The 65,781-nt window shown below is 46.0% G+C and overlaps 2 protein-coding genes and 1 long non-coding RNA gene across 14 annotated transcripts; 1 reads left to right on the top strand and 2 right to left on the bottom strand.

Moving 5' to 3' along the window:
* Positions 1-17,983: 17,983 nt before the first annotated feature.
* On the top strand, positions 17,984-57,338 carry PABIR2 (PABIR family member 2). 12 transcript variants are annotated; one of them, XR_014521745.1, is made up of 12 exons: positions 17,992-18,526; positions 28,272-28,350; positions 31,911-31,967; positions 37,039-37,082; positions 37,166-37,220; positions 37,545-37,646; positions 40,442-40,530; positions 46,534-46,598; positions 47,462-47,558; positions 49,570-50,146; positions 54,176-54,334; positions 57,032-57,338. XR_014521745.1 is itself a non-coding variant. In XM_083486565.1 (10 exons), exons 1-10 carry the CDS (start codon positions 18,420-18,422, stop codon positions 49,727-49,729), a joined length of 855 nt encoding a protein of 284 aa, XP_083342691.1. In that variant the 5' UTR covers positions 17,984-18,419; the 3' UTR covers positions 49,730-50,729. The 12 variants fall into 12 exon arrangements, 6 of the variants coding, with proteins under 6 accessions (XP_083342691.1, XP_083342690.1, XP_083342694.1 ...); XR_014521743.1 differs by lacking the exon at positions 49,570-50,146 and having other exon boundaries at positions 54,176-54,227; positions 57,075-57,338; XR_014521744.1 differs by lacking the exon at positions 54,176-54,334.
* Positions 50,751-64,391, bottom strand: LOC310698930. The gene is made up of 2 exons (XR_014521833.1): positions 63,745-64,391; positions 50,751-51,955 (listed from the first exon to the last, which is right to left on the bottom strand). It is a non-coding gene; the product is annotated as an uncharacterized lncRNA (long non-coding RNA).
* MOSPD1 (motile sperm domain containing 1) lies at positions 53,398-64,589 on the bottom strand. The gene is made up of 6 exons (XM_083486625.1): positions 64,399-64,589; positions 61,649-61,919; positions 61,232-61,307; positions 58,875-59,092; positions 54,721-54,882; positions 53,398-53,891 (listed from the first exon to the last, which is right to left on the bottom strand). The coding sequence occupies exons 2-6, from the start codon at positions 61,800-61,802 to the stop codon at positions 53,860-53,862; spliced, it is 642 nt and encodes a 213-aa protein (XP_083342751.1). The 5' UTR covers positions 61,803-61,919; positions 64,399-64,589; the 3' UTR covers positions 53,398-53,859.
* Positions 64,590-65,781: the final 1,192 nt, after the last annotated feature.

The raw sequence follows: 65,781 nt of genomic DNA, 5'->3' as shown, positions 1-65,781 counted from the left end.
GCTGACCAACTACCACCTCATAGGCCCTTTGATTGCCAGATCAATTTACTCCCTGGAGCACAGCTTCCCGTGGGCAAGTTGTATGCCATGTCAGACAGAGAAATGCAGGAGTTGCGAGGGTTTATTGACAAGAACCTGAAGAGAGGCTTCATCAGAGAGTCCAAAGCAGCAGGGGGTAGCCCAGTGTTTTTTGTGGACAAAAAAAACGCGGACAAGCCGAGACTTGTATGTGATTTTAGGAGGTTAAATGCAGTGACTGAACCGGTGGCTTTCCCTATGCCCAGGATTGATGATATTTTGACCAGGGTGAGGAAGGGAAAGATTTTTACAAAGCTGGATCTAAGGGGGGCGTACAACCTGATACGCATAAGGAAAGGGGATGAATGGAAAACCACCATGTTTACCCCTTTGGGGGCATTTGAATACCTCGTTATGCCATTTGGATTACAAGCAGGCTCAGCGTGTTTTCAATCTTTTATGAACCACGTACTGGGCCCTTTGCTCTACAAGAATTGCGTTGCTTTCCTAGATGATGTGTTGGTGTATTCGGAGAATGAGGAGCAACATGTGAGAGACGTCAGAGAAGTGTTGAGCAGACTGCAAGCCAACAGGCTGTGGGTGAAACTGGAGAAGTGTCGGTTCCATACCAAGGAGGTGGAATTCCTGGGGTACCGCCTGTCAGACAAGGGATTGGCCATGGATCCCGGCAAGGTACAGGCAGTGCTGGAATGGAAAACACCCAAAACCAAGAAGGATGTGCAGAGGTTCCTAGGGTTTGGAAACTTTTATCGTAAGTTCATCCGCAACTTCGCCCATCTGACGGCGCCCATCACTGACTGTCTCAGCAGTAAAAAGAAGTTTGTATGGACGGCGGAGGCGGAGCGAGCGTTTGAGGAGCTGAAAAGGGCCTTCGCCTCTGAAGAACAACTTCTGCATGTGGATTTACGAAAGAAGCTAAGGGTTGAAACAGACGCATCTGACAGAGCCATAGGGGCGGTGCTTCTTCTGCAGCCGGGGAAGGAGGAGTCAGAGTGGCGACCGTGTGCCTTCTTTTCGCGAAAGCTGAACAAATCCGAGAGGAACTACACGGTGTACGACCGAGAACTTCTTGCTATTCATGAGGCGTTCCGGAGATGGAGGCATCTGCTAGTTGGTGCACAACATAAGGTGCAAGTGTGCACGGACCATAAAAATCTAGAGTACTGGAGAACTGCGCGAGTGCTCAACCAAAGGCAGTTGAGATGGGCCCAGGAGTTCTCCAAATTTAACTTTGAGATTTGTTACGTGCCAGGCCCAGAGAATGTTAGGGCGGACGCTCTCTCACGCAAACCTGAATATTTGGAGGGGGAGGGAGCACCCGAAGAAACCCATATCATTCCAGAGGACCGCTGGGTGTGTGGGGCGACTTTGGTGGGGCAAAGGGAATTGGTAGAGGGTACGGTGCATGATGCATACGCCCAGGACAAACTCAGGGGTCTCAGGAGGGAGGAAGACAAATCCGGTGGTTTTGAGGAGAGAAACGGGGCATTGTATTATAAGGGAGCGTTATATATACCTGAAGGGGAATTGAGGGAGAAGGTACTCAAGCAGCTGCACGATAGCCCCACAGCAGGGCATTTTGGGCAACACAAGACCATGTGGCTGGTTACCAGGGAATTTTGGTGGCCCAAGGTCAGGGAAGATGTGCGGGAGTATGTGAGAGGGTGTGAACAATGCCAAAGAGCCAAGGGGGAGAGGCGGGCGCCGGCTGGTTTATTAGAACCACTGCCCACACCTGAAAGACCGTGGGAAGCAGTGGCAATAGATTTCATGACTGATCTGCCAAGGTCTAGAGGGAAAACAGCCATCATGGTTGTAGTAGACCTGTTAACTAAAATGGCCCACTTTATAGCCTGCTCACATGCGGTCACAGCCGAAGAAACAGCCAAATTGTTTGTAGAGAATGTGTTTCGGTTGCATGGCGCCCCCTTGAGGGTGGTTTCAGACCGAGGGAAACAATTTACTTCCAGGTTCTGGAGGAAGCTCATGAGCTTACTGCATGTAGAGGTCAATTTTTCAACGGCCCGTCATCCAGAAACCAACGGGCAGGCGGAAAGAGCAAATGGGGTTCTCCAACAATATTTGCGGTGTTATGTTAATGACAGAGAGAATGATTGGGTGGAGAAGCTGGCGTTGGCAGAATTTGCCTACAACAATGCAGAGAACGTGTCCACGGGGATGAGCCCCTTTTTGGCTAATCACGGGTGCCATCCCAGAGCCTTCCCAGGGGGGGAGGGGGAGAACTGGAGCGTTCCAGCTGCTGAACAGTTCGTTGAAGAAATGGAAGCGATCCATCGCCAGCTCCAACTCAACTTAAACAGGGCTAAGGAGGAATATAAGAGGCAGGCAGACAAAAACAGAAGGGAAGGTGAAAGCATCAGGGTGGGGGACCAGGTGTGGCTGTCAACCCAAGGGTTGCCGTTCAAAGGAGGTTGTAAGAAATTAAGACCCAAAAGGCTGGGTCCGTTTGAAGTCATGCAGCAGGTCAATCCAGTGGCTTTCAGGCTCCGGTTACCGAACCACATGAAGCTGCACCCAGTTTTTCACAGGTCGTTGCTGTCACCGTATAGAGGAGACAGTGAAGGGAGGGTCACTAGGGGACCAGCAATGGAGGAGAAGGAACACAGCTACCATGTAGCGGAGATCCTCGATTCCAGGTGGAAGGGAGATCAAGTAGAGTATTTGGTAATGTGGGAAGGGGAACCGGAGTCGGAAAACACCTGGGTTAGGGCAGAGGATGTCAATGACGAAGTTTTAATAGAGACTTTTCATCAGAGGTTCCCACGTAAACCTCAGCCTGTAGCGAGGTTCCGAAGGGAATACTTTGCCACCACCGACGAGGAAGAGGAGTTGGAGGGGTTCCCAGATTCTGAAGAGGAAGAGGATTCAGCGAGCCAGGACGACGATCGATGGAGGGAATTGTTCGAGACGTCGGAAGATGAGGAAGATTCTTTTCGGGGTTTTAGCCCTTCACCTCCCAGGGGAGAGGAAATGGGAGGGGGTGAGGGGGGCCCTGGAGGGGAGGTGGATGTCAGGGAACTGCCATCGGAGCATCAGGTGGTGGAGGGGCTCAGGGAGGAAGAAAGAGACTCAACAGCTGAAGCAGGGACCAGCAGGGGGAGGAGTGGATCTCTGAGGGAATGCGAGCAGGAGGGAGGGCTCAGGGACGCTTCCAGCGAGAACAGTGGGGAGGTATCTGAGTCTCCCATAGGGAGACCCACACCTCGCCGGAAACTGTCACGCCGTGAGTCCAGGAGACGCGTTTCCGTTAAGGAGCTCCTTTGCTGGAAACGCTTCCGCAGACAGCCACTGTCGGACTCTACTAGTGACTAGAGCAGACATGTCTGAGGAGCTCCGTCACACACGGAGGTTTGTGGGGTCGCACAAACTCTGAGGGAGCACGTTTTTACGCACAAGCAGCTAATCAATCCCTAACAGCTCCTATTGATGCAGCCCAGAATTGCATTGGCTTTTTTAGCTGCCGCGTCACACTGTTGGCTCATGTCAAGTTTGTGGTCAACCAAGACTCCTAGATCCTTTTCACATGTACTGCTCTCAAGCCAGGTGTCACCCATCTTGTATTTGTGCCTCTCATTTTTTTTGCCCAAGTGCAATACTTTACATTTCTCCCTGTTAAAATTCATCTTCTTTGCTTTTGCCCAGTTCTCTAATCTGTCAAGGTCATTTTGAAGTGTGATCCTGTCCTCTGGGGTGTTAGCCACCCCTCCCAGTTTGGTGTCATCTGCAAATTTGATCAGGATGCCCTTGAGTCCATCATTCAAGTCGTTGATAAAGATGTTGAATAAGACCGGGCCCAAGACAGAACCCTGTGGCACCCCACTAGTCACGCTTCTCCAGGATGAAGAGGAACCATTGATGAGCACCCATTGGGTTCGGTCAGTCAGCCAGTTACAAATCCACTGAGTGGTAGCATAGTCAAGACCGCATTTTACCAGCTTCTTTACAAGAATATCATGGGGCACCTTGTCAAATGCCTTGCTGAAATCAAGGTAGGCTACATCCACTGCGTTCCCTTCATCTACCAGGCTTGTAATTCTGTCAAAAAACGAGATCAGGTTAGTCTGACATGACTTATTTTTCAGAAATCCATGCTGACTGTTGGTGATCACAGCATTCCTTTCTAGGTGCTCACAGACTGTTTACTTAATGATCTGCTCCAGAATCTCCCCTGGTATTGATGTCAGACTGACTGGGCGGTAATTATTTGGGTCCTCTCTTTTCCCCTTTTTGAAAATAGGGACAACATTAGCCCTCCTCCAGTCTGCCGGGACTTCGCCTGTTCTCCAGGAATTCTCAAAGATGACTGCCAGTGGTTCTGAGATCAAATCTGCCAGTTCTTTTAATACTCTTGGATGCAGTTCATCTGGCCCTGGAGACTTGAATACATCTAAACTAGCCAAGTATTCTTGTACTATCTCCTTAGTTATTCTGGGCTGTGTTTCCTTTGCTGAATCATTTGCTCCAAATTCTTCAGGTCGGGCATTGTTTTCTTTATCGGAGAAGACTGAGGCAAAGAAGGCATTGAGGAGTTCAGCCCTTTCTGTGTCCCCTGTTTGCATTTCACCATCTTCTCCTCTGAGTGACCCCACTGTTTCTTTGTTCTTCCTTTTGCTACGAACATACCCCTAAAAGCCTTTTTTGTTGCTTTTAACCTCTCTAGCAAGCCTGAGTTCATTCTGTGCTTTAGCTTTTCTGACTTTGTGTCTACACGTGCTGGCTATTTGTTTGAATTCCTCTTTGGTGGTTTCCCCCCTTTTCCAGTTTTTGTACACATCCTTTTTTAATCTTAACTCAGTTAAAAGTTCTTTAGATAGCCACCCTGGCTTCTTTAAGCACCTTCCATGTTTCCGTCTCATTGGTATTGCCTGACGTTGTGCTTTTACTATCTCCCTCTTAACAAACTCCCAGGTATCATGAACTCCCTTTCCTTTTAGTATTACTGTCCATGGGATCTCACCCAGCACTTCCCTAAGTTTTATGAAGTCGGCTTTCTTAAAGTCAAGAAATTGAGTCCTAGTATGCTTGGCTGCTCCTTTCCGCTGTATAGTAAACTTCAGAAGAGCATGATCACTCGCGCCTAATGATCCTTCCACTTCTACCCCACTAACCAGGTCATCAACATTGGTTAGGACCAGATCTAAAATGGCTATTCCTCTTGTTGCTTCTCCCACTTTCTGGATAATGAAGTTGTCTGCAAGGCCAGTGAGGAATCTGTTTGACCTTATGCTCTTGGCTGAGTTTGACATCCAACAAATATCTGGGTAATTGAAGTCCCCCATTACTACTATCTCCCTTCCTTTTGCATGCTTGGCCATCTGTTCCAGGAAGGCATCATCTATGTCCTCCGTTTGGCTTGGGGATCTATAGTAAACTCCCACAATGAGGTCTCTGTTATTCTTCTCTCCCTTAATTTTGACCCAAATGCTCTCACATTGGCTTTGAGGTTCTAAATCTTGGATTTCTTCACAGGTATACACATCCCCTGACATATAACGTCTGTTTCTCCGAAATAGATTGTATGCCCCCATTATTACATTCCAATCGTGGGACTTATCCCACCAGGTTTCAGTGATGCCTATTATGTCATATTTAGTTTGCTGTACCAAGAGCTCAAGCTCATCTTGTTTATTTCTCCCAACCGTTGTGAGGTGCAGCCCATCGCTTGCCAGAAGTCCATCTTCAAGAAACTGCAGTCCATGATCTAAGAATCCAAACCGTTCCTGTTTACACCATTTGCGAAGCCAGCTGTTCACTTCCACTATTTTTCCCTCTCTCCCTGGGCCACGTCGTTCAACTGGGAGGACAGATGAGATGACAATTTGTGCATTTAGTTGCTTCAATTTCCTGCCCAGAGCCTCGTAGTCTCTTTTTATCTTCTGGAGGTTATTGCTTGCAGTGGTATTCGTCAGTGGGTTTTATGATTCCTTGCAGTCGTTCAGTTACATCTTGGATCTTAGCCCCGGGGAGACAGCACACTTCCCGAGACATCTTGTCAGGCCCACAGATCACTGCTTCTGTTCCCCTCAGTAGGGAATCCCCTATAACCACTACACGCCTCCTCTTAGGTTTGGTCGGGGTTCTGCCGTGAGCTGTCCGTTCCAAGATCGCCTGCACATTCCCTGACAACTGACTTTGCTGCTCGTCTTCATATACCTGATCGACTGTAATGAGGGAGAGATCCTCAAATGGAGTCTGCTCTTCGTCTTCCATGTTAGGGGAGAGGACCTCAAAGCGATTGTGTATTTCTAAACAATCAGAGCGAACCCTGGGCCTCCTACTTCTTTGAGTCACGTTTCTCCATATATCTGGCTCCTGTGTTGGTGAACTAGCCTCCTTCTCAGGGGAGTCCCCTGTCTCCTTCTTGGTGGAGACGGTGTGCTCTGTTGCTTCCAAGAAGAGCTCCAGCTCTCTAATTCTTTGGAGCGTAGCTACACGTTCCTCCAGTTGCTGGACTTTGTCTTTTAAGAGGGCAATCAACATGCAATTGCTGCAGGTAAAGCTGCCTGCAACCTTTGGCAAGATGGCAAACATTGCGCAGGAACCGCAGGCGACTGCAGCTGTTCCCTCCCCCTCCATCTTGAGATCGTGTCGTTGGGGGTGGCTACAGCGGTCCTCCATCATAAAAAGCGTGAAGACAGGACAAATAACTCCCCCCACAAGACACCTAGGTCTCCCCCAACAAATGTTTGAGACTAGCTCCCCTAAATCTAAATCTAAAAGATGGATCAAACTGCGCGCGCCGCTGCCCTGCTAGGTCTGATAAGCTCCTCCCACAGCTAATCAGCCACAAAGAAACACACAAGAAAACCCTTTTTGCTCCTTCTTCAACTGCTGCCCTGCAAGCTCTGATAAGCTCCTCCCACAGCTAATCATCTTCCTCAACAGAAACCCTGCCCCCTCTGACCTTTGCACAGGGAGAACAGCTAATCAGCCACAAAGAAACACACACACACACAAGAAAACCCTTTTTGCTCCTTCTTCAACTGCTGCCCTGCTAGGTCTGATGGTCAGGAATGATGGGAACTGTAGTCTCAAAATATCTGGAGGGACAAGGTTGAGGAAGCCTGCTCTTGGGCTTGCTGATCGGAAGGCCGGCGGTTCAAATCCCCGTGACGGGGTGAGCTCCTGTTGCTCGGTCCCAGCTCCTGCCAACCTCGCAGTTCAAAAGCACGTCAAAGTGCAAGTAGATAAATAGGTGCCGCTCCGGCAGGAAGGAAAACGGTGTTTTCATGCGCTGCTCTGGTTTCCATCACAGTGTCCTGTTGTGCCTGACACAGTTTAGTCCTGCTGGCCACATGACGCAGAAAACCGTCTGTGGACAAATGCTGGCTCCCTTGGGCAAGGCTGGATTTCGAGGAAGAGCAGTCCGTGGCCCCTCCACTTGGGAGGCCCCTCCCAGCTCCCCACCCTCACAAGCAAAATTGAGTGATGCCAAGGGTGACAGTGATGGGTCTTTAAAATTCTGCAACTCTCAATTTCTCCTCTAAAGGACAGATGGTGTCATTGTTAAAAACTATGGTGATTTTTTAAAAAGCATAAAAATAATACAGAGAAAGTTTTGCGGTAACTGAACTTTGTAAACCTTTTGCAGAATCAGCATTCATGTTAATGTTGTACAGTGGTACCTCTGGTTACGTACTTAATTCGTTCTGGAGGTCTGTTCTTAACCTGAAATTGTTCTTAACCTGAAGTACCACTTTAGCTAATGGGGCCTCCTGCTGCTGCTGCGCCGCCAGAGCCCGATTTCTGTTCTCATCCTGAAGCAAAGTTCTCAACCTGAAGCACTATTTCTAGGTTAGCGGAGTCTGTAACTTGAAGCGTATGTAACCCAAGGTACCACTGTAATGTTATTCTTTAAAAAAACAACCTTGAGTTTACAAATTATATTGTGGCCCTTAATTCATTCTTTTGAGTCTTAAAAAACTCCTCTCTCCTGAGCAGTTAGTAACCACAAGGCTAAAAAATAGCTGCAATATTGCTTCCACATTAGAAAGGGCTATCTGATTTTTTCCCTTGTATATAATTTGATAAATGTCTGAATGAAACAGAGAGGGCTCTGCTGTAAGCCTATGGCTTTGTCTCACATACAGGTGAAAGTGCCAAAGTTTCAGGTCAATATCTTCTGGGTATGCTTCCATCAACCGTTCAACACCTTGCTGAATTTCTTGCTTAGATGCTGTCAAATTAGCAAGAATGGCAAACAATTGTGCAACGTCACACAGTACTTCTTCTTTTTAAATTGTCTTCAAGTGCATCTAAGACGGTATAGGAATAAAGCATGGGTAGGCAAACTAAGGCCCGGAAGCCAGATCCGGCCCCATTGCCTTCTCAATCTGGCCGGCGGATGGTCTGGGAATCAGTGTGTTTTTACATGAGTAGAATGTGTGCTTTTATTTAAAGTGGATCTCTGGGTTATTTGTGGGACATGGGAATTTGTTCTTTCTTTCTTTTTCTTTTCAAAATATAGTCCAGCCCCACACAAGGTCTGAGGGACAGTGGATCAATTTTTAAAGAAATGTTTTTTATTAACTTTATTTTCTCAAAATAAATATCAAATATCATTACTAAACCTACCTTTTCCATTCCCCCTCCCTCTCTATTGACTTCCCTCAACTACCATTTCTGATTTATTACATCCAACGATACATTCTGCTGTTTGAATGCAATGTACTTCTTGTTCTCTGTAACTAAAGTTGTAAATGCTCATTTAAATCCTGCCAGTGAGACCATTTCTTTTTGTTGTTTCTGCAATATATCGTGAAAGGTTCCCATTATTTTTCAAAGTCACTATTATCCCTTTCACGCAATTTTTCGTTAACTTTGCTAACTCTGCATAATTCACCAACTTTCTTGCCATTGTGCTTTTGATGGGACTTCTCCGGTCTTCCAGTTTTGAGCTATTAACATTCTTGCAGCCGTTGTAACGTACATGAATAATGTCCTTTGTTTCTGTTATGTACTGGAGTTCTCACCCTGGGCCAGCAGGGGGATACTGTAGATCGTTATGCAAATAAGGGATCGAAAGTGACGTTCAGTGATTGGATAGTTTTAGAAAAGTTGTTACAATTATGTGTACTGGAGCTCTATATAAGCAGGCTGACTGAACCCTTCAGCTCAGTTCTTTTCTGGCCTGTGAATAAACAAGGGCTGTTTGAAGAATCACTGTGTTGTCTGATATGTTCACCCACAACTAAACACTGGCGACGAAGGTGGGATCGATGGACATCAGAGCACAGCCAGATGCGGCCACCCTCTGAGCTGAGCTGAATCACTGAGCTGAATCACTGAGCAAAAACAGAACCAATTCAGAGCTGACTGTTCTGGCTAGAGCACTGTGTTCCATCCATCGCCCTCCATGCTGGCGTTGGAATCATGGCTTCACTTGTGCCTCTACCACTGTTGGTGCCAGCCTCTGAATCATGGGACTCCTACCTCACTCGGTTCGACTGCTACCTCCAAGCCAATGAACTGACAGAAGTATCACAGGAGCGGAAGCGGGGCCTATTCCTCAGCCTCTGTGGGCCTGAGGTGTTTGAGACGGCCCAAACATTGCTTGCACCTGAAGCAGTCCAGGCAGCACTGTGGGACACGATTCAAGAGAAGCTCTGCAACCACTACGCACCAAAGCCGTCCAAGATTGCTGCCCGCCATGCGTTCTACCACCGGAACCAGGCAGAGGGGAGTCAATCAACAACTACACCACCACCCTGCGACAGGCTGCAATGCACTGCGAGTTCCGAGACTTAGACGATGCCCTGATGGATTGAATCATCTGTGGGGTCCGGGACATCCGTCTGCAACGGCGTCTCCTCGCCAGATAAGACCTCACGCTGCAGAAAGCCACTGAGGAGGCCGTGGCCTCGGAAGCTGCCCAGGAGATCTGCAAGTCCAGCAGCCTGCGTCTTACTAGGAAGCCAGTTCCAGTGCATCACAAAGAGGCCAGCAGTGATGAGGCATCCTCCAGTGAAGACGGTGACGTGTACCAGACAAAGCGGGAGCACAGGAAGTTCCAACAAAAGTCCAAGGGCCAAACGGAATGTGCCGGCTACGGAGGCAACCATTCCCGTGCCAAGTGTCGATTCAGAGACGCCATCTGTCGGAAGTGTTCCAGAAGGAGCCACATCGCTAAGGTCTGCCGATCAGCTCCATCCGGCACCCCTCCTTCACCGACTTGCAAGTCCAAGTGTTCACTCCAGTCTGCCAAGGAAAGCTGTTTCGCTCACACCAACTGCTGCTGCCCGTCTGGAACCACGATTGGCCAAACCGACTCGCCTACGCGACGCAAGCTGAACGTCACAGTGCTCATTGAAGGAGCTCCATGTGACATGGAGATCGACACCAGGTCTGCCCTGTCCATCGTGTCTTGGAGCACCATCAAAAGACTGGTACCCAGAGTGTCCAAAAGGCAACTCGACTCTCACCGCGTACACCTGAGAGACTACCAGGGAAACGACATTCCCATGGTAGGCGTTGGCCGGTTCCGGATTGCCTTCAAGGATTTTTCAGGCCTGCTCCAACTGGTGGTGGTCGAAGGTCAGCGGCCAAGCCTCCTAGCGCTAGACTGGTTTGATGCCCTCGGCCTGGAAATCACCGGCATCAACTGCATCTCTAACGCAGAGATGGCGGGTTTGGTCAAAGAATTTGCTGAGGTTTTTGACGGCACTTTGGGGTAATATACAGGTACGCCCATCTCCTTTAGCCTTGATCCACAAGTCGCCCCCATCAAGCTAAAGCCACGCCGGGTTCCCTTTGCTTTCAAGGCTAAGGTGGACAAACAACTGGACAAGCTCATCACCCAAGGTGTTTTGGAGCAGGTTGACCATGCCAAGTGGGAAACCCCATTGTCACGCCTGTCAAGCCGGACTGGTTGGTGAGAATCTGTGCCAACTACAAGTGCACGATCAACAAAGCACTTCAGCAGCACACTTACCGGGTTCCTGTTGTTCAACACCTGCAGCATTCCCTGGGTGAGGGTAAGGTCTTCGCTAAGCTGGACCTTGCCCAAGCCTATCAACAACTGCCCGTTGATGATGCCACCGCTGAAGCCCAGATGATCGTCACCCACTGAGGGGCATTCCGTTGCTGCCGTTGCAGTTCGGAGTGAGTGTGGCTAATGGCATCTTCCAAAGCCTTATGAAGCGTCTCCTGCAAGGGCTTCCGGGCATGGTACTGTATTTTGACGACGTCTTGGTATCCGCAGACTCACACCAGCAGCTGTTTGAGCGCCTCCGCATCGTGCTGACCAGGTACCAGGAGGCCGGACTCAAGGTAAAGAGGGAGAAGTGCCAGATCACCATTCCACAGGTGGAGTTCCTGGGCTATCTTATCGACGCCTCCGGCCTTCACCCAACCACATCCGAGATCCGCGCTATCCAGCAGGCCCCCATCCCAAAGAACAAGACGGAGTTGCAGGTGTTCCTGGGACTGCTGAACTTTTATAACATGTTCCTGCCCCACAAAGCCACGGTGGCTGAGCCTCTTCACCGACTCCTCAGCACAAAGACGCCTTGGTCCTGGGGTCATCGGGAGATGTGGCCTTCAACGCGGTCAAGGCTCTTCTTTCATCGGACAGTGTGCTGGTACAGTACAGCGAAGCCAGGCTGCTGGTCCTTGCCTGCGACGCCTCACCTTTTGGCATCGGCGCTGTCCTTAGTCACCGTTTTCCAGACGGAAGATAAGCACCGCTCGCCTACTTTTCCAGGACACTATCTCTGACTGAATGGAATTACAGCCAGCTCGACAAGGAGGCACTGGCACTTGTGGCTGGAGTGAAGAGGTTCCATGAATACCTCTACGGCAGGACTTTTGACCTCATCACTGACCACAAGCCGCTCCTGGGCCTCCTTGCCGATGATCGTCCAACTCTACCGGTCCTCTCGCCGCTCATGCTGCGATGGACTGTTTTCCTGGCTGCCTACCACTACTGGCTCGTCCATCGCCCGGGGAAATCGATGGGCCATGCCGACACCCTCAGCTGTTGCCCTCTTCCAGCGTTTGTGGAAGACCCGGCTCCTGCTTCATCGCTCCTCCTGATTGAGGATCTTCCGGCAGTGCCTGTATCGGCTGCCACTGTGGCCTCCGCATCTGCCCAGGATTGCACCATCAGCCGTGTGCTCAACTGGGTGTGGAGGGGGTGGCCGCAAGGGCCTTTCGCATCGGAGTTCCAGCCCTTCATAACCAGACAACACAAACTCTCGGCTCATCGTGGCTGTCTGCTGTGGGGAGACCGCGTTGTGATTCCCCAAAGACTCCGTCAACGCATCCTTGAGGCTCTGCATGTTGGCCACCCGGGAATCGTCAAAATGAAGGCGTTGGCTCGGTGTTACGTCTGGTGGCCTAACATGGACGATGCCATCACTTACTGGGTTTCCGCCTGTCAAGCGTGCCAAGAATTGAGGCCTGCGCCACCAGCAGCTAAGGGACACACCTGGGAGACACCAAAGACACCCTGGTCGAGGGTGCACATTGATCTGGCCAGCCCCTTTCGCGGCCGGCCCTTTATGGTAGTGGTGGACGCCTATTCCAAATGGCTGGAGGTGGCTTTGATGCCCTCCACCACTACCAAGGTGGTCATCCGGTGGTGTGAGGCCTCTTTGCAACGCATGGGTGTCCTGATGTCCTCGTCTCAGGCACTTTTGAGCAATACAGTGGTGCCCCGCAAGACGAATGCCTCGCAAGACGGAAAACTCGCTAGATGAAAGAGTTTTCCGTTTTGGAGGTGCTTCGCAAAACGAATTTCCTATAGGCTTGCTTCGCAAGACGACAATGCCTTGCGAGTTCCTGCGGGTTTTTTCCCCCTTCCCCCCCTTTTTCTAAGCAGCTAAGCCACTTATCAGCTGATCCGATCAGCAGATAAGCCGCTAAAAGCCGCTAATAGCACTAATCCGCTAATCCGTCAATGGGCTTGCTTCGCAAGATGAAAAAACCGCTAGACGAAGAGAATCACAGAACGGATTCTTTTCGTCTTGCGAGGCACCACTGTACCTTTTGGGACTGGGCATCCGCCATGCCCTAACAGCACCGTTTCATCCATCCAGCAATGGGCAAGCGGAGAGAATGGTGCGCTCGGCAAAAGAGGCACCGGCGCACCTGGACCAGGGAGACTGGCACGAGCGGGTTGCTGAATACTTGTTCGTGCAACACATCACCCCTCATGCGGCCACAGGGTGGAGTCCTGCCGAACTGCTTATGGGCCGCCGCCTCAGGTCTCCGCTCGACCGGCTGCACCCGGACTTTGCCATGGCCAAACCCCCAGGCTGTGCCAATGCGCCATGGTCATTTGTTCCAGGAAACCAGGTCTTTGCCCAGAACTTTGTGGGGGACATTCCTTGGGTGCCAGCCAAAGTAGTGGGAGTCACTGGACCTTGCTCATACCAGGTGGCACTCAAAGATGGACGCTTGTGGTGCAGGCACATAGAATAGACCAGCTTAGACGCAGGGTTGGGGATTTGGACACTACTGCACTGCCCCCAACTGCGCTCATGGATCCAGAACAGACACTTACAGATGGCGAGGCTCCACCTACACCTCTCTCACAAACTGCAGATGTGGAGCCGAACCAAGCCACTTCAGAGGGTTAGCCGGACTTCCCACAGACTCAGACCACTGCCGTGCCTGACATTCCGCCAACTCCACTTGCGGATGTTCCACCCAGAGCAGTGGATCCAGGGGACTTGGGTTCAACGCCACCTAGGGTCGCGCCACAGCCTCAGCAAGAATTGGGCAGCCCACCGGACCTGGGTACCGCTCCCCGGCAGTCTGGCAGAGTTTCTAAGCGCCCAACTTATTTAAAGGACTATGTTGTTGGACTTGTAATACTGTTGGTCTAATGGAAGCATGTGAAATGTAACCGATATGCTTTTGTGCCTAATTGAACCATTACGTGTAGTGCTGTATATAAGGAAACCATTACGATTGTAACTAATGCCTTATCTCGGTGGGGAGGGGTGTTATGTACTGAAGTTCTCACCCTGGGCCAGCAGGGGGATACTGTAGATAGTTATGCAAATAAGGGATCGAAAGTGACGTTCAGTGACTGGATAGTTTTAGAAAAGTTGTTACAATTATGTGTACTGGAGCTCTATATAAACAGGCTGACTGAACCCTTCAGCTCAGTTCTGTTCTGGCCTCTGAATAAACAAGAGCTGTTTGAAGAATCGCTGTGTCGTCTGATATGTTTACCCACAACTTAACAGTTTCTTTCGGCAGATCTTAAAAGCAACAAAAAAGGTTTTTATGGGTATGTTCGTAGCAAAAGGAAGAACAAAGAAACAGTGGGGTCACTCAGAGGAGAAGATGGTGAAATGCAAACAGGGGACACAGAAAGGGCTGAACTCAATGCCTTCTTTGCCTCAGTCTTCTCCGATAAAGAAAACAATGCCCGACCTGAAGAATTTGGAGCAAATGATTCAGCAGAGGAAACACAGCCCAGAATAACTAAGGAGATAGTACAAGAATACTTGGCTAGTCTAGATGTATTCAAGTCTCCAGGGCCAGATGAACTGCATCCAAGAGTATTAAAAGAACTGGCAGATGTGATCTCAGAACCACTGGCAGTCATCTTTGAGAATTCCTGGAGAACAGGCGAAGTCCCGGCAGACTGGAGGAGGGCAAATGTTGTCCCTATTTTCAAAAGGGGGGAAAGAGAGGACTCAAATAATTACCACCCAGTCAGTCTGACATCAATACCAGGGAAGATTCTGGAGTGATCACCAATAGTCAGCATGGATTTCTGAAAAATAAGTCATGTCAGACTAACCTGATCTCGTTTTTTGACAGAATTACAAGCCTGGTAGATGAAGGGAACGCAGTGGATGTAGCCTACATTGATTTCAGCAAGGCATTTGACAAGGTGCCCCATGATAGTCTTGTAAAGAAGCTGGTAAAATGCGGTCTTGACTATGCTACCACTCAGTGAATTTGTAACTGGCTGACTGACCGAACCCAAAGGGTGGTCATCAATGGTTCCTCTTCATCCTGGAGAAGCGTGACTAGTGGGGTGCCACAGGGCCCGGTCTTATTCAACATCTTTATCAACGACTTTGATGATGGACTCAAGGGCATCCTGATCAAATTTGCTGATGACACCAAACTGGGAGGGGTGGCTAACACCCCAGAGGACAGGATCACACTTCAAAACGACCTTGACAGATTAGAGAACTGGGCAAAAACAAACAAGATGAATTTTAACAGGGAGAAATGTAAAGTATTGCACTTGGGCAAAAAAAATGAGAGGCACAAATACAAGATGGGTGACACCTGGCTTGAGAGCAGTACATGTGAAAAGGATCTAGGTTGACCACAAACTTGACATGATCCAACAGTGTGACGCGGCAGCTAAAAAAGCCAATGCAATTCTGGGCTGCATCAATAGGAGTATAGCATCTAGATCAAGGGAAGTAATAGTGCCACTGTATTCTGCTCTGGTCAGACCTCACCTGGAGTACTGTGTCCAGTTCTGGGCACCACAGTTCAAGAAGGACACTGACAAACTGGAATGTGTCCAGAGGAGGGCAACCAAAATGCTCAAAGGCCTGGAAACGCTGCCTTATGAGGAACGGCTAAGGGAGCTGGGCATGTTTAGCCTGGAGAAGAGGAGGTTAAGGGGTGATATGATAGCCATGTTCAAATATATAAAAGGATGTCACATAGAGGAGAGAGAAAGGTTGTTTTCTGCTGCTCCAGAGAAGCGGACATGGAGCAATGGATCCAAACTACAAGAAAGAAGATTCCACCTAAACATTAGGAAGAACTTCCTGACAGTAAGAGCTGTTCAACAGTGGAATTTGCTGCCAAGGAGTGTGGTGGAGTCTCCTTCTTTGGAGATCTTTAAGCAGAGGCTTGACAACCATATGTCAGGAGTGCTCTGATGGTGTTTCCTGCTTGGCAGGGGCAGTGGCGTAGCGTGGGTTGTCAGCACGCGGGGCAAGGCAAGTAATTTGCGCCCCCTAACCCGTGGATTTTAGCACTCGAGCCAGGTAGGGGCAGAGAGCTGCGAGTGCGAGCGCCCCCCCAGATGTTGCGCCCGGTGCGGCCGGCCCCCCCTGCACCCCCACGCTACGCCACTGGGCAGGGGGTTGGACTCGATGGCCCTTGTGGTCTCTTCCAATTCTATGATTCTATGATCTTGTCCTAAAATACCAAACAAGAAAGCTTCTGCTGCAAATTCATACGTTCTGACTGTAGATCTTCGTTCCTCCCCCCCCTTTCCCATGCTTTATTGTCCATGATTGCATTGGTATATCAAAGAATGTGGGAAAATGATTGCTTGTACATAAGAGCATGAGCAAAGTTCTTATTGTTGCAGGGTGATTTCATAGCTAAAAGCATCCTTGGAGCATGAACAGCGTGTGAATAGCTCGTGCTGTCCTAAATGATTGGCCTACGTAACATAGCCTGATCGTCTGCGTGGTCTAGTGCGATGGCATGGCACTGTCCTTATCTGCTGGCTGAGAACAAGTTGCATTCCTTGTATTTTGTATCCTTTGGACTTCACACAATAAAGGCTGTGCTGCAGCAGCTCTAAGGCAGCCAGATTTCTTCAGCCCATCTCGGCGTGAGACTGATTATTTCGGATGTCGAGCAGGCTCTCGACAAAAGACGTAGCTTGATTATTGCCCATCAATCAAACTCGTCGAAAATCAGAATCCAGCAAAAGAATGTTTCCACATTGGAAAAGTGACCATGTTCATTCTAGGACAGGATGGATTCCAAAACCAGTTGAATATGCAGAGTTGTTGGACAATTTGTCGGGAAAAAAACAAAACGCGTGTTAAAATATATATGAAAAATAATTGTTGCCGTCTAAACGCTGTTGTAGCATTTGAATAATATCTGTAATAGTTATTACAGATAAAAATAATACTATAATAATATAAATATTATAATAACTATGATAATGATAGCAACCTCTGCTTCAGAGTATCTGACAAATGATCCCCAGCGACAAAGTGAGTATTGCACATGAAAGCTCATACCTTGAAAGCTTATATTTTATTGATCTTTAAGGTGCCACCGGAATTATTACAAAATATTTCTTCATCTTTCATCTTGTGATTTATTATCTGTAATAGGTGGTGGTAAGAATCAAGAACACAGATAATTAAATATTTATGTATACTTTTGGCTTTGATAACAACCTGACAAGTTTTGGCAATCAGATAATAATGAATATGTGAAATATGTAGTGGATGGGAAGTGATATGTAAAGTAAGAAGATATTCTTTATTTTATTATATTAGATTTTTCCCCCTTTTAGTTGATTTGCTTTATAATTTTGTATTAATGGATGATAAGGAAGCTTTCTTTTATTTATTTCAATTGAGCATATAAAATTAAAAAAAGAAAAAAGAATATAAATCTTAGAAATATTTTTACCTCCCAAAGCATTTTATTTTAAAAATCCGATTTAAATTTTAAAAATTCGATTAAAAAAAATCTGATTTATATGAAAATAAATAAATAAATCCGATTTTTAAAAAAATCAAAAGAAAGCATTGATTTTTATCCACCCTGATAATACATTTTTATTTGCTGCAAGTCACTTAGAGACCTTCAGGTGACAAGCGACTAATAATAATAATACCCGAAAAATAAAAGTCACGGGCAAAAGAGCGAACGGGGACTCGAACTCGTACTCCTGAAAAGGAATCATGACGCTTCCTCCACCGGCCCCTCCCTTCCACCGCAAAAGCCACTTTCTGGATTGGCCCGTTGTCATGGGGGACGTCAAAGTAAAGCAGCCAATCTGCGTTACCGCGCTTGCCCCGCCCTCAGTGGGCGGAGCGGCAAGGGACAGCCGCCGCGACGAAATCAAAAGGCTCGCCTTCCCTCGCCCGGGTTTTTTCTCTCCCCCCCCCCCGCCTTCTACTCCTCCTCCTTGGGAGATGCTCCGGCCAGACGTACGCACGCGCAGAGGCCGACATGCGGCAGGAGCAGCGGGGTGCATGCATGAAGGGCCGGCCCACCGTTTCACTCCTCTCCCAGCAGCCAGCGCGCGCCCACACCCGCATGCGCACCGCCTCCCGGCTGGCCCGCCTCCGCCTGAGGAGGCCCATCGACGCTGTGCTCCGGCGAGAAGGACGCACGCATGCGCAGGAGCAGCCCTTCGCCCATCAGCCGGGCGATCCAGTACGCGCGCGCACGCATGCGCAACGCCTACCGGCTGGCCGGCCTCCGCCTGAAGAGGCGCTCCGACGCCGCTCCGGAGGCGAAGCTGAGGCGACGACGGGCAGGAGGAGCCGCCTCCCCCGGGCAAGCCCTCCACGGGCGCTGCCATGCTCCTTCCGCCGCAGCTGGGAGGCCGGGCCTGAGGAGCCGCAGCCGAGCCGCCCTCTGTGAGCAGGCCCGCCGCCGCCTCCATGGCCCAGGCCGAGAAGATGGAGCTGGACCTGGAGCTGCCGCCGGCCGGGAGCGAGGGGGGCGGCCTGAGGCGCTCCAACAGCGCCCCGCTCATCCACGGGCTCAGGTGAGGCGCGGGCCCTCCGTCGCGCGCGGGACCGGTGGTCGGGGATGGAGGGATGGGCCATGGCTGGGTGAGGGGAGGGCAGGGGCACCTCCTCCTCTTGGGCCTGGCCCTTGGCCACAGGAGGAATAATAATAATAATAATAATAATAATAATTTTTATTTGTATCTCGTCCTCCCTGGCGGAGGCCAGGCTCGGGGCGGCTAACATGGTAAAAACAACACAGTATGCATAAAAACAGACATCAGTTAATTAAAATTGATCTTAAAATTAATTCAGACAAGTTATAGCCTGGGCAGGTGGCAATTATCAGGTTGGAATTAAGAGAGGTTAACACTTGCTAGGACCAACTGTTTCCACTGTTTAAAATAATGTTTATTATTTTAAAAAGGACATTGGGGTCAGGAAGGGCAGAAAGGGGGCATCACCCCCGGAGGTAGCACCGCCCCTTGGCCCTCCAGCTGCTTTGGGACTACAATGTCCATCATCCCTAGGGATAATGGGAGTTGTAGTGCCCAAGCAGCTGTAGGGCCAAGTTGGGCCATGCCTGATCTAGAGTAGTGGTGGCCCAACTTGGCCCGCCAGCTGCTTTGGAACTACAGTTCCCATCATCCCTGACCACTGGTCCTGTTAGCTAGGGGTGATGGGAGTTGTAGTCCCAAAACAGCTAGAGGGCCAGGTTGTGCCATGCCTGCTTGAAATGAATGGGCGTACAGAGACTCAAAGAGACCAAGATCCATCATGCGCAACGAAGCCAAACTTAGGGTCGACGTGGGAATTATGAGACGTATAGGATGCCGAACTACCACGCTTACAGTCCCAGAACAGTCCCATGTGAATATTGTTTATAGGCACCTTGCCTGTATATATATGTGCAATGGAAGGCTTAAAAGCAGTTCTTGTGCCAGGTGATCTGGGGGTTCCCCTGGAGGAAAAGCAGCATGGATTTGATTTAAATCACTAGTCAGTAAGGTTTGATTTAAATCCATTTTTTACAGAAAGGTTTAACCTTGCTGGCATCCTCTTAGTATTGACTACCAGAAGAAGATTGCATTTTTGGAAGAATAAATTTTCAGAGTTGTTTTCACAGTGACATCAGAAATGACCGATTTGGTTATATTATTAGAAATACATAAACAGATAATGATGAAAATACACTGTACTTGATGGGAAGGAGAAAAATCATTTCCTTCATAACCATTTAAACCATGTATTCCACTATAACAATAACATGATAGCATATGGATCCATGTTTGTGAACCGACGTGGTTAAACAATTTTTTTTAGTCAGAGTTTTAGCACACATGAGAAACTGTAAACAAATCCTTATTTCCTGATGAATAGCCTTTGGACTAGAATATCACATAAATAGAAAACTATCTTTAGAAAGATTTTCCCTCCAGAAGCATTTTATTTTAAAAATCCGATTATTTAAAAAAAAGTGATTTAAATAAAAAAAATCTAATTTTTAATTTTTATTCTTTACATCAGTGATGACCCAACTTGGCCCTTCAGCTTTTTTGGGCTACAACTCCCATCATCCCTAGCTAACAGGACCAGTGGTCAGGGATGATGGAAATTGTAGTCCCAAAACAGTTGGAGGGTCAGGTTTGGCCATCACTGCTTTAAATCATTGATTTTAATCTACCCTGATACAGTGGTGCCTCACAAGACGAAATTAATTCGTTCCGCAAGTTTTGTCGTCTAGCGAATTTTTCATCTTGCGAATCACGAAATCCCATAGGAATGCATTGAAAATCAATTAATGCGTTCCTATGGTCAAAAAAAGTCCAAACAAAGCCAAATTTGGTACAACAACAGTTTATTAACTGCTCTTTAAAGTCACACATACTGTAAAGAGCATTTCAAAAATTGAAGGGAAAATAAATTAACTTTATAAACATGACAGAAAAAGATTTAAAAATCAACAAAGTGCACAGTACAGTACATACATTTTCTAAGACTCTGGGGGACCACTCGAAGAAGGCTCCTCTTCCACTGTTTGCTTCTTGCTGAAGAATCTGTCCATAGTCTGCTGCTTCATCCGCCTTTTCAGCAGCTCCCTGAAAGGCGACATGACCCTCGTATCATAAAAGTTCCCAGCGTCATGTGCCACGTGCTTCTCAGGGTGGTGTAGATCTGCAAAAGTCTGCACCTCCTTCCACTTCAGGCAAATGTCCCTCAGTTTTTCGGAGGACAGCCGTTCCTCAGCTGCTTCCTCCTCTTCCAGTGAGGCCTGCTCCTGCGCAGCCTCTGCCTGCAGTTCGACCAGCTCCACGGTGGTCAGCTCGTCGTCGTGCTCCTCCACCAGCTCGCAGACGTCCTTCTCTGTGACCTCCAGGCCCATGGTCCTCCCCAAGGCAACAATGTCCTGCACCACTGTTGACTCTGGTGCATCAGAGTCACTTGGTGCCACACAGTCCGGCCACAGGCTGCGCCAAGCGCAATTCAAATTTCTCTGGCTGATCCCGTTCCAGGCCGTGGTGATCATCTTCAAACAGGTGACGATGTCGAAGTGGTCCTTCCAGAATTCCTGCAGGGTGATGGTGGTGCAGTCAGTCACCTCGAAGCATCGCCTGAAAAGCTCCTTGGTGTAGAGTTTTTTGAAATTGGCGATGACCTGCTGATCCATCGGCTGGAGCAGTGGCGTGGTGTTAGGCGGCAGGAACATGATGTTGATGAAGCTGAACTCCTCCAACAAGTCCACCTCAAGGCCTTTAGGATGGGCAGGAGCATTGTCCATCAGAAGCAAAGCCTTCAGCGGCAGGTCGTTGTCCAGCAGGTACTGCTTGACAGCAGGGCCAAAAGCAAGATTGACCCAGTCCACAAACAGCACACGTGTGACCCAAGCCTTGCTGTTGGATCGCCACATGACACTCAGCCGCTCCTTGTTGATCTTGTGTCTCTTGAAGGCCCGTGGGTTCTCCGAGTGGTACACCAGCAGGGGCTTGATCTTCAGGTCGCCGCTTGCGTTGGCACAGAAGAGCAGGGTCAGACGGTCCTTCATGGGCTTGTGGCCAGGCAACTTGGACTCCTCCTGAGTGATGAAAGTCCTTTTGGGCATCCTCTTCCAAAACAGCCCGGTCTCGTCGCAGTTGAAGACCTGCTGTGGAACGTAGCCCTCCGTCTTCACAACCTCCAGGAACTCCGCTGCAAAGTCTTCAGCCGCAGGAACATCAGAACTGGCAGCCTCTCCATGCCTGACCACGCTGTGGATGCCAGATCTTGTCTTGAACCGTTCAAACCAACCTCTGCTTGCCTTGAAGTCTTCTGGCTCGGCTGAGGTTCCTGGCTGCTCCCGGACGAGGTCAGCGTGCAAGGCCTTGGCCTTCTCACAAATGACGGCCTCAGACACTGTGTCCCCTGCACGCTGCTTCTCTTCTATCCAGATGAGCAGCAACTTCTCGACCTCCTCCAGAACAGCTGGGCAGTTCTTCACGATCCTGGTGACTCCCTTGGCTGCATCAGTCGCCAGGATCTTCTCCCTCATCTTCAGGATGGTCCCGATGGTTGATGGATTCCTCCCGTACTCCCTGGCGATGTCCGTCACACGCATTCCGCCGTCGTGCTTCCGGATGATCTCCTTCTTCATTTCCAGCGTCACCTTCTCCTTCTTCCTCTCGCCGGCCACCGCAGCAGCAGTCTTCTTAGGTCCCATGGCAGCACAGCTCTTACCTTCGTAAACTCAGAAAAAGAAAAAAAAAATCAGTGATGTGCTTCAAATCCAAAAAATACAAAAGCACCCAGCCACCCACCACACAGAAATTAAAACCCAGAACCAAGGCCTTGAATCCCAAGCACCCCAACCCAAAATCCAAAAACCCCCCAAAAAGTTTTAAAAGTTTAGCTTACCAAATGGATGAAAGAGAAGTTCTGGAAAAGCTTCAACAACCAATCACCGAAGTCCTCAGAAACCTCAAATGGCTGCAAAATAAGTTTTGGAAAAGCTTCAAAAATCACCAATGTCTTCAAAAACCTCAACTGCTCCCACAGACACCCACCCACCCACAACACAGAAATTGCAAACCCCTCCCCAACTGCTCCCCCAGCCCCTCCCCAACTGCTGCAAACCCCTCCCCAACTGTTCCCCCACCCAGACAAAAAAAAATTTCAAAAAATAACAACATGGCCAGCACTCAGAAATTCAAACTCAGAAAAATTTTCAAAAATAAACAACCATGCCTAGTGGTCACAGAAAATCATAAAAATTCCCAAAAAAACCCAAATGGTCCCAGATTCCTGCAGAAACCTCCCCAACTGCTCCCCCAGCCAGCCAGCACTCAGAAATTCAAACTCAGAAAATTTTTTTTGAAAAAAAACAACCTTGCCCAGTGGTCACAGAAAATCATAAAAATTCCAAAAAAACCCACAAGCCCCCAGATTCCTGCAGAAACCTCCCCAACTGTTCCTCCAGCCAGCCAGCACTCAGAAATTCAAACTCAGAAATTTTTTTTTGAAAAAAAACAACCTTGCCCAGTGGTCACAGAAAATCATAAAAATTCAAAAAAAAACCCCAAATGGTCCCAGATTCCTGCAGAAACCTCCCCAACTGTTCCTCCAGCCAGTCAGCACTCAGAAATTCAAACTCAGAAAAAAAAATTGAAAAAAAAACAACCTTGCCCAGTGGTCACAGAAAATCATAAAAATTCCAAAAAAAACCCCAAATGGTCCCAGATTCCTGCAGAAACCTCTCCAACTGTTCCCCCAGCCAGCCAGCACTCAGAAATTCAAACTCAGAAAAATTTTCAAAAAAACACCCTTGCCCAATGGTCACAGAAAATCATAAAAATTCCCAAAAAAGGCCCACAAGCCCACAGATTATCGCAACCCCCCCACAACACCAAGTCCTTGAATCCCAAACACCCCAACCCAAAATCCAAAACCCCCCAAAAAAGTTTTAAAAGTTTAACTTACCAAATGGATGAAAGAGAAGTTCTGGAAAAGTTTTGGAAAAGCTTCAAAAGTGAGCAAAGTCTGAGAAAAGGCTACCAAACCACGTGCTAACAGTTGCTCCTCGAAGTCAAGTCGCAACTGCAGCTCTTCAAGCTAAGCACCCTTGGTTTTAACGGTTTTTAGACAAAGGAAACAAAGTCGCGAGACGTTTTCGTCTTGCGAAGCAAGCCCATAGGGGAATTCGTCTTGCGAGGCAAATCAAAAACGAAAAAACCTTTCGTCTAGCGAGTTTTTTTGTCTTGCGAGGCATTCGTCTTGCGAGGTACCACTGTATATATATTATATATATATATATATATATATATGCTTTCGTAGATTTTCACGGGTACAGGAATGCAGGTTTTGGTGTCTTCGGGTGTCTTCCCGTGTAAGAGTTGGGGTGTCTAGGCGACGTTTCGACGAGGTCTCACTCGTCATCTTCAGGCTGGTGCTTTCGGCTTCTTGTTACTGGAACAGAGCAGGATCTCAGTGTTTGAGTTCCTATAAATACTGTTGAGGGGGTGTGGTGTATAGCCTCCAACGTTCTGGGCAGAGAGGAAGTTCCCAGGTTAGTGTGCCTTTTCTTCTTTTGTTCCTTAATATCCCTCAAGATATCCCTCAAGTAATTAAGGAACAAAAGAAGAAAAGGCACACTAACCTGGGAACTTCCTCTCTGCCCAGAACGTTGGAGGCTATACACCACACCCCCTCAACAGTATTTATAGGAACTCAAACACTGAGATCCTGCTCTGTTCCAGTAACAAGAAGCCGAAAGCACCAGCCTGAAGATGACGAGTGAGACCTCGTCGAAACGTCGCCTAGACACCCCAACTCTTACACGGGAAGACACCCGAAGACACCAAAACCTGCATATATATATATATATATATATATATATATATATATATATCGATCGTATTTTTCATTCCATAAGACACGCCTAGTTTTTAGAAGAGGAAAACAAGAAAAAATATATTCTGAATCAAATGTTGTGCTAAACTACAGTGGTACCTCTGGTTAAGAACTTAATTTGTTCCAGAGGTCCGTTCTTAACCTAAAACTGTTCTTAACCTGAGGTACCACTTTAGCTAATGAGGCCTCCCGCTGCTGCTGCGCCACCGGAGCACAATTTCTCTTCTCATCCTGAAGCAAAGTTCTTAACCTGAGGTACTATTTCTGGGTTCGTGGAGTATGTAATCTGAAGCGTCTGTAACCTGAAGCATCTGTAACCCAAGGTACCACTGTATATGAGCTTTCCACATTGAGTCCCTTAGATCTAAGGACTGTATGGTTTGGCCCTACACAATTATTTTAATAAAGCCAAAAGAAGTGGGACTTCTTGTTCATTGCAGAGAGCTCTGGGGGCTTTCATATGAGGGAGGAATCTGATTCAATTCCCATTTAAAGTCACACCTTTGTACACAACGCAAGGACCAAACCACAGCTGCCCTTCAAATTTCACACTTCTGCAAAGGAAGGCACTATTGTCCCAGCAAGACCAGTGGCAGAGGGAGGGTCTTGTGTGGCGGCACGTCGCCTGCGGGGACATGGGATGTCGCTCATGCGATCGTCATCCCAAGGGGGTGGCATGTGTGCACGCGTGCCCATCCCAATGGGGCGGCCAAGCACAGGGGCAGACGTATTAACACGGCTCCCGCTGTGTTTGCTTTGCACCCGTGTAAGTGGCTCCTTTCCTGCTTTGCAGCTTAAAAGCGAGCTGCGGAGGAGGGACGGACAGGAGCCATGCCTCCTATCTGTTCCGCCTCCGCGCAGCATTCGCTTCATAAGACGCACGGACACTTCCCCTTTTTAGGGGGAAAGAGGGCGTCTTATGGAGCGAAAAATACAGCATGTGCAATGGAATGCTTAAAAGCGGATTTATGTGCCAGGTCTACTGAGGGTTCCCCTGGAGAAAAGCGAGTTTTTAAGCCGTTAACCTGACTCGCTAGGGAAGGTCTGCTCAGCACACAGGCTCTGGTGGTACGAGGGTCCTCTCTCACCTTCTAGCCATGGGGTATGCAAGTTTCGCACAAAGAAATTTGGAAAAAAACACCCCTGTGTATGTCAAAAGAGAGAGAGGTTTGAGGAATGTAAATTTGCTTGACAATGTTTTTATCCTCCGGACTACTTGCATCAGTGTTTAAAGCAGGGGTCAGGAAACTTTTTCAGCAGGAGACCGGTCCACTGTCCCTCAGACCTGACCCTCCTATGCCCCACAGATTGCCCAGAGATGCATTTTAAATAAAAGGGCACATTCTACTAATGTAAAAACACGCTGATTCCTGGACCATCTGCGGGCTGGATTGAGAAGGCGATTGGGCCGGATCCAGCCCCTGGGCCTTAGTTTGCCTACCCATGGTTTAAAGCAGGCATGGCCAAACTTGGCCCTTCCAGCAGTTTTGAGACTACAATTCCCATCATCCATGACCTCTTGTCCTGTTAGTTAGGGATGATGGGATTTGTAGTCCCAAAACAGATTTAGGGCCAAGTTTGGCCATGCCTGCTTTAAAGCATACAGTTAAAGCACAAATACAGTGGTACCTCTGTTTACAATTCGTTCCAGAGGTTTGTTCTTAACCTGAAACCGTTTTTAACCTGAGGTACCACTTTAGCTAATGGGGACACCTGCTGCCGCCGCATGATTTCTGTTCTCATCCTGAAGCAAAGTTCTTAACCCGAGGTACTATTTCTGGGTTAGCAGAGTCTGTAACCTGCAGCGTCTGTAACCAGAAGCATCTGTAACCCAAGGTACCACTGTAAAGGATCTGGAGAGGACATTGGAATGTTGTTCTACTTTACGCTACCTAAGGTCACAGGGAACTGGTATCCTATAGACCAGTGATGGACAGGCTTGGCCCTCCAGCTGTTTTGGGACTACAACTCCCATCATCCCTAGCTAACATGACCAGTGGTCAGGGATGATGGGCATTGTAGTCCCAATACAGCTGGAGTGCCGAGTTTGGCTACCACAGCTATAGACGTCTGTTACAAAGGGCAATTAACCTGTATATCAGTGGGGCTTCTGTTGTTTTGTTGGCATCCATCTGTCTTGGAAGAGAATGGAGGATTGCACCTGTGGAATGGCCTTCATAGTAGTTTCAGACGGACGGCTTCTTGTCTCACAGCTCATACTCTTAGCCAACGTACTGCTATTCCATTAGTAATTAATAATACTAACAATTTATTATTTATACACCCCATGCCCCCCAATCTGGCTGGGTTCCCCCAGCCTCTCTGGGTGGCTTCCAACCGAATATTAAAAACACAAGACAGCATCAAACATTAAGAAACTTCCCTAAACAGGGCTGCCTTCAGATATCTTTTAAAAGTCAGATTGTTGCTTATTGCCTTGATATCAGCTGGGAGGGCATTCCACAAGGCAGACCCCACCACTCAGAAGGCTGTTTGCCTGGTTCCCTGTAACCTCACTTCTCGCGGGGAGGGAACCGCCAGAAGGCCCTTGGCGCTGGACCTCAGTGTCCGGGCCGAATGGTGGGGGTGGAGACGCTCCTTCAGGTGTACAGGATGGGGCTGTTTATGGCTTTCAAGGTAGGCACCAACCCTTTGAATTGTCCTCGGAAATGTACTGGGAGCCAATGCAGGTCTCTCAGGACCAGTGTTATGTGATCTTGGTGGCCACTCCCAGTCCCCAGTCTGGCTGCTGCATTCTGGATTAATTGCAGTTTCCGAGTCACCTTCAAAGGCAGCCCCACGTAGAGCGCATGGCAGTAGTTCATTTCCTAAGTTCATTTCCTAAGATGGGTTCCACACAAAGTTTCTTCAGTCCCTATTACAGGTCCCAAACTGTGTCCCAAATTCAATTCTTGGAAACAGGTGAATGCCCACTCTCCACTAAAGTATGGTGGGTTGCCCTGAGATACAGGTGCAAGATCTCAGTACTTGGCCTGGGGGAGGGATTACTTCTACATTTAACCAACAAGGAGTTTATCAGCCCATGGCTGAAAACTATGGCCAGAAAATCCAGAAAAGCTATGATACCGCCCTTGAATCCGTGAGGCAAAGATTTTGGGACATTTCACATAGCGACCTGCAATCCCGATCTTATGTAATTTGTAGCCCGGTCGCAGCTGGAATCCAATACAGGTATGAATTTCAGATATCCTCATATCTTAGGAACCTGTCCGTACCAACATATTAGTGTTTATTTACCAAGCCAGACTAAATGTATTTCCATCGGAAGTGCTGAATGGTAGACTGAGAGGCATCCCTTATCAGAACTGGCTTTGTTTATGTTCTCAGGACATCGATTGCATGAAGCATATTTTACTGCGATGTGGGCAGTACAAGCAAGCAAGGGACAAACTGATCAAACCCCTTCTGGCAAATCTGCCGGGAAAATCTGAAGTGTCCCATATTAAACATCTTTTGGAGGACAGGTCCAATGATATTGCACTGGCTGTGGCAAAGTTTTTTTCGGAAGTTAAAAGAAACAAAGATCTTCATGCTTGAGACATAACAAAACGACCGCTTCGGTTTCTCTTTCTTTTGTGGCTGGCTGTCATAACTGTATTTTGTCCTGAAATTGTTCAATGGGTCTTTGGACCGCAATAAAGGTTGATGATGATGATGCAGGGCAGCAGTGTGGCCAGGATTCAGAGTGCCACAGGTGATATTGTGCTAGCTGTGCATGGGAGCTACATATTTATATAGAGCCAGCAATATACGTGGCACATTTCTGAACAAACCAAGCAGCCTCTTCCAAAGTTGATAGTCTACATTCAGATGGGAGAGAAAAGTGTGGGAAGGGAAGGATAGTCACCTGCATAACGTAATAGATGCTTTCGCTTCTTTCAGTGATAATTCCCAGGTCTTCCAGCCTCACGTCTTGCGCACCCGCCGGAACAGCACAACGGTCGTGAACCGGCACAGCATGGTAAGCACTGGGGAGATCCAAAGAGCTTTCGAACTCCAGCGGTTTGTGGAAGATGGAGGCTGTGCGGCAGACTGACTGACAGGCGGCGGAGGCCCTGTTGCATTTTGATCAAAGCTGAATTGGTTGCTGGAGGGCCGAGTTTGCCTATGCCTGCTTTAATGCTACTGTTAATTCCAGATAATAAAGGTAAAGGTACCCCTGCCCATATGGGCCAGTCGTGACCGACTCTGGGGTTGCGCGCCCATCTCGCTTAAGAGGCCGGGGACCAGCGCTGTCCGAGGACACTTCTGGGTCACGTGGCCAGCATGACGAAGCTGCTCTGGTGAGCCTGCACCAGCGCAGCACACGGAAACGCCGTTTACCTTCCCGCTTTAAAGCGGTACCTATTTATCTACTTGCACTTAAGGGTGCTTTCGAACTGCTAGGTGGGCAGGAGCTGGGACTGAACGATGGGAGCTCACCCCGCCGCGGGGATTCGAACCGCCGACCATACGATCAGCAAGTCCTAGGTGCTGAGATTTTACCCACAGTGCCACCCGCGTCCCAACTCCAGATAACAAACCAGAATAAACCAGATTTCCATGTCACAGTTGATGTGTGTGCTGTACTATCCAATCCAAACCATTTAAACTTGGCCCTCCAGATGTTTTGGGACTACAACGCCCATCAGCCCTAGCTAACAGGACCAGTGGTCAGGGATGATGGGAATTGTAGTCCCCAAACAGTTGGAGGGCCGAGTTTGGGGATGCTTGCTCTAATATGACTCTCCTACCAAGGAGTTAACACTCTCGTGTCCAGATTGTGCTCTGGAGCATGCATACACACACACACACACACACGCACACGTGTGTGTGTGTGCGTGTGCGCGCAAGTTCTCTCTGGTGTCTCTTAATGAGCTGTATATGTCTACATAATACAGTGTTGTGGGGCATGCTTCCTGACTATATTACGTGGAAATTAATTAAATTCCTCTGGGTTGACTCTCCTCTTTACTTCTTGGGTACGCAGGCCTCTTTTCTGATCCAGACATCGTTTTTTTACAATCGCTGCCGTTTGCACATCTCAGTTTCCCACCAGGGCAGAACTCCAACTCGAGGCCAGGCTTCCCATCGCACCCGACGTAATCACACAAATAGAAACTGCAAATAGAAATATGCCCTGCCAGCCCACTGGGAAACTCCGCTCTGGAGCGTAGCTATTCATGACATATCTCAGGAGTGAAGTTGTTGAGATTTTTTTACGGTTTTGCCCCAAAGCTGTTGAGCTTCTTTTAGGATTTTAAGGATTTTATCCCAAAGTTGTAGAGCTTTTTTAAGGCTTGATGCTGCTGAGTGCTGAGCTTTTCTTACGTTTTTGCCCCAAAGCTGTTGAGCTTCTTTTAGGATTCAAGTTGTTGAGCTTTTTTTAGGGTTGGAATTGTTGAGCATGCAGTAAACTTTATTTCCTCTTTCTATAACTTTTTGCAAGATGAGAAACTTGCAATTTTCTGTCTTGCAAAGAGGCAAGCTGATAACATTTTCAATGGCAGGGATTAATTCAGCTAATTTTGCCCCGAGATTGAATTAGCTTTAGTATCAGTCTCTGCATGCTAGGCTAAAGTGTCAATCATCTCCACCAGATGAACAGCAAAGATGAGAAAAATAAGTTTTGTACCTGAAATTTCACATATAAATAATGCTTCAACTCTTCTTAGCCACCAATGAAGGTGTTTTCAGGTTCTATTGTTGTTAAAATATTCAGAGTAATATTACCTTCCTTTGCAACAGATTTCTATGATGGAGTTTGACTGCATCTGCATGAGAGAAACTGTCATTCCTCTTTCCTTTTAAGAAGAATGAATATTCTTTCAATGCTATAAAAATAAGGAGTTTTCAGGGCCACCTGCCTTGGAGTAGAGGCTGAGTGGTAGTATATTTCTCCTACATTAAAATGGGTGGAATGCATATCTACCATAATCCATAGTCCTTGGGAGGTTACAGCTGTGGAAATATTAGTGTTCTTCAGGGTGGATTTGATTTAAATCACAATTTAAACAACTAGTAAGTAAGACTTGATTGAAATCATTTTTTTACAGAAAGGTTTAATCTTGCTGGCATCCTCTTCATATCAAGAACCAGAGGAAGGTTTCCTTTTGGGAATCTTAAATTTTCAGTCATTTTTACAGTCACACCAGAAATGACTGATTGGTTCTACTATAAGAAATAAACAGATCATTGTTTCTGTTTGGACAACTTTTCTGCTGTACTTGATTGGAAGGAGAAAAATAATCATTTTCTTCATAACAATTTAAACCATTTATTTTACTAAAACAATAACATAGTACATGGATCCATGTTTGTTAACTGATGTGGTTAAACTATTAGAAATACATTGAAAGATAATTATGAATTTATGTTGAGGTTTAATAAGTTAACTGTTTATATTTGGACAACATTTCTGCTGTACTTGATTAGAAGGAGAAAAATAATCATTTCCTTCATATTTCACTAAAATAAGAACATGATAGCATATGGACCCATGCTTGTAAACCATGCTTGTGGTTAAATTAATTTTTTTAATATTAAAAAAACTTCGAGTTTTAGCACACATGAAAAACTTTAAACCAGGGGTCAGTAAACTTTTTCAGGAAGGGGCCAGCCCCCAGACCTTGTTGGGGGCCAGACCCACCGCCTCCCAAAAGCACCCCCCTCCGGAATGCCCCCCCCCCGCTTATGCCACTCATGCCACAGCCACTGGCGCTGCCCCATCTTCGGCAGCGTCGGCGTCCCCTGTCTTGGCGGAGTACAGAGGCCATGCCGCTGGCTTGGTGGCGGAGGCAGCCTCCACGCCGCTGCCGCTTCCCTCCCACTCGGCCGCTTCCTCCAGCTCAAGGGGCGTCGCAGAAGTCAGTTTCCGCGTGGTGAGGCCTCTGCACCGCGCCTGTTTAGCGCGGGGACTGACCAAGTGGGCGGTAGGGTCCTGCAAGGTTTGTGGGCCGGATTAATGAGCCCAGTGGGCCATATCCAGCCCGTGGGCCTTAGTTTGACAACCTCTGCTTTAAATGAATCCTTCTTTCCTGATGAACAGCCTTTGGACTAGAATGTCACTTAAATAGAAAACTATCTTTAGAAAGACTTTTCCTCCAAAAGTGTTTTATTTTCAAAATCCGATTTGCTGAAATTTTCTGTGTATAAGATGCCCCCATGTATAAGACGCCCCCCCCCATGGGGGACTCCAAATTAAGTAAACACCCCTCAGCATTACCGATGTATAAGATGAGCCCCAATTTTAAACCTATTTTTGGGGTAAACCCCCCCCAAAAGACACGAAAAAATACAGTAAATTAAAAAAAAATCCAATTTAAAATTTAAAAATCTGGTTTTTGTTTTTTTAAAAAATAGTTGATTTTTATCCACCTTGGTGTTATTACTATACAAGTTCCATGGGCAGTTTTTATTAACGGCTCATCTTTCCGTCTTTACAAAGTGGCGTGCCAGGTTCTTGATTGAGTGTCGGTTTTCAGCCCAACCAAAGAAAGGTAACATCTGAAAGGTCTGTGCCTTCTTCCTTCTCTCCTGCAGCTGATCTCTTCCTCTACAATTCGTATCCCCAGCAGCCGACTCCATCAGATCAGAAGGGTAAGCAACATTTCACTTTTATGGGCACTGTCATTAAAGTACAAACATACCGTATTTTTTGCACCATAACACTCACTTTTTTCCTCCTAGAAAGTAGGGGGAAATGACCGTGCGTGTTATGGAGCGAATGCCTGCGGGTAGCGGAGGGGATCTGCTGCAGTCGTGAGCAGAGGATCCATGGTTCCCCTTCCTTCCCTCCTCCGTGGTTACAAAGCATGGATCCACATGGATCCTTAGGATTTTTGCATTGGGCTACTCCAAACTCACCATCAGATTACATGTCTGTGGCCACAGCATGAACCACAAAAATCATATATCCACTATTTCGTTTAGAATATTTTTTTTCTTGTTTTCCTCCTCTAAAAACTATGTGCGTGTTATGGTCTGGTGCGTGTTATAGAGCGAAAAATACGGTATATAAAAGTTCTTTGGAATTGGTCTCTCAATAATATCTCGGTTCTTTGAAGAAAACAGTTGTCTTGTGTGCTCCACTCCCAAAACCAAGCTCTATTTTTTTGCCTTCCTAAAAGGAAAAAACTCTGGGTTTCTTAGCTAAATTTTTCTAGCTTCCACATATCGTTGTTAGAATTGGGGTCTCCATGACCCTATTCCACCTCTCCCTAATTTTCAGAAGCGCAGATTTTTCCGTGTATAAGACTAGGGTTTCCCGTGAAAAGATAATGTTCAGAGTTTGGCTGTGCCTGATTTAACCTTTGGCTATTGCTAATTGGAATCCTCCTACTTGCATTCTAGAAGCTGAGCTATATCATCATCATCATCATCATCATCATCATACTCTTGTTTAGAACCCAGTATAATGGTCTCTATATAATCTTGGACTGGAGCTTTTGTTGGGGGTGTTGTTGCTGTTAATATTTTGTACTGTATCTTTATTTGGAATCTTACATTTTACATGGAAATTGTTCTATTTGGTTATGTACTATTGGATGTTTTCTTTATTGTATGTGACTACTTTTCTGTGTAGTTACGTATTTTTTATAGTATGTTGTAAGCCTTGAGCATGACTTTAACTTTGGAAACTCAATAAGCACATGAGATGTAACCGGCTGTGTTCTTAGATAAATAAGGTATACTATTCATAGAATCAAATTGTAAATTTCAACAGAAGTAACTCATAAAATTCAACAAACGAACAAAACAGAAGACCCAGTGGATCAGATCATTCTATAGTCAGTTCATGCATAAGGTCCATTCGTATAATGATATTCTATTTATTTGCATTACTTAGAGCTTTAACTAATGATGAAGCCCAGGACGGCGAAACAAGGCCAATATTCCGGAAATCCTTGTCTTAGACTCTGTGAAAGGATTTTATGGAACTGTAACAACCTTTCATGTGGATCATAGAATCATAGAATCATAGAGTTGGAAGAGACCACAAGGGCCATCGAGTCCAACCCCCTGCCAAGCAGGAAACACCATCAGAACACTCCTGACATATGGTTGTCAAGCCTCTGCTTAAAGACCTCCAAAGAAGGAGACTCCACCACACTCCTTGGCAGCAAATTCCACTGTTGAACAGCTCTTACTGTCAGGAAGTTCTTCCTAATGTTTAGGTGGAATCTTCTTTCTTGTAGTTTGGATCCATTGCTCCGTGTCCGCTTCTCTGGAGCAGCAGAAAACAACCTTTCTCCCTCCTCTATGTGACATCCTTTTATATATTTGAACATGGCTATCATATCACCCCTTAACCTCCTCTTCTCCAGGCTAAACGTGCCCAGCTCCCTTAGCCGTTCCTCATAAGGCATCGTTTCCAGGCCTTTGACCATTTTGGTTGCCCTCCTCTGGACACATTCCAGTTTGTCAGTGTTCTTCTTGAACTGTGGTGCCCAGAACTGGACACAGTACTCCAGGGGAGGTCTGACCAGAGCAGAATACAGTGGCACTATTACTTCCCTTGATCTAGATGCTATGCTCTTATTGATGCAGCCCAGAATTGCATTGGCTTTTTTAGCTGCCGCATCACACTGTTGGCTTATGTCAAGTTTGTGGTCAACCAAGACTCCTAGATCCTTTTCACATGTACTGCTCTCAAGCCAGGTGTCCCCCATCATGTATTTGTGCCTCTCTTTTTTTTGCCCAAGTGCAATACTTTACATTTCTCCCTGTTAAAATTCATCTTGTTTGTTTTGGCCCAGTTCTCTAATCTGTCAAGGTCGTTTTGAAGTGTGATCCTGTCCTCTGGGGTGTTAGCCACCCCTCCCAGTTTGGTGTCATCTGCAAATTTGATCAGGATGCCCTTGAGTCCATCATCAAAGTCGTTGATAAAGATGTTGACTAAGACTGGGCCCAAGACAGAACCCTGTGGCACCCCACTAGTCACGCTTCTCCAGGATGAAGAGGAACCATTGATGAGCACCCTTTGGGTTCGGTCAGTCAGCCAGTTACAAATTCACTGAGTGGTAGCATAGTCAAGACCGCATTTTACCAGCTTCTTTACAAGAATATCATGGGGCACCTTGTCAAATGCCTTGCTGAAATCAAGGTAGGCTACATCCACTGCGTTCCCTTCGTCTACCAGGCTTGTAATCCTGTCAAAAAACGAGATCAGGTTATTCTGACATGACTTATTTTTCAGAAATCCATGCTGACTATTGGTGATTGCAGCATTCCTTTCTAGGTGCTCACAGACTGTTTGCTTAATGATCTGCTCCAGAATCTTCCCTGGTATTGATGTCAGACTGACTGGGCGGTAATTATTTGGGTCCTCTATTTCCCCCCTTTTGAAAATAGGGACATTTGCCCTCCTCCAGTCTGCCGGGACTTCACCTGTTCTCCAGGAATTCTCAAAGATGACTGCCAGTGGTTCTGAGATCACATCTGCCAGTTCTTTTAATACTCTTGGATGCAGTTCATCTGGCCCTGGAGACTTGAATACATCTAGACTAGCCAAGTATTCTTGTACTATCTCCTTAGTTATTCTGGGCTGTGTTTCCTTTGCTGAATCATTTGCTCCAAATTCTTCAGGTCGGGCATTGTTTTCTTTATCGGAGAAGACTGAGGCAAAGAAGGCATTGAGGAGTTCAGCCCTTTCTGTGTCCCCTGTTTGCATTTCACCATCTTCTCCTCTGAGTGACCCCACTGTTTCTTTGTTCTTCCTTTTGCTACGAACATACCCACAAAAGCCTTTTTTGTTGCTTTTAACCTCTCTAGCAAGCCTGAGTTCATTCTGTGCTTTAGCTTTTCTGACTTTGTGTCTACATGTGCTGGCTATTTGTTTGAATTCCTCTTTGGTGGTTTCCCCCCTTTTCCAGTTTTTGTACACATCCTTTTTTAATCTTAACTCAGTTAAAAATTCTTTAGATAGCCACCCTGGCTTCTTTAGGCACCTTCCATGTTTCCGTCTCATTGGTATTGCCTGAAGTTGTGCTTTTACTATCTCCCTCTTAACAAATTCCCAGCCATCATGAACTCCCTTTCCTTTTAGTATTACTGTCCATGGGATCTCACCCAGCACTTCCCTAACTTTTATGAAGTCGGCTTTCTTAAAGTCAAGAAATTGAGTCCTAGTATGCTTGGCTGCTCCTTTCCGCTGTATAGTAAACTTCAGAAGAGCATGATCACTCGTGCCTATTGATCCTTCCACTTCTACCCCACTAACCAGGTCATCAACATTGGTTAGGACCAGATCTAAAATGGCTGTTCCTCTTGTTGCTTCTCCCACTTTCTGGACAATGAAGTTGTCTGCAAGGCCAGTGAGGAATCTGTTTGACCTTATGCTCTTGGCTGAGTTTGACGTCCAACAAATATCCGGGTAATTGAAGTCCCCCATTACTACTATCTCCCTTCCTTTTGCATGCTTGGCCATCTGTTCCAGGAAGGCATCATGTCCTCCGTTTGGCTTGGGGATCTATAGTAAACTCCCACAATGAGGTCTCTGTTATTCTTCTCTCCCTTAATTTTGACCCAAATGCTCTCACTTTGGCTTTGAGGTTCTAAATCTTGGATCTCTTCACAGGTATACACATCCCTGACATATAACGCCACTCCTCCTCCTTTCTTGTCTGGTCTGTTTCTCTGAAATAGATTGTATCCCTCCATTATTACATTCCAATCGTGGGACTTATCCCACCAGGTTTCAGTGATGCCTATTATGTCATATTTAGTTTGCTGTACCAAGAGCTCAAGCTCATCTTGTTTATTTCCCATGCTTTGCGCATTAGTGTACAGACATTGAAGTCCATTAGTCATTCCCCCGTGTCTCTTATTTAAGGATTTTTTCCTCCCACCACTAGGTCTGCGTGCTGTTTGCTCCATTTGGTCTATGACCTTTGGATGATCATCTTCATCAGTTGATAGACTCCTAACTTCAGGAACACTGTCTCCCTCCCCCACATTAGTCAGTTTAAAGCCCTCCTGATGAGGTTTCTGAGATGGACTTTATGAACAGACAGGTGGAATAGACACCATTACACGTACCATTACACGTACAAAACCCACACATATGTACATTAGTGACAGAGGTGACCTCTGCTCTTTTTAAGCAGCATTTGAACACAGTTTGGCATGGAGTCTACTAGTTTTGAACAGTCCCTGTAGATCAGGGGTCAGCAAACTTTTTCAGCACGGGCCTCGTCCACTGTCACTCACACCTTGTGGGGGGCCAGACTATATTTTGAAGAAATAAAAATGAACGAATTCCTATGCCCCACAAATAACCCAGAGATGCACTTTAAATAAATGGACACATTCTACTCATGTCAAAATATGCTGATTCCAGGACCGTCTCTGGGCTGGATTGAGAAGGCCAATGGGCCGGATTTGGCCAGCGGGCCTTAGTTTGCCTACCCATGATATAGGATATATTAGATTCTGCTCATATAGGACAGGCCTAGGCCAACTTGGCCCTTCAGATGTTTTGGGACTACAACGCCCATCCTCCCTGACCACTGGTCCTGTTAGCTAGAGATGATGGGAGTTGTAGTCCCAAAACAGCTTGAGGGCTGAGTTGGCCGATGCCTGATCGGTTGATATGTGGTTGATATAGGAAATGATAATTTTGCGGAGCAGGAAGTCATTGAGAACTAAGCTGTGAATTCTTGTACTCTAGGAGGAAGGAGTGGATTTGATGAACAGAGAAGCGGCGCATGAAAGGTAGGTGCAACTGAACTGCTGTTTTTTAAAAAAGCAGATACTGTGTTCTCTTGTCGCCACTGATGAGCCTTTTTGTGTTTTAGGGAAGTCCAAACAGCAATGCAGATAAGCCAATCATGGGAAGAAAGCTTGAGCCTGGTAATCCTTTTACAGATGTTTAATATTTTAATTCCACTCCCTGACTTAACCAGTGATCTCAGAGTGGGGGATGGAGTGATTGGCCATTCTCTTTTTCATCGGGATCTTTATGGCGCAGCCTATAGGGCTGCTGCGTCCCGTGAGGCTGTCAACATCCTTTTACAGATGTTTAATATTTTAATTCCACTCCCTGACTTAACCAGTGATCTCAGAGTGGGGGATGGAGTGATTGGCCATTCTCTTTTTCATCAGGATCTTTATGGCGCAGCCTATAGGGCTGCTGCATCCCGTGAGGCTGTCAACATGACCCTTTTGTGTTCTCAGAGTGACAATGACTTGGACAAATCGGAAAAATCCTCGTCTCCAAAGAGGATAGACTTCATTCCCGTCTCTCCGGCACCTTCGCCTACGAGGGGGATTGGAAAGGTACACCAGAGAGCTTCCTCAGTTTGAGAGTTGCAAGGGAAGCGGCATTGTGGGAAGACTACAGGAACTAAATGATATACAGTGGTACCTTGGGTTACAAACACTTCGGGTTACAGACTCCGCTAACCCAGAAATAGTACCTCGGGTTAAGAACTTTGCTTCAGGATGAGAACAGAAATCGCGTGGCGCCAGTGAGAGGTCCCATTAGCTAAAGTGGTGCTTCAGGTTAAGAACGGACCTCCAGAACGAATTAAGTTCTTAACCAGAGGTACCACTTTAGAGCAGGGCCTCAAATCTTTTGGACTGATAAGCTCATTAATAATCTTCAGAGAGGGCTGTGGGCACCAAGCCTTCTTGTTGCTTCTGTCCAGAAATGGAGAGATAAATATCCTTTACTTTCCCTTGTAGTCAAGTTAAAAACAAAAACACTGTCGCATTAAAGCTTGCCTTGGTAAAAACCGTAGATTCCCTGCTCACTAACACCACAAAACCTTTGATCCAAAGCATGCAACCGAATGCTGAATGCTCAGAAGCTACATGGGCAGCTGAATTAAGATTTCCGGTGGTTTGGAGCCGGATTTAATGTCAAAGTAATTTGTGCCGGAAGGAGTACCACATAGCGTCATTTCAGCTTCCTTCACTAGCAGGGGTGGAATAGTGAAATCCTGAGCACCAATTTTGAGAACCTGCTAGAGTATCACAGTGGTTTCTGATGACAGCACTTTTTAAGTAAGAAAAAAGCATCCGATGTTTGCAATATGTTTATAAAACCTTTTTTAATATCATAATTTTTATTACTTTTTTGCAAACGTTTTAAACATAACATGCAATTTATATATAATATAGAAAGCATTTGGTTACAACAGCCTGAGACTTCCCTCCTCCTTGACTCATTGTTTCCCCACTTATTACCGTATTTTACGCCCTATAGGACGCACCTTTTCCCCTTCAAAAACGAAGGGGAAATCTGGGTGCGTCCTATGGGGCGAATGCAGGCTTTCGCTGAAGCTTGGAGAGCGAGAGGGGTCGGTGCGCACCGACCCCTCTCGCTCTCCAGGCTTCAGGAAGACACCCGCAGCCTAGGCAGCCCTGCGGGAGTTCCTGCAGGGATGTCTAGGCTGCGGATAGTAGCCTGCTTCCCGGAGCGCTGGGCGCCCTGAAAGCAGAGTGCCCGGCGGTTCGGGAACACATCCGCAGCCTAGGCAGCCCTGCGGGAGGTCCCGCAGGGCTGTCTAGGCTGCGGATAGCAGCCTGCTTCCCGGAGCGCCGCCCTGGATAGCAGCCTGCCGCCCGGCACAAGGTGCACCCTGAAGCAGAGCGCCCCGCGCGCCAGACAGACATCTGCAACGTGGGGAGCCCTGCAGGAGTTCCCCGCAGGGCTCCCCACGCTGCGGATAGCACAAGCTCGGGGGACAGCAGGGAGGCGCAGCGCCGCCATCCCGCTGTTCTCGACCTGGTTCGGTTTCCCCGACCTGCTTTTGGGGGGGAAATAAACGGAATTTCCCCCCCCCTTTATTTCCCCCACCCAAAAACTAGGTGCCTCCTATGGGACGGAGCGTCCTATGGGACGAAAAATACGGTATCTAATACTGCATTTTGGAATTGAAATTATTACCGTGTTTTTCTGTGTATAAGACTAGGTTTTCCCCCTAAAAAATAATGTCAAAAATTTGGGGCGTCTTATACACGTATACGTCTCACCGCCATTTTCTTAAATCGGAGTCCTCAAAAATAGGGGGTGTCCTATTCATGGGGGTGTCTTATAGGCAGAAAGATATGGTACTATTAAATCTTAATCATAAATCAACCATTTTTAAATTACCGTATTTTTCTGTCTATAAGATGCCCCCTATTTTTAGGAACCCTGATTTATGAAAGGGGGGGAGATGGCCCGCATGTATAAGATGCCCCTCAGTTTTGGACATTATTTTTCATGGGGAAACCCTAGTCTTATAGACAAAAAAATACAGTGGTACCTCTGGATGCGAACGGGATCCGTTCCAGAGCCCCCTTTGCATCGTGAGCAGAACGCAACCCGCATCTGCAAGTGTGCGGGTTGCCATTTGCCACATTAGCGCATGCGTGTGACGTCATTCTGAGCATATGTGCGAGCAGCAAAACCCGGAAGTAACCTGTTCCGTTACTTCCGGGTTGCCACGGAACGCAGCCTGAAAAGATTTAACCCGAAGCGTCTTTAATCTGAGGTATGACTGTACTAAGAAATCCTAATCGTAAATCAACCGTTTTTAAATTATACTTTGCAATAATGGATAAAGTCCACCTTGTAAAACTTCTTGCAACCCTACTAGCGAAGTTAGTTTTTTACAATTGTCTTTCAAGTATTCTGTAAGTTTATTCCAATCTTTCAGGAAAGTCTGGTCTTGCTGGTTCTGAGTTTTCCCTGCAAGTTTTGCCAGCTCACCATAGTCCATTAATTTCGTCAGCCCCTCTTCTTTCATTGGCATCTCATGTGCTTCCATCTCTGGGCTAATAATATTCTTGCTGCAGTTTTTGCAGATAAAAACAGTCTTTTATATTGCTTATGTATTTCATTACCCACAATTCCTAGTAAGAAGGCTTCTGGGTTTTGTTTTGTTTTTTAAAAATAAATGTATATTTCAACATTTTTTTTAAAACCACATACGGTTAAAAAGTAGCTTCCTTTTCTTTACGTTTCCAACGACGATTCATTGTTTTATACATTTTTAGCTAATTTCACTGGTGTTTATAAGTTGATAAGACTTCTTTAAAACATCGTTTCAGGTGCTTTTCAATGCTGTGCTTGTCTTTCCTAGCAATGCTTTTCTCCCTCCCTGCAAATGTTTGTGAGTAGTAATGGACTGCCTCCAAGCCCAATTCCCAGCCCCACAAGGAGATTTTCAAAGTAAGTCACTGTATCTGTGGAAGTGTTTCGTAATAATCAGTTTGACTTCTGTACTGTTAATTTATACTGTACATGAACTATGCCTGTGAATGGAATATATCAGGGTGCATAAAAACTATTGATTTTTTAAAAATATATTTTTTAAAAAAAATCGGGATTCTTTTTTTATTTAAATCAAATTTTTTAAAATTTAAATCAGATTTTTAAAATAAAATGCTTTTGGAGGAAAAATCTTTCTAAAGATAGTTTTCTATTTAAGTGACATTCGAGTCCAAAGGCTGTTCATCTGGAAATCAGGATTTGTTTAAAGTTTTCCTTTTTGGAAAATAATAAATTTTCAGAGTAGTTTTTACAGTTTTATAAAAAATTACTGATTTGGTCCTACTGTTAGAAAAACATTGATTGACAGATAATTATGAAATTTGTTTCATAAACAAATTATGACAATTTATTTTAAGTTTTCATTTTTGGAAAATAATAAATTCCCAGTTTTTACAGTTCTATCCAAAATGACTGATTTGGTTCTACTATTAAAAATACATTGATTGACAGATAATTATGAAATTATTGTGAGGTTTAATAAGTTAACTGTTTCTATAATAATAATAATAATCTTTGTTATGTTATGTGGTCCAATGACCAATAAAAAGGATTCAAAATAAAATAGATTCATACAGACAACCCCCCAGAGAAGGGAGACCGAAGCGTTATTTGTCTAGTCATGGGTATGTTGATCTTTGATTTGTATGACTACTGAAAGAAACTTTGCCACGGCCACTGTGATATCATTGGACTTGTCGTCCAGAAGGTATCTGATATAGTAGGCTTCAGATTGACCCAGCCGATTTCCAATAGTGGTTTAATCTATAGTTCCCTAGCTTGATCATATTGTCCACAATGCAATAAAATATGCCTCATGCAGTCGACGTCCTGAGAGCGCACACAGATCCTATTTTGATAAGGAATACCTCTCAGTCTGGAGGCAGTGAGAGATTTTACTTTCTTGGGCTCCATGATCACTGCAGATGGTGAAATTAAAAGACACCTGCTCCTTGGGAGAAAAGCAATGACAAACCTAGACAGCATCTTAAAAAGTAGAGACATCACCTTGCCAACAAAGGTCCATATAGTAAAAGCTATGGTTTTCCAAGTAGCAATGTATGGAAGTGAGAGCTGAACCATAAAGAAGGCTGATCGCCAAAGAATGGCTGCTTTTGAATTATGGTGCTGGAGGAGAGTGTTGAGAGTCCCATGGACTGCAAGAAGATCAAACCTATCCATTCTGAAGGAAATCAGCCCTGAGTGCTCACTGGAAGGACAGATCCTGAAGCCGAGGCTCCAAGACTTTGGCCACCTCATGAGAAGACTCCCTGGAAAAGACCCTGATGTTGGGAAAGATGGAGGGCACAAGGAGAAGGGGATGACAGAGGACAAGATGGTTGGATAGTGTTCTCGAAGCTACCAGCATGAGTTGGACCAAACTGTGGGAGGCAGTGGAAGACAGAAGTGCCTGGCGTGCTCTGGTCCATGGGGTCACGAAGGGTCGGACACGACTAAACAACAACAACAACACCTCTCAGTCTGGCGCTTAACACTTCTGATGGGAATACATTTAATCTGGCTTTGGTGAAAAGACGCCGGTATGTTGGTACAGACAAATTTCTAAGACATGCAGGTGTCTGAAACTCGAACCCATAGTGAATTCCTACTTCTAATGGGCCGCAGATAACATGAGATTGCGATCGGAGATCACTATGTGATATGTCCCAGAGGCTTTGCCTCAGAGATTCAAAGGCAGTATCATAGCCCAGATGGTACAGGAGAGAAGGTGGCATACCAAGCCAAGTGGCTTTTCTAACCATCATTTTCATCTATGAGCTGGCAAACTCGTTGTTTAGGTATGGAAGCCCTTCCCTAGGCCAAAGACACAGATCTTGAGCTAGTATCTCAGGCCAGCCCACCATGCTTTAGTTGATAGAGGAAATTCACCGGTTTTGAAAAATAGTATTGCATTTGGAACACAATTTGGACCGGAGAAACTTTGCCTGGAAGCCATTGAACCTGGAGAATGAGCCATTGAACCAGGCGTTTGAGGCGTAGAGGAGTTGAGAGACAGATTTTGCATTAAATACCTTAATGGCTGATGGAACATAATGGTCTCCCCTTGTATAAAAGAATTGAAGTATAGCCAGTTTGCTTACCTCTGCCTTTTGATAGGCGGTCTGCCAATGATTTTTCCAGGACTTGGAATAATGGAACAGAAGCCCTAGGTACCGGAAGAATTTGGTCTGCTCTAGTTTGTGACCGTCCAGTACCCATTTACTCAGGGAGAATCTCTTCTCAAACACCAGGACTTTAGATTTTTCATAACTGATGGATAACCCATTACCAGAGCAGTAGTCTCAGAATTTCCTTAGTTGATAGTTCAGGCCAGGTCTGGTTCGGGAGAGGATGGCCACGTCATCCGCATACAGCAAGAGAGGGGTCTTTCTCGTCCCTATTTTTGGAACATGGCCATCAGGGTCCATTAAGCTTGCCTCTAAGTCATTCAGAAATGAACTGAACAAAGTAGGGGCCAAAATGCATCCCTGTCTCACTCCCCTGGCCATCTCAATACAGTCTGAGAGCTGGCCCTGCAACCCACACCTAACCTGCAAATTGCTTCCACAGTGCAGGGCTTTAGTGAGGTATAGGAGACGCTTATCCTTCAGTGCTAGATGCAATTTGGCCCATAGTTGGAATCTGGGGATGGAGTCAAAAGGCAGATTTCAGGTCCATAAAGGCCACAAAGTGTTTTCCCTGTCGAGGTCTGGTGTACTTCTCGGCTAGGAGGGACAGCATTAGACAGTGGTCTGATGTTGAGTGGTTCTTGCAGAAAGCTGCCTGAGCTTCAGATAGTATGTTATAGTCATTTAGAAAAGTTGTCAGTTTATTACAGAGAAAGCAGCTGTCTTACTGTAAAAGAATTTCAGAAAGAGACTTGAAAGAGAAGTGGCTGAATTGCAACTTATTACTAAACTGAAAACTATGGAGAGACCTCATCTGAATAGAGATATTGGATTCCTGTCTCATTGCATATGCTAAAGCTATTTTTGGTCATCTGAATACCATCCCTTGCTTTTTCCTGCAGGACTAATTGCAGTCATTCACAGTCGCCAACAGGTTGACCATACTCATACTACTACCCTTCGGAGAAAACCCCCGCCCCACCCTCCCACTATATATCAGGGTCTGGGGACTTCTCCTCCCTCTATATATAAGGGCCTGGGGACTTCCGCTTCAATATATCTGAAGAAGTCATCCCCTCAATATGGACAAGCAGAAGAAGGTTTCCTTGTTGAAATAATAAAATCCTTTATTTACAGAAAGGTTCGACCTTGCTGGCATCCTCTCAATGTGGACAAGCAGAGAAAGGTTTCCATTTTGGGAACCGTAAAATCACCCATCTCCTACTACCCTTCGCAGAAATACTCCACCCCTCCCTCCCTCTATATATAAGTGTCAGGGGACTTCTGTTTCCGTGTATCAGAAGAAGGGGGCCTGCCCACGAAAGCTTCGACCAAGAACAAACTGAGTTGGTCTCTTAAGGCGCTGCTGAACCATTTTTTTATTTTTATTTATTTATTTTGACTGCGTCCCACCAATGCAGCTACCCACCTGAATCTAGATGTATGCTGGTGGACAGTGTCTGGTGTCGTGTTTGTTATTATTATTTATTATTTCTTGTATTTCTACACCGCCCCATATCTCTCTGGGCGCTTCACATTAAAAACCACTTGCATAAAACCAACATGAAAACCAGATTATCAGTTGTACAATTTAAACATGTTGTGTGTTGCCTTACTTGTCTACTCAAATTCAGCCGCAGCACATGGCTAATTATTATTAATAGTAGAATGTCACCCGAAATTTACAATTTCCAAATAATGTACTGTACCTTTCAATTTTCTTACACTGTTCTTGAGGTTATTGACAGGTGTGTCAAATAAATAATTATCAGTTCTATACATCAGTTTTATCAGCATCAGCTACCTACACTGGTTAGTGAGGTATGATCTACAAGTATTATATTTACATGTATGGATATCCTTAAAAAATTACTTGGTACGTATTCCTTATTTATTGTTTATTTGTTATTTAATATGCAGGGGACGCGGGTGGCGCTGTGGGTAAAACCTCAGCGCCTAGGACTTGCCGATCGCCAGGTCGGCGGTTCGAATCCCCGCGGCGGGGTGCACTCCCGTTGCTCGGTCCCAGCGCCTGCCAACCTAGCAGTTCGAAAGCACCCCCGGGTGCAAGTAGATAAATAGGGACCGCTTACCAGCGTTTCCGTGTGCTGGGCTGGCTCACCAGATGCAGCTTGTCACGCTGGCCACGTGACCCGGAAGTGTCTGCGGACAGCGCTGGCCCCCGGCCTAAAGTGTGAGATGAGCGCACAACCCTAGAGTCGGACACGATTGGCCCGTACGGGCAGGGGTACCTTTACCTTTTATGCAGGTTGCTTCAGCACTGTTTAAAATGTCAACTCATTACGTTGGTGATGGACCAATATATCTATATATCAAATCTGGCAGCACAACGCAATTTGAAACTATAATGTCACAGGCTGGTTACTTAAAGCCTATTTTTAAAATAAATTTCTTTCTTGTGGAAATTTCTCAGTTATCATTTAAACACGTTGTGTGTTGCATTCCTCATCTATGCAGATATAAATTGGCATTTCGGGTGTTACATAACTTGTCATTATTTGTGTTTTCTTTTCTGCAGATGATAGCATTTATTTTCAACTTTATATTGATGTTATTAGTGTTGCCCAGAAAATATTGCACCGTGTAGATTTGCTTATTAAAGAGCAGACTCATTTAACAGAGGTTCATTTGGGCACAGAGTCCATCTTCAGTGAAATTCCTCCGGCGGTTAAAGATATTATGGTGTTTTCTTTTTGGGATGAAATCTTGTGAAAGGCTACTCTTTGTAAGGATTGGGGGGGAGGGTTTCCTATACAGCATTATAATCAGGGTGGATTTGATTTAAATCAAACCGATTTAACTCACGATTTAAATTCCTTGATTTGAACCACTAGTCAGGAAGGCTTGATTTAAACCTTTTTTTCTTTCTTTTTTTACAGAAAGGTTCAACCTTGCAGGCAACCTCTAAATATGGACAAGCAGAGGAAGGTTTCCTTTTGGGAATAATAAAATCCCTTTTTTTACTGAAAGGGTTAACCTTGCTGGCATCCTCTTCATATTGACAAACAGAGGAAGGTTTCCTTTTTGGAATCATAAATCTTCAGAGGAGTTTTTACAGTTATATCAAAAATGACTGATTTAGTTACACCATTAGAAACAATTATGAAATTACGGTGAGGTTTAATAAGTTAACTCGTTCTATTTGGACAACTTTTCTGCAGTACTTTATTGGAAGGAGAAAAATAATCATTTCCTTCATAACAATTTAAACCATTTATTTCACTAAAGGAATAACATTATAGCACATGTATCCATGTTTGTTAACTGATGTGGTTAATTAAAATTTTTTAAACACACCTTAGACCAGCGAGGGCAAAGTTGGGCCACGCCTGATCTAGAACAGTGGTGGCTCAACTTGGCCCTCAAGCTGCCTTGGGACTACAACTCCCATCATCCCTGACCACTGCTCCTGTGAGCTAGGGATGATGGGAGTTGTAGTTTCCAAAGAGCTGGAGGGCCAAATTTGGCCATTCCTGCCTTAGACTGAGTTTTAGCACTTAAAAAAAATCCTTGTTTCCTTGATGAATAGCCTTTGAGCTATAATGTAACCGAAATAGAAAACTATCTTTAGAAAGATTTTTCCTTCAAAAGCATTTTATTTTTAAAATCTGATTTAAATAATTAAAAATCATTGATTTTTATCCACCCTGATTATAATCTTGAAAACACAATATAGTAGCTTTAAAGTCATTCACCTTGTCACCTCGGAAGTTTCCCCGTTCCTGGAAAGACCATAATCTGGTTTTGATTTTAGCAGGAGGAGCCAGAGTCCAATCAACTGCATCCGGCCCAGCGCTCTTGGTCCCATCAAAAGGAAAGGTAAGTGCAGAGGTGGAGGAAGGGGGGGCAGTGGAGGCGGGCCGCCCCGGGTGTCACCACTGACGGGGTGGTGACAAATTGCTGGGCGGCCCTTGTTGTGGGGCCTGCAGCCCGCCCGAGCCGCACATCTCTCCTGCTCTAGATAAGGCATGGCCTAACTTGGCCCTCCAGCTGTTTTGGGACTGCAACTCCCATCATCCCTAGCTCACAGGACCAGTGGTCAGTCCCAAGACAGCTGGAGGGCCAAGTTGGCCTAGGCCTGCTCTTTTCTCTGCCAAGCTTGTGACTCCATCCCTTCAGCTGGTTTTTTTCTTTTCAGATCTTTGTATCACCCTTTAAATTAGCATTTTCTGACCTTAATATCCTTGTAGCCAACTCTTATCTCTTTGGCCAGATTTTTTGCAGTACATTTTTAGAATAATTGTTCATATACCAAATAAATTTACTCCAGTCTCTTCGAAATTTTTGGTTGTCTTGGTTCCGGATTCTACCAGTCAGCTTGGCCAATTCTGCATAGTCCAGGCATGGCCAAACTCAGCCCTCCAGATGTTTTTAGCCTACAACTCCCATTGTCCCTAGCTAACAGGCCCAGTGGTCAGGGATTATGGGAATTGTAGTCCCAAAACATCTGGAGGGCAGAGTTTGCCTATGCCTGGACTACAACTCCCATCACCTCTAGCTCTCAGGACTTGTGGTCAGGGATGATGGGAGTTGCAGTCCCCAAGCAGCTGGAGGGTTGAGTTTGGCCCCCTCTGCCTTAGTCCACCATCTTCATTCTGCCACTCCTCAATCGTTGGTAACTCTGGCAGTTTCCACCTCTTGGCTAATAAACCATCTGAAACAAATCTGCTTGATTTCAATAGGTGAAATGGAAACCGAAAGCCAGCCCAAGAGACTTTTCCAAGGAACCACCAACATGCTTTCTCCTGACGCGACACACCTTTCTGACCTCAGCTCATGGTAAAATTAATCTTAATAATACATATACTACTCATCAATGCCCAGAAATGGTTTGCTGTATCTTTTGATGCTCTAGCATTCCAAAATAGTTCCTACCCAGGGTGGATAAAAACCAATGATTTTTTATTAAAAAGTTTTTTTTTAATTTGATTTTTTAAAAATTTAAATCAGATTTTTAAAATTTAATTTGGAATTTTAAAATAAAATGCTTTGTGGTGCGGGAATCTTTCTAAAGATAGTTTTCTGTTGAAGTGACATATGTCCATGGATCAGGGTGGCTAAAAATCAAGGATTTTTTTTAAAAAATAAAAAAAATCGTATTCTTGAAAAAAATTAATCAGATTTTTTTCCCTTCAATTAGATTTTTTTGATTTAAATCAGATTTTTAAAACAAAATGCTTTTGGAGGAAAAATCTTTCTAAAGATTTTTTATTTAAGTGGCTTTCTAGTCCACGCATAGGCAAACTCTGGCCTTCAGGATTTTTTGGGATTACAACTCCCATCATCCCTGACCACTAGTCCTGTTAGCTAGGGATGATGGGAGTTGTAGTCCCAAAACAACTGGAGGGCTGAGTTTGCCTATGCCTGTTCTAGTCCATCCTTATTCATCAGGAAATAAGGATGTGGTTAAAGTTTTTCATGTGTGCTAAAAAATCACTCATTTTTTATATAACTGTAAAAACTATTCTGAAAATTTATGATTTCAGAAAGGAAACCTTCCTCTGGTTGTCAGTATTAAGAGGATGGCAGCAAGGTTGAACCGTTCTATTAAAAAAAAATGACTTAAATCAAGCCTTACTGATGAGTGATTGAAATAAAGTCTGACTGATGAGGGATTTATATCTATTTGATTTGTATCAAATCCACCCTGCCACAAACACTTCCCCAGCCCGTAAACTGTAAAAGCTTCTCTGTAAATTGATGATTCCAAAAAGGAAACCTTCCTCCAATGGTCCATATTAAGAGAATGCCAGCATGACTGAACCTTTCTGTAAATAAAAAGGATTTTAAATCAAGCCTTACTGATGAGTGATTTGAATTGTGATTTCAACTGACTTGATAGCAATAAATGATAGTACCCAATCCACCCGGGTGGGTACTGACCTGAAGAAGTGTGCAGATATATACCGTATTTTTTGCTCCATAAGACACTTTTTTCCTCCTAAAAAGTAAGGGGAAATGTCTGTGCGCCTTATGGAGCGAATACGTGGTCCCTGGAGCTGAATTGCCCAGGGTCAAAAAGCAGATCATGCTCCTTTTTTTGAAAGAGGGAAGGGGGTGTTGAAAGGAAGCAGCTGATTGGTAAGCGATAAGGGAAAGAGATAAGGGACGTGATAAAGGAGGCTGCCAGGGAGGGGGGATCCTCAGGATTTTTACATTGGGTCACCTCAAATTTACCATCAGATCACGTAACATGTCCATGGCTACAGCGTGCACCAAAAAAACACGCACCCAGTTTTGTGGGGCCGCAATGGTGCAAAAACGTGGTTACAAAGCACAGATCCACATGGATTCTCAGGATTTTTGCAATGGGCTACCCCAAACTCACCATCAAATCACATGTCTGTGGCCATTGCATGAACCACAAAACTCATACATCCACTGTTTCGTTCAGAATTTTTTTTCTTGTTTTCCTCCTCTAAAAACTAGGTGTGTCTTATGGTCAGGTGCGTCTTATGGAGCGAAAAATACGGCAACTTGGCCCTCCAGCTGTTTTGGGACTACAACACCCATAGTCCCCAGCTCACAGGACCAGTGGTCAGGGATGATGGGAATTGTCCCAAACCAGCTGGAGGGCCAAGTTTGGTCACCACTGCATGGCCCAACTTGGCCCTCCAGCTGTTTTGGGACTACAACCCACATCATCCCCACTTCACAGGAGCACTGGTGAGGGATGATGGGAATTGTAGTCCCAAACATAGGAGTTTGCCTATGCCTGCTCTAAGATGCTACTGGACCATTTTTTAGTTTATGTGCCCTGACTGAAGCTTGCGGTTTCCCGTTTCCGCAGCCTGCCCTCAGATGCCCTCGACGGTTGCTCCAGCGGCGCCAGCCCCTCCATTGACTCACTGGCCAAAAGTGCCGCCTCTGGCGCCGCAGCAGAATCGCCTGCTGCGCGATCCGAACCTGCTTCCCCATTCATCTTGATGGAAGACCTTTCCCCCAAGTGACTCACCCTGCCGTCTGCCTGGATGTCCGCCTGTGCCATCCTTTTGCTATACCCGCCTACGGAGAAACCGGCGGCATAAAATCCCCAAGGGCATCCGGATTAGGAGTGCCGAGTGCGAAACACCCACGTCAACCCTCCTCGGCAACGTCTCCAGGCGATTTTAATCCTCCTTTTAATGGACGCGTCAGGCCCTGGTGCTGCCTGGCTTGCCGGTTTCCCTTTTAATTCTTTTGCCAACGTCTGCTCGGTTTTCCTTTTAACTACAAATTATTTTGCGAACATATCCTTGGATCGGGACTTTCCTTTCAAAGAAATGACACCCACATTTCCTCCGAATTCCCGGAAAAGCATCCAATTTATATTCGCATTAAAAATGTCGGTGGGAATCCGGTCACCGTCACAATCCCTTGTTCCAAAGGTAAGAATGGAGCTGAAATAAATGAGTTTATTCTAGGTCAGGCCTAGTCAAACTCGGCCTTCCAGCTGTTTGGGGACTACAATTCCCATCATCGCTGACCACTGGTCCCGTTACCTAGGGAGGATGGGTATTGTATTCCCCAAACAGCTGGAGGGCCAAGTTGGGCCACGCCTGATCTAGAGCAGTGGTGGCCCAACTTTGCCCCATCTGCTATTTTGGGACCACAATTCCCATCACCCTGACCACTGGTCCCGTTAGCTATGGATGATGGGTGTTGTAGGCCAAAACATCTGGAGGGCCAGAGTTTGCCTGTTTCTAGAGATGAATGCTGGTGGAAACTGAGAAGTACACTTAAGTATGGGAAATGTCATTCGGTTTGGGGTGCAAGAAATGATCTATTCCAGGCTTCCTCAACCTCAGCCCTCTAGATGTTTTGAGACTACAAATCCCATCTTCCCTGACCACTGGTCCTGCTAGCTAGGGATCATGGGAGTTGTAGGCCAAAAACATCTGGAGGGCCGAGGTTGAGGAAGTCTGATTTATTCCTCACAAGATCCAATTGGGCTTAATTTCCAAAAAAAGGGGGGGGGGAAGATGCAACCCATTTGTAATCTACTGTGTCATGCTATTTATTATTTATAATTCTGTAAAATAATAACAAAAGTCTGGTGATTTATTAGAGTATTTTTTTATGATTGAAGCCCTTTCCCCATGTCCTGCGAGCACTGGCTGGTCTGTATTGATAGGCAACTTTGTCTGCTGGATTTGTGCGATTCCGGTTCCAAATGTTTCTTGTCTTCCGGATTTGGAAAACTTTAATTTCCTTCCTTCCTTCCAAGAAATAGTGCGGAATTTGAAGCGTGATTGTGCTTGTCTGGCTCGGAAAAAGGGCGAAAAGGGACATTTGGCTTTCCCCTTCCTGGAATTTTCCTTTGGAAAGCGTTGGTTTGGAATCGGAGTTGGGCCTCTTATTACCTGTATTCCGGTTTTTGCCTGGGAGAGAGAGAGTTTCCTCGCCTCCAATAAATGTGCATATTGTAAAATGTCACCCAGGGGTATCTTTATTTTTTTAAATGACTATTTTATCCACATTCACACAAAAACTTCGACCCAGAACAAACTTAGTTGGTCTTTAAGGGGCTACTGGACCGATTTTTTATATATATTTCAATTTTATCCACGTGTGAATTGTATTTGTGTAGATAAACTGTGCTGTTTTGGCTGGCCTCCCAGCTGCTGCTAAATAATAAAGAAATCTGATTTAAATCCAACAAATTCGATCTTTTATTATCATCATCATCATTTTTTAAAAATAATAATTTTATTTTATAATAATTATAAAATTAGTAATATGGTATTAATTTAATATTAATGTTATTAATATAATTTATAATAATTTTATTTTAGAATTATTAAGTTTTCCCTGACATCTCCAGGGGGAAAGACACACGTGAAGCCCATGAGAACAGCTGCCAGTCAGTGTTGACAACACTAAGCTAAACGAAGGGCTGACTCATATCAAGAGGGTTTCCTATAGTCTCAGCAATACAAGACCTATTACACAGGATGTTATCTACAGCTTAGAAAATTTATATTATATAACAATTTTATAATTATTTTATTTTATTATGATTAATAATAATTTTAAAATATAAGTTGTCAATCCGTGCACTTACTGGCTGCTGTTTGACCTGGTACTGGAACTTCAGAACCGTAGCAGTGAAGTTTTCAAACCTCAATTCAGGAAAGGCTCGATACCTTTGGATAGATCAGGCATAGGCAAACTCCAGCCCTCCAGCTCTTTGGGAACTACAACTCCCATCATCCCCAGCTAACAAGACCAGTGGTCAGGGATGAGGGGAATTGTAGTCCCAAACATCTGGAGGGCTGGAGTTTGCCTATGCCTGGGATAGATCATTCTTGCTTAGCCTCGGTTCCTTGTTCTTCAAAATGGGAATACTTGAGACTTATGTGGGCAATCCCAGGTAAGCTCAGAGCATTTGAAAGCACTGCATGACCACATGACAGGGTGGATAAAAATCAGTGATTTTTTAAAAAACAACAACCCCAAAATCAGATTTTTTTGGATTTAAATCAGATTTTTAAAATAAAATGCTTCCGGAGAGAAAATTTTTCTAAAGATGGTTTCCAATTTAAGTGTCATTCTAGTCTTAAGGGCAGCTGTGTCCAGCATTGCCAAAGGCTTCACAATAATGTCCATGGATCAGAGTGGATAAAAATCAATTATTATTTTTTTAAAAAAAGATTATTAATTTTTAGAGCTTCTTTTTACAATTTTACCCCAGAGTTGCTGAGCTTTTTTTAAGGATGTTTTTAGCGTGTTTCCCCACACTTTGTAACTCTCCCCACTAGCACCCATGCTTGAGAATACAGTAGTGATAGAATCAATGAATAGGTTTCCATTGGCAAACCCTCTTCTCAATTGGTAGACCAAGTTACAAGATGTAGTTGTCATGGGAAACGGAAGGAGCTATCCCCTACTACAGGCATGGCCCAACTTGGCCCTCCAGCTGTTACAGTTCTCATCAACCCTGATCACTGGTCCTGTTAACTAGGAATGATGGGCGTCGTAGTCCCAAAAGAGCTGGAGGGCCATGCCTGCGCCTGCTATGCATGACCTGCCCTGAAGTGCAGATACAGCAGTACCTCAGCTTACCTAACCCTCTGGTTGCGTAAACTTCGGGATACGTAAGCAACAAACCTGGAAGTATTTCACCGGGTTTTGCCGCATGCACAGAAGCACTCTACTGCACCGCACGCATGCGCAGAACAGGCACCTCCTGTTGCAAAAACCTCAGGAACCGGCCACTATATTAGTTTTAAAAAATAAAAAAATCTGTGTCGCCAATTTGGCAGTCAACAATTCATCTGGTGTAGTTGTATGGTTGCAAAAGCTTGTCCTCTTTTCTCCTTTTGTAAAAAGGGTGTCAGGGGTCAGCAACTTTTTCCAGCCGTGAGCTGGTCCACTGTCCCTCAGACCTTGTGGGGGGCTGGACTATTGGGGGGGGGAATGAATGAATTCCTATGCCCCACAAATCACCCAGAGGTGCATTTTCAACAAAAGGACACATTCTACTCAGGTCAAAACACGCTGATTCCCGGACTGTCCATAGGCTGGATCCTGAGGCGACTGGGCAGAGCCTTAGTTTGCCTACCCATGCTCTGGGCAAAACCCCCCCCCCCCCCGTTTTCCTAAACTGGAGTCTCCAAAAATAAACGGAAAAATACGGCAGCTTCCACCATCGGGCAAGCGGCTTTCAATTCCGCCATCCAGGCATTTTTATCTGTATTTAAATTTGCAATACTTACAGGCAAATGAACACTGCAGATAGAACTGCCGGCTCCTATGGCGGTCAGACACAGAAGTTGACATGAATTTAAAAACATGCAATTTAAAAAGTAAGCACAAATGAGATTTTTGCATGGTAGACGTAGGTAGAAAAGCTTCTTTCGATTCCTCTTCCTTCAACCATTTCATCAGTCAAAAAGCACCTCCGAGCGCATGAGTCTTTCTGGTGGAAATGGAGTTAAAACTTTGCTTTTAAAAAAAGAGAGAGAGAGAGAGAGAGCGATGCAAATCGCCAGATGATTTTTGCACCCAAATGGAGGTCAGAGGCCCACGTTCAGGATGCGGATTTAAAAGGCAGTAAAAAAATAGGAGAAAAAAGATGGACATCCAATTGTATTATCGCTCATGTTTTCAGGATGACCATAGTGATGAGACCTGCAAGAATCAGAAGAAAAAAGCCAGTTATTTCGGCTTAACTTGAGAAATAACCCACACGAAGAGTTTTGTTAGGTGGGGCGCACGCGCATGAAAGCTTGTTCACTGGGAGCACGTTTGTGAATATTTGTGAAACGTGGTTTACATACACAACTCATCTTACATACACAACTCATCTCTCTACAAATGCCGAAATGTCAGAGAGCTCAAATTTACTTTCAGTTGCAATCAGTTAAATCACTAGTCAGTAAGACTTGATTTAAATCTTTTTTTTTCCCTTACAGAAAGGTTCGGCCTTGCTGGCATCCTCCTAATATTGACAAGCAGAGGAAGGTTTCCTTTTTGGAATCGTAAATTTTCAGAGTAGTTTTTACAGTTCTATCAAAAATGACTGATTTGGTTCTACTATAAGAAATACATTGACAGATAAGGATGAAATGATGGTGAGGTTTAATAAGTTGACTGTTTCCATTTGGACAGCTTTTCTGCTGTACTTGATTGGAAAGAGAGAAAAAAATTGTAGTCTCAAAACATTTGGAGGGCTGAGGTTGAGGAAGCCTGCTTTGGACTATAATGTAACCTAAACAGAAAACTATAGAAAGATTCTTCCTCCAAAAGCATTTTATTTCCAAAATCCGATTTAAATAAAAAAATCCTATTTTTAAAAACTTGCTTTTAAAAAACATTGATCCACCCTGGTTGCAATTTGCTGACATGGCCCTCACGCAGTGACTCAATTATAGGGTTGTTTTTTACGTTTCTTTACACATTTTCATTTTTACACTCGGCCCCAAATCCTATTTCGAAATGACAACAAAAAGATGCGTACCTAATACGTAAGCCGCTACTAACTTTTGATTCACACTTAAGTGGAGGTAGAGAGGCACAAGGGAACCCCCTTCTCCCAGTGTGGGAAGCATGAGAGCCACAATGCACACGATTCCGAGGAACACAGTGAGCAAACTCGGCCCCGATGAGGCAATTCTGTTTTCTGGAAAAAGAAAAAGGCATTTGACACTATGGAAAGGGGCAATTTCTTTCCTTTCCTTTCCTTTCTCCCCCCCCCCCCTTATTGAATTTAGTAAATAACAAAACATTTTTAAAAAATCTTTAATATGTTGCAAAGTAAATACATCAAAACAAAAACCATACATAAAGAATAATATCCAATAAAACAGAAAGAAAAATAAAAAGAAAAAATGCAAAGAAAAGAAGAATAAAGTATCATATTTCATTACAATAAACACTGTTTTACAAAATAATAATAGACTTCCATCACTCTCACAGCACTTCCTTTCACCTTTCATATTTTATCTGTATTTCAGTATTATTTTCATCTGCATATATAAATGTGTATATATGTATATTTCCCCTTTTCCATTCACCAGGTCATTCTAGACACAGCCAATTTTTTACATTTGAACCTTGTCTTTCTAAGTAGTCATTCAAGCAATTCCATTCCTCCTGGACTGTATTCATTGGCTTTAGTCTTATTATATCCGCCCATTTGGCCAGTTCCAAATATTCACATAATTTATATAGCCACTCCTCTTTGGTCAGTACCTGGTTACCCTTCCAGTACTTAGCCACTAGAATTCTTGCCGCTGATGTTGCATACAGAAAAAATTGAGTTTTTTCTTTTAGAATATCACTGTTCAATATTCCCAAAAGATATGTTTCTGGTCTTTTACTTTGTGAAGTTCTTAGTAACTTTTTTATTCATTCATGGATCATGTCCCAGAACTTTCTGATCTCTGAACATAGATTGGAACCTTCTACATATGGTAGAAGGTTCCAATCTGCTTTGTGCATCTCCCAACACTAAGCGATCTGTTCATTTTAGCCAATCTCTCCAGTGCTTAAATACCACCTATGGAGTATTTTCAGGTAATTTTCTCTTATTAAATAACATGCTGTAAAATTTATATTTTTTGCCCACAGTTTTTTGAATGGTATAACATAGGCATGTTCAACAGGTAAATCTGAAAGCATCTGAAGGCAGCCCTGTTTAGGGAAGTTTTTAATATTTAATGCTGTATTGTTTTTAACACTTGATAGACTGGGGAAACTTAGCCAGATGGGTGGGGTATAAATTAATCATCATCATCATCACTGGCTCCCCCCAAAGAAGCTTAAGAACTTTGGCTTCCCTAAAAAAAGCTAAACAAAGCTAAACAGACCTGAACTGGGGTAGATCACTGCTAGTTTTTAACTTTGTGAGTAGATCACAGTCTTGGCCACCCTAACAAAAAGTACAAATGAGATCCACTTCATTCCTAAACATTTCATTTCACCAAAAATTCTTGCTTTTATTGACATTGGGCTTCCCGTCAAATCCACCCAGCCAGAATGGCTAGGACTTCAGAGATCGGCAACCTTTTTCAGCACTGGCCCTCAGACCTTGTGGGGGGCTGGACTAGTTGGGGGGGGGGATGAACGAATTCCTATGCCCCACAAATCACCCAGAGATGCATTTTCAATAAAAGGACACATTCTACTCATGTCAAAACACGATTCCCGGATGGTCCGCCGACTGGATTGAGAAAGCGATTGGGCTGGATCCGGCTCCCGGACCTTAGTTTGCCTACCCATGGGCTAGGTTCGACCTCCAATGGGGGAAAACAGTGTTCCTCTGAATACCAATTGCCAAAAACCACCAGCGGGGAGAGGGATACTCAGGTTCAGCTTTTGAGCTTCCCATTAGGTGCAGGGGCCAGCAAATTTTTTTTGCTGCAGGCTTGTCCACTGTTCCTCAGACTTTGGGGCGGGCCGGAGAACCAGCACCAGGGAGGGTGGGGGCTGGAAGAAGAGGCGAGGTGGGCAAGTAGTCCTCCTCCCCATCCCCCACGCTTACCCTCCCAGGGGCTGCTGCTGCTTCTCATGGATAGCAGGGCAGCAGGGGAAAGATGAGCGGTGCAAAAGGGCTGGCTCCAGAGAGGGATTGCTGAAAATGGTGCTCAGCCAGCTCCCTTCCTCACCTAGGCAGGGCAGGGAGAAGCCAGGAGGTAAGACTTGATTTAAAACACACACACACACACACACACACACACACACTACAGAAAAGTTCATCCTCTTCATATTGACAAGCAGTGGAAGGTTTCCTTTTTTTCCGAATCATAAAATCCTTTTTTTCATTACAGAAAGGTTCAACCTTGCTGGCATCCTCTTCATATTGACAGGGTTAAGCTTGTAAGGTGACTTGATGTTACACCGTAATCATACTATCCAAGAAGTAATTGCAGTGATAAATAATACGTAATGGGAATGAGAACTTAAAAGGACTCTCAAGGTGACAAGTGCTGGTGGAGGGGAGTCAAATGGGTGTGCTCCTCCATCTTTTCTTTCTTTCTCACCTTTTTACTGTCTTTGGTTTTGGGGGGTGAAGTGTGTGTACCTGTTTGTTTGTTTGTTTGTAAATATTCTCAAACAAAACATTAAAAAGTCAAATGGGTGTGATCCTTTCTTTCTTTCTGACCCTTTCCCTTTACTCTTTTTGGTTTTGGGGGTTAAGTGCAGGCTTCCTCAGCCTTGGCCCTTCCAAATGTTTTGAGACTATCAATCCCATCATCCCTGACCACTGGTCCTGCTAGCTAGGGGTGATGAGAGTTGTAGGCCAAAAACATCTGGAGGGCTGAGGTGGAGGAAGCCTACTTTAAAGGTGAAAACCAGCCCCTGAAACCTGACCCTGTGCTCCACTGGGAGCCAGTGCAGCTGGCACAGCGGTGGGTGGACTTGGTCCCGCAGCGGGGACACTGCAAGGAACCTCGCCGAGGCGTTCTCTGCCCGCTGGGGTTTCTGGGTGAGCTTTGAGGGCGACCCTGCGTAGAGCGAGTTAAAATAATCAAGCCTGGAGGTTACTGTTGCATGGGTCACTGTGGCCAGGTCAGGACAAGGGAGGTAAGGGACCAGCTGCTTAATACGGCAGATATGGGGAAATGCCTCCATATTGTCTGCTTGTAAATATGCTTAAATAAATAAGAAATAAGAAAGGACAACTGGAAATTATTTATGCGTGAAACAACAGCAGCAAAGATTCTATTAGCCCCAGCTCGGAAGAAGGAAGAAAGCCAAGAAAGAACAACGGCAAGAGAAAGTCATGGAATACGCAGAATTAGCAAAATGAACAGATAAATTACATGAGAGGGACAACAAAGACTTTAAAAGAGAATGGGAACCATTTATGATATATATGAAGAGACAACAAGGAGAGTTGGACTCATTGGCAGGGTTTGAGTAAACATTCACAAATGCATATAACAAGGGTAGGCAACCTAAGGCCCGGGGCCCAGATGCAGCCCAATGGCCTTCTCAATCCGGTGGACTGGGACTAGGAATCGGCATGTTTTGACATGAGTAGAATGTGCCCTTTTATTTAAAATGCATCTCTGGGTTATTTGTGGGGCATAGGAATTCGTTCATCCCCCCCTTCCCCCCAAAAAATCTAGTCCAGCCCCCCACAAGGTCTGAGGGACAGTGGACCAGCCCGCCATGAAAAAAACTTGCCAGCCCCTGCCATGGGTAGGCAAACTACAGCCCAGGGGCCGGATCTGGCCCAATTGCCTTCTGGCGGTCCGGGAACCAGAGTGTTTTTACATGAGTAGAATGTGCCCTTTTATTTAAAATGCATCTCTGGCCCCCTGCTGAAAGTTTGCTGACCCCTGGTAATTACCACTTAATACAGTGGTACCTCTGGTTAAGAACTTAATTTGTTCTGGAGGTCCATTCTTAACCTGAAACTGTTCTTAACCTGAGGTGCCACTTTAGCTAATGGAGCCTCCTGCTGCCGCTGCACGGTTTCTCTTCTCATCCTGAAGCAAAGTTCTCAATCCAAGGTACTATTTCTGGGTTGGCGGAGTCTGTAACCCAAAGCGTATGTAACCCAAGGTACCACTGTAGTAGTAGTAATAATAGTAATAATAATAAATAGAGAAAGAGGCAGGTCTATAGCTCCAAAAAGCAATGGTGTTCCAACCATCCAACTACCTGGCTGGCACAAAGCCTGCTCGAAAAAGACGCTCTCTGCCAGATGCGCCGTGATCCTCTTCTCCTCCTCTTCCTTCGGGTCTTTCGCTGCTGGAAGCAGAGTGGCGATGACCTCTTTCCTCCCCAGTGCTTTCCTCTGGCTCTGCTCGGAGACCTGGAGCCGAAACTTGTCGATCACGCCATAGTGGCAAGGTCGGACATCTCTGTGACGGATCACGCTGTAATGGGAGGAGGACATGAATGGCCACATTTCCTTTTTTAACGCGTTATTGCTCATTTTTTTGTTTTAATATAATGTTTATTAAATTTTCTTTTTTATTTTATAACAGGCATCCCCAACCTGTGGCTCCCCAGATGTTTTGGCCTACAGCTCACATGATCCCTAGCTAACAGGACCAGTGGCCAGGGATGATGGGAATTGCAGTCCAAAACATCTGGAGGGCCAAAGGTTGGGGATGCCTGCTTTATAACAAACAACCAAATAAAATTTCTTCATCACATATATCTTTGCTCAAATTGAGCTTTGACTTTCTCCCGTTTTCCTCCCTGACTACCATATGCAATCACTTTTATCTCCGCATTTCTAAATCACCCTATTTACCTTATCTCAGGCTTCCTCAATCTCGGCCCTCCAGATGTTTTGAGACTACAATTCCCATCATCCCTGACCACTGGGGTCCTGCTAGCTAGGGATCATGGGAGTTGTAGGCCAAAAAACATATGAAGGGCCAAGGTTGAGGAAGCCTGTCATCTCCATACTAAATAGACTTACTTCTAATATTTATAAACAGCTCATTATTTATATATGCACAACAAGTCGTCATAATAATTTCTATTAGTACCTTGGTTTGTGAACAACCTAGCTTATGAGAGTTTTGAATGCCAATCGATTCAAACCCAGACGTGCACGTCCCGGTTTGCGAACCTTTTCCGGGTTACAACCCGTGGTTTTTTATTACAAACAATTTTTTTGGTTGGCGAACACATTTTTTGGGACAATGTCCCGTTTTTGGAGGCCCCATTGGCAAAAGCGTGCCTTGGGTTACGACCTGTTTCAGTTTACGAAGGGACCTCTGGAACGGATGATGGTCATAAACCAGGCATAGGCAACCTAGGCCCTCCAGCTGTTTTGGGACTACAACTCCCATGATGCCTAACTCACAGGATGAGTGGTCAGGGATGATGAGAATTGTAGTCCCAAAGCAGCTGGAGTGCCAAGGTTGCCTATGCCTGTCGTAAACTAAGGTACCACTGTAAAGCTATCTGTGATCACAAAAGATGCATACAGTTTCACAAACCTATGACTACCCATCCTCTCCGTGTTTTTTCCCTTTCTCATAAGCGTGTTGTATCATTTTATTTCTGTGATGTTTTATAAAAACTTTCTTTCCTAGATCAAGATTGTATTCCTTTATACCATGGGTAGGCAAACTAAGACCCAGGGGCTGGATCCGGCCCAATCGCCTTCTCAATCTGGCCCACGGACTGTCCAGGAATCAGCGTGTTTTTACATGAGTGGAATGCATCTCTAGGTTGTTTGTGGGGAATAGGAATTCATTCATCCCCCCCCCATCTAGTCCGGCCCCCCACAAGGTCCGAGGGACAGTGGATCAGTCCCCTGCTGACCACGTCCACCCAGTGCTATGCCAGCCACACTGGTCCCCGGAGCACAGGGTCAGGTCCTGTCGGACTAATTGCAGTCGTTCACAGTTGCCCACAGGTTGACCATACCCATTGAGTTCTACTACCCTTTGGGGAAAAACCCTGCCCCACCCTCCCACTATCTATCAGGGTCTGGTGAATGATGATAATAATAATAATAATAATAATAATAATAATAATAATAATAATAATAATAACAACAACAACAACAACTTTTATTTGTATCCTGCCCTCCCCGTCCGAACCTGGGCTCAGGGAGGCTAACACCAAATAGGTAACACTGGTATAAAATCAAGCAATAACGAAATTACCTCCTGAAAACAAGTCAGAATCAAATTCAAATCCAATTAGATGCCTTTCCGCAGGATTAGGGTTGGGAACAGTAAACGCTCGTCAGGCCCAACTGTTTGTGCTGCTCTTATATGGGCCTGTGAGAACGCTGGGAGGCCTCTTTCATACTAGACTTCGGTTTCTGTGTATCTGAAGAAGGGCACATGCCCACATAAAGCTTAGACCCAGAACAAACTGAGTTGGTCTCTAAGGTGCCACTGGACAATTTTTTTATTTCCCCACCGTGAGATGTCTTGATGAGGGTGGACTTTACATCTAATAAATTAACGAATGGTCTCTGGAAGGCAGCTTAGTGGTTGCTATTCATTACAAAGCAACAAACCAAAAACCAGCTTTTTACTCACATGTCAACACAGCACTGAGGCTTCACCGCGCCCGCTGCATCGACCACAACATATTTATTTGGGGTTGTGCAAAGAACTGAAAGAAAAGAAAAGGGGCCGTCATCCGATGTCAGCCAATCGCAAGGAAAACTGGCACAGAAGCGAAGCTCAACATCGGGAACAACCGAACTCCAGCCCTCCAACTGTTTTGGGATTATAATTCCCACCATCCCTGACCGCTGGTTCTGTTAGCTAGGGGTTATGGGAGTTGTTGTCCCAAAACAGCTGGAAGGCCAAGTTGGGCCATGCCTTATCCGGACTCCCAAGTTCTTGTAACCCACCCACGGACCTTCAGGCAAAAGGCAGGTCAGAAAGCAAATAAAAGGAAGTCCCTCCTCCCCAAGCAAACCCTTAAATAGAATTGTACCTGAGACGCACCTTTGAATTTTAAGGCAAATTCATAGGGGTTATAGAGAGTCAACACCTGTTTATGGGTTGACTGGTCGTCCGCATAAAATATAAGCTCCGTGGGGAATAGGAAGACAGGAAGGTTTCCTTCCACTAACTCTGGCTGCCTTTTTTGCTGCTGCATTGGCCCCGAGTCGTCCTCGCCACTGCGCCTTCTGCTCGCCCGACGGCTTTGTCTCCCCACACGTCTCGTCACAGCAATTTAGGAATCCGAAAGCATTATGGCAAACCTATAGGCAAACTTATAAAAACACAAGACAGCATCAAACATTAAGAAACTTCCTGAAACAGGGCTGCCTTCAGATGCCTTTTCAAAGTCAGATAGTTGTTTATTTCTTTGACATCTGATGGGAGGGCGTTCCACAGGGCGGGCGCCACCACCGAAAAGGCCCTCTGCCTGGTTCCCTGTAACCTCACTTCTCGCAGCAAGGGAACCACCACTCTGGCAGGTAGGGTCTCATCTATCTACCTATCTACCTATCATCTATCTATCATCTATTTATCCATCTTATATCTAACAGTCAATCATCTATCTATCTACCTATCTATCTATGCCAGTGTCGGATTTAAGGCCCTCGGGCTTTCAAGGTCCACACAGTCACTTTGAATTGTGCCCGGAAACGTTCTGGGAGCCTATGCAGGTCTTTCAGGGTTATGCAGTCTCTGCAGTCCCAGTCTCCAGTCTGGCTGCCGCATTCTGGATTAGTTGTAGTTTCCGGGTCATCTTCAAAGGCAGCCCCACATAGAGCGCATGGCAATAGTCCAAGCGGGAGATAACCAGAGCATGTTCCGCTCTGGGCAGAGAGGGTCTCATCCCGCATACCAGATGAAGCAGCCCTGGACACAGAACGGACCTGCACCTCCATGGGTCCAAAATGACCCCCAGGCTACGCAGCTGGTCCTTCAGGGGCACAGTTGCCCCATTCAAGACTAGGGAGTCCCCCACACCGACTCGACCCCTGTCCCCCAAGAACAGTACCTCTGTCTTTTCAGGATTCAACCAAAATCTGTTAGCTGCCATACATCCTCCAACCGCCTCCAGGCACTCACACAGGACCTTCACTAGTTCTGATTTAAAAGAGAGGTAGAGCTGGGTATCATCCACATATTGATGGACGCCCAGCCCAAACAGCTGGAGGGCCAACTTGGGCCATGCCTGAGCTAGAGCAGTGGTGGCCAAACTGCGCCCTTCAGCTGTTTTGGGACTACAATTTCCACCATCCCTGACCACTGGTCCTGTTAGCTAGGGGTCATGGGAATTGTAGGCCAAAAGCTTTTATGCATCTATGAGATTCCACAGCAGCTATTCACAACACCCATGCCAATTAATCCTGAAAATTGCAAGCCTGCCACATTTCCGAATCACGTCTTTGTTATCGGAAAAAGCAGGGGTGGCCAACTCCCGAGAGACTCATACAATTCAAAACTGGCAAAACTTGAACTAGCCCAGATGACAGCGTCAATTAGAATGCAATCAAAACAAGAATTAGTGGGATGGGAATTGTAGTCTCAAAACGTCTGGAGGGCCAAGGTTGAGGAAGCCTGGCCAAGGAGCTTAACGAAGCACGTTCCTCCAGATGTGTTTCAGGCACACCAAGCAGCGAAGAGAAATCCAAAGAAATGAATGGGAGACAAACCGAACAGAATATTGGAGGAGGATAGAGGAGAATAGAGGAGGAGACATGATTCTGGCCCTCTCCAATCTAGCTTGCACCCTTGACAAAACGCTGCCAAGTCACATTAGTGTTTACAGCGGCAGGGGTATCTTGTCCCGATTGGCCGGAACAGCAGACAAAAAATGAGCGGGGGGGGGGGGGACACAAGCAGAGTCCAACCTTCGGATCCATACATGCTCTCTCTGAGGATACGGCCCCTGCTGCTGCTGAAGCCCCCTAAGCGGCCAACCCTGGTATTCTTTTTAACAGAGCTACCAGACCCCTTGCACTGCCAGCAGGCATGGCCAAACTTAGCCAGTAGGCAAGGATAATGGGAGTTGCAGTCCGCAAACAGCTGGAGGGCCGAGTTGGGCCATGCCTTAAATTTGGCCCTACAACTCTTTTGGGGACTGCAACTCCCATCATCACTAGCCAACAGGACCAGTGGTCAGGGATGATGGAAATTGTTGTCCAGGACAGTAGAACAAGGACACCGCTGCTGTTCTCTCTTGCAACAGACTTCACCCCTTTCTTGGCCCTCCAGCTGTTTTTTGGATTCCAAATCCCATCATCCCTAGAACCAGTGGCCAGGGATGATGGGCACTGTAGTCTCCAAACAGCTACGGCGGTCATCTCTGACGCAACTCTGCCAAAGGCACGACGACGACCCCCCCTCAAAACAGCCAGGCCCTCCTCGCCCTCAGCGATGGTCATCTACTTTTTCGAGAGCCATTTCCCCCAGGCCAGAGACCCCCGATCGCCCCCTCCCCGCCGAGGGGCGGGGGCGCGCGAGCGCTCAGGCTGAGGCGAGCCGCCGCCCCACCGGAGCCGCAGAGGAGCGCAGCGCAGCCCCTTCCCCTCAAGCCCGAAGAGGCCCGCTTTTGTTTCGGGCTCGGGTCGCCTCGCAGCTGTTTGGGGACTACAACTCCCATCATCCCCAGCTACCAGTAGCCAGCGGTGAGAGATGATGGGAGTTGTAGTCCCCAAACAGGCCCCTCGCCGGGAATGAGATCCCCGAGGACCCTCCTGGGCGACGACGGACCCTCGCTCCCTGCCCTCACTCACCCCTCGGACCCGCCTCCGCCTCCGGGTTCTTTCGGTCACCAGCCGCCGCCGCCGAGGAAGCGCCGCCTCTTCGCCTCTCTCCCTCGCCTCAGCGGACGGGCCCGCCCATTTCCCCGCCCCTCCGCGTCACCAGGCGCTAGGGCTGCCGGGAACGTGAAGTGGAAAGCGGGAAAAGGGCGACAGAGGCGCGAGAGGCGGCGCTTTTTCTCGACGTCCGTGGGAGGCAGGGGTGGTGGTGGGAGCTTCTCCTACGCGTGCGCAGAGAGGCGGGCTCCTCGGACCCGCCCCTCGTCGCTTGCTGCTCACGGAACCAGTGATCAGGGACGATGGGCATTGTAGTCCCCGAACAGCTGGAGGACCCGCTTCCCTCAGGGCTGCCACCATTCCACCCTAATCCGTTATCGGAACGAATTGCTGGTGTTGCCGTTTGTAAACTGCAATGCCCATCACCCCGACCGCTGTGAGCTAGGGATGATGGGAGTTGTAGTCCGAAAACAGCTGGAGGGCCTCGCCAGGTTCAACATGCTGCCATCTGCCGTATTGCAGGGCAGATTCGCTGGTAATCCATAATACACAGAAGGAGTCTGCCCCTGCGGCTTGATGGAGGTAGAAACTGTCTCTCATGTCTTGTTACGCTCGGCATTTATCACCCCTGCTATACAAAAATCTCCAAATGGGTCCGAACTTCAATGTCTAAAACTCCTGGTAGAGAACAAGGATCCAGAGATCACGCTCAGGGTGGACAAATTCTGTGCGACTGCCATAAAACTTAGGGAACAAGCTGTGCTACCAAAATGATTAAGCTCTTAAATGACAAATTTAGGTTATATTTTAGTGAAATGTTGTTGTTGTTGTTGTTTCTTCTACCCCACCCATCTGGCTAGCTTTCCCCAGCCACCATGGGCGGCTTCCAGCAAAATATTAAAATACAATAGTGTGTCAAACATTAAAAGCTTCTCTAACCAGGGCTGCCTTCAGATGTCTTCTAAAAGCCAGAGAGTTGGTTCTTTCTTTGACATCTGATGGGAGGGTGTTCTACAGTGGGAGCTCCACCACCGAGAAGGCCCTGTGCCTGGTTCCCTGTAACCTCACTTCTCACAGAGGGAACCGCCAGAAGGCCCTAGGAGGTGGACCTCAGTGTCTGAGCTGAACGATGGGGTTGGAGATGCTCCTTCAGGTGTACAGGATGGGGCCGTTTAGGGCTTTCAGGCTAGGCACCAACACTTTGAATTGTGCTTGGAAACGTACTGGGAGCCAATGTAGGTCTTTCAAGACTGGTGTTATGTGGTCTTGGCAGCCACTCCCAGTCACCAGTCTAGCTGCCGCATTCTGGATTAGTTGTAGTTTCCAAGTCCCCTTCAAAGGCAGCCCCACATAGAGCGC

The sequence above is a fragment of the Podarcis liolepis genome (assembly GCF_965112155.1).
Source record: "Podarcis liolepis genome assembly, chromosome: Z".
NCBI lineage: Eukaryota > Metazoa > Chordata > Lepidosauria > Squamata > Lacertidae > Podarcis > Podarcis liolepis.
The sequence above is the reverse complement of the archived record's forward strand: the minus strand, read 5'-3'. Positions and strand labels throughout refer to the sequence as shown.

Bases quoted from the DNA above. Each gene is read 5' to 3' on its own strand.
- PABIR2 (XM_083486565.1), top strand. From the start codon at position 18,420: ATGGCCCAGGCCGAGAAGATGGAGCTGGACCTGGAGCTGCCGCCGGCC. The intron at 37,647-40,441 runs GTACACCAGAGA...TGTCTTTCCTAG, and splicing joins CTACGAGGGGGATTGGAAAG to CAATGCTTTTCTCCCTCCCT. The intron at 40,531-46,533 runs GTAAGTCACTGT...TTTTGATTTTAG, and splicing joins CCCACAAGGAGATTTTCAAA to CAGGAGGAGCCAGAGTCCAA.
- MOSPD1 (XM_083486625.1), bottom strand. From the start codon at position 61,802: ATGCAGCAGCAAAAAAGGCAGCCAGAGTTAGTGGAAGGAAACCTTCCT. The intron at 61,308-61,648 runs GTGCGTCTCAGG...CTTTTCTTTCAG, and splicing joins ATTTGCCTTAAAATTCAAAG to TTCTTTGCACAACCCCAAAT. The intron at 59,093-61,231 runs GTGAGTAAAAAG...CTCCCATTACAG, and splicing joins CCTCAGTGCTGTGTTGACAT to CGTGATCCGTCACAGAGATG.